This window comes from Pteropus vampyrus, unplaced genomic scaffold, assembly GCF_000151845.1.
Source record: "Pteropus vampyrus isolate Shadow unplaced genomic scaffold, Pvam_2.0 Scaffold18, whole genome shotgun sequence".
NCBI classification, from domain to species: Eukaryota; Metazoa; Chordata; class Mammalia; order Chiroptera; family Pteropodidae; genus Pteropus; species Pteropus vampyrus.
The window spans coordinates 652,550-714,532 of record NW_011888799.1 but is presented as its reverse complement, the minus strand read 5'-3'; the positions used below and the strand labels follow the sequence as shown (position 1 = coordinate 714,532).

Here is a 61,983-nt window from a genome sequence, read left to right as displayed (position 1 = left end):
TCTGGATTGGATAGGGCCGGATTTAAAGCGGGTTGGTAAGACAAAGGACGGGGGGCCAGGGCCATAAATTTAGGAGAGGAGAAGAAGCATCAAGAACTGGGGACGGGGGTGGGGGGTAGTGGATTAAATCGTGACGGAATTTGGTGGGAGACGGCGAAGGCAGAGAATTTAGCAGGGGAGAGCTATCGGTTTGCAGGAGATGGGGGCTCTGGATCTGATGGCGACGACAGATTTGGTAGGAGGAGGGGACTGTGTGACGCGTTTCGGGGGAGGGGAACAGATAGGGCGACGCAGTGGGGGAAGGGAGTGGTGGCAAATTGTCTGAAGATGGGAACGAAGAGGAGGCATTTAGGGGGAAAGGGATGACGCATTTGGAGGAGAAAATGGAAGTTAGGTTGGGGTCGGGAGATAGAAATCTTAGTCCTTGTGTCTGGGGGGATGGGCTGAAGGGGTTTGCAATTGGAATTGGGCAGAAGGGGCGGTTGGGACATAAGATGACAGAATAGGTAGGGGCTGGCAGAAACCGAGGCTGAGGTAGGTATGTTCCTGGAACCGTGCCATGCAGGTGCACTAGGTGTATTTGGTGGTGGCCAACAATGCCTTATAAATCTAGTAGGCTGCTTGAGAAAGAGAGAGATTGACTTGGAAGGAGGTGGGTGAAGGAGTACGTTTGTCAGAATTAGGTGGGCGTGAAGGAGATGGGCGCTGAAGATTTAGCCTAGAATTTTCCAGTTAAGAGTGGGCAGTGGAAGGTAAAAATTGAGATGGAGACCTGACCAAGTTTTAAGGTTTACTTTGAGTTGAGGTGAATGCATGTCAGATTTACTGTCTTTATAATTGTATTGACAATGGAAGATAAAATTGGAATAAGAGAGACTTGAATGGTAGTAATTGAAATCTGAGGTCTGAGGAATGGGGCAGTAGGTTTTGGGGTGTGACCAGGAATGGACAGAGAAGGAGGAGATTCCGTCAGGAACATCAGGGTCCCTGACCAGAATCTAATTGTGACTGAGATTTGGAAATGGCTGATGGGGGAAGGTGGAGACTGGCATTTGGTTGTGATTTGGGAGTGAGGGCTGCTTTACTTACAGAATTAGGATTGTATTTACAGTAATAGAGATAACTATTGGGAGAGAAACTGGGACTTTGGAACTGCTGGTACCTGAGATGCAAAGTAAGGGTACTTACTGGGAGCTGAGTTTTTTGACCATTGGAGTGAGATTGGTGAGGGCTGAGATTTTAGGGTGGCAGATGGGAGGGTCCGTGGAGTAGATGATGCTGGAGTACAGGAATGGGGGGCTCCATGTGAAGGAAGTAGGAAGTTGCTTCATCATTTGGACCATGGTAGATTTAATTTACAGGTTTGAGAAGAAAATTGAGATAAGGGTGATTCAAAGAGGGAATTGGAGAGAAAATTGGGAATAAGGGAGAGTGGGAAATTTGGAGACTAAAGGGAGACTAAAGGATGAGAAGAACTGGATGTTGAGTGGTTAAGGATGGGTGACAGGTGGCCTATCCGATTTGAACCCAGCTGGTGCTAAGTGCAACATATTTTAGGTTGAAATCTTAATGGGCATAGCTTGAGAATCAGTAACGGTTTACAAAAAGGCAGATCTCAGTTTGGGGGAGTAGAGCAGGATTACAGCAGCAGATTTGGGGTTGTCTAGATTAGGTAAATAAGAATGCAGTGCCTCAAATCAGGGCCCATAGGTGTCAAGATTTGGAGATTTGAGGATGATGGACTGGCTCTGCCAGTGTCTGTTCTAGAGCTACAGTTTTGGCTGTGGTTACGATTGGGTTAATTACAGATGAAATTGAGTAGGTATGACTTTAGCACAAATAATGAAAACATGAGGGTGAAAGGAATAGGAGTGAAGTGTGGCCAGTGTGCCTTTGATAATCCAGGTGGAAGTTAAAAATATACACTCAACAGATTTGGGAGCTATGAGGACATGGGGTGAAGGGACACAGCAGGTTTAAGGGTAAAATTAAAATAAATGGGACTCCCAGATTGTTGTGACTAGACTAGGTAAGACAACAAAAGAGCACTAGCTCAAACTTGGTGTCAAGGGTATACAAGGACTGTTGCCCGTATAAGAGAACAAAATCAAAACAAAACTGAACTCAGAACCTTTGAGTTTTTAACCCAGAAGGGGAAAGTTCTAAAAGGGGCGGGCTAACTGCTTGAATCAGCTGGCTCATCCCTTTTCTCCAATCCCGCTGGGCTAGAATTTTTTAAAGAAGATCCCCATCCAGAGGGGTTTTTAATATATAGTCAGTAATTTGTCATGTAGCTCAGAATCACATCCATAAGGAACATCTTGAACTTTTAAAAGCACTTGACCAACTAAGACAAAGAAGAAGGAATTGAGCCAGGAAGCACTAGAAGCATACCTAATCATTTCTAAGGAAGAGTTCCCTAACCCTGCCATTTCTGCTCCTTTCCACTTTCAAGGGTTGCTGCTTTGGTTTATGGGCTCGGTTGGCCTACCCTGAGGGCCTGCTGTCCCAGCCCCCCGCCAAGGAAGGGGCCTTTTCACACCCCACTTAGGTGCTGGTCTCCTGTACACTGCCTCCTGCGTGGTGGGAGAGAGAGCCTCTCTCCTCATGAATAACACATGACCTCACCCCTCAGGCGAGACCCCACCTCCTCACAGGGGTATGTGTGGCTTGGTCATTCACTCACCCAAGAGTTTAACAGGTAACTTAGTTATAACCAGCATCTATATAACAAGAATAACGATAGCCCCACAAAAATGAGAGGACATTCTGTCACAGAGATTTGGATGATCAAGATCAGAACACAGTTGAGGAATTGTTTGAGGAGCAACTTGGATTTGAAGTTACAGTTTGCTCTATCTGGGAGTGAAAGGGACCGATTTGTTGGCATCTTCAGAGGGTGAGGTCAGAAATTGGAGTTGTGTGGTGAACTTTGGAATGGGTTACATGGAGATGAGCTGTCTGAGGTTTGGGACTGAGATTTTGGCTTTCTGTGTTTTGGTGTTACCACATTTGATTGAGACAGGACTGAAGTTTTTAACCTAGAGATGAGAATTAACTGAGGTTTATTCTGAGTTGAGCATGAGGTTCAAAATATATATAAAATAGGGAGGGTTTTACCCTGGTAATATCTGGAATTCGAAGTAAGAGTATTGGGGGATGGAGGTGACTCGATTGTGGTAGGGGTGGTATCTGAGACTAGACATTTCTGTTCATTGAGAGATTCCGTGATGCTGATGGTTGTAGACACCGATGAAATTTCTGGTATGTCTCAATGAGGAAAACATCAACAGGAACAGCATTAGGATTTGTGGGAGAAGAGTTAGAGACTGGGATATATGAGAAGCCCTAAGACTGAATCAGCAGTAATATCTGACCTTCCTTTTGTATTTGTTGATTCTGAAGGTGGGTCATGAGCCGATGCCCCCCACAATTGGGACCAACGTGCTCGGAAGGAAGGTCCTCTATCTGCCGAGCTTCTTCACCTATGGTGAGTGTGCTTCTGAGGCAGAAAGCCCACACTGACAAAAAAGAAGCGTCAAAGAGGGAGCAGACCCCACTGGCCCTGGGGAACATGCTGGGCAGCATGGCACCCAGAGTCAGAGCTGGCATGGAAGAGAGGATCGCAGAGTGTGGCCAGAGACAGCAGGGTGTTGCAGTGGGAGCAGGTGAGCAATACGGCTTTGGTGCAGCTCCTCTGCTTACACTTGCCAGCCATCAACCCAGGCAGCAGGAGGGGCGGACAGGTGCCTGAGGGAGGGGCTAGTCCAGGACACTGGTCTCTGTCATCCCTGCCACCCCAGGTTGTTCTTGGAATGTGTGTGTGGGGGGGGGGATCCTTTTGCCTTTTGAGCAGTCTGGCCCAGTTACTAGCTTATCTGCTTTCCAGCTACTCCAGCAAGAAGCCTGTTGGGGCCGCCTCGGTTCCTTTCCTTCTTCCTTCGTTCTCTTTCTCTCGTGTTCCCCAGACATGGTACCCACTCACTCTGTCACCTCCACCTACTGGATATAGACCTGCGTGCATGATGAGTCGTGGCTTCATGTCTGGTGTGACCTACCTAACCAGCTATGTGAGATCAGGCAGGCCACTTACCTGCCCTGGCTCTGCATTTCTAGTCTGCAAAGTAGCATCAGTCTTCATGCCTGGCCCTTTGTATAAGTGCACATGTGCACGTGCACACACATACACACCCTCCCCGCCTACAAGCAGCTATGCCTTTCATAAGGTCTCTCCACCAAGAAGCTCAGCACAGTAGGACTTACCTGATGCCAGTGAAGCCCACCTGGCTGCCTCTACTGCCCATTCCCTGGCCCAGAGGCACTAGCCGCTCAAGGCCTTTTCAAGTCTCTCGTTGCTATCCCTCTCCCAGCCCACACCCTCATAGAATGACTGTGATGGAGACTCTTTAAATGTGCCCTTGTTCTTTATTTTCACAGCCAGGCTAATCCTACCTCTGCTCTTATCTCTTTGGTCAGTTCAGAACAGAATGTCCTCTGAATATTATTCTTTCTGCTGAATAACTTGGGGCTTCGCCTCCTGTCACCTTTTATTCACTTTACACACTGTTGCCAGAAACCAGTGTCATGTTTCGCTTCCAGTTCTGCCACTGTGTTGTTGAGTATGGTCTAGGGCCAGGAAGAACATGTCATTTTAAGGAGAAACGTGTTTGTATTTGTTTTTATTTAAGGATTGTCAGTGTCGGGGAGGGGGAAATCACAGAATTAGGGAGGTGCTCCCTACCAAGTACAGTGAGGCCGATATACAAAATTAACACTGGATCCGTGGGAGCGGGGCTGGTGGCTGCCTGCTCCTCCCTGGTGGTTTCTTTGTTTACAGCTATGCATGCTCCAGCCAGATCAGCTCTATTCATGTCACACAGTCATTCCTGAAAGGACTCTGGAAGAGGGGTCTCGACTGACTCTCATTTGACAGCCTCTTGCAAAGATAAGCAGAGTTCTGAGGTTCTCCCTCCCACTCCTGTTTGTATAAATGTTATTTCAGCCCGTTGGGTGTTTGAAGACACCATACTGCCTCTCCTGTCGGGGAGGGGGCCTGGCTGTCTGGACATCCAGAGACCGTCTGGACAGCATCTACTCTTCCCTGTCATGGTAAAAAGCGCCACAGCTATCTTGACATTCTTTGGTGTAGTGGAAAGAACTTGGAGAGTCTTCCGGGGACTGCAGAGAACCCCTGGAATGGAGGAGCCTGTGGTCAGCTATGGGCCCTTTGGGCATTTCTGCATGTTTTTCTGCTCTCCTGACTTGTTCACAGTTCATCTCTGACATGGAGAGAAGTAGGGGGTCCTTACTCCTTTTTACTGGTGAACAAATCGGATAGAAAGAGGTTAAATGTCTCACCTGAGATTATACTCAGGCTTTATCCTGTCCTACTCTCTCTTGCTGACTGGAGCTCCCTTCACCCGAATTAAACCTTCCTTCAACCTGTTCACTCTGTGAAGCAGGGCGCCTTGCCACATCTCCCAATGTCCTCTCCCCTCCTACTCGTCTCTTTCCAGCCCTACCTCATCTCAGGAAACCAAATATTCAGGTAACAGGTGTTCTGAGGCCCAGTGAAAGCCGGTGCTAGCAGTGACATTGAATTGCTGGGGTGGCAGACATGTTGCAGAGACAAAGGCCTAATATGCTGGTTCCTGCCACTTTGTGGCGCTAGAGAGCTAAAGTTATGGATTTGAAAGGGGGAGCACATTGAGAGAATGTTCTGCTATCTTCCAAGTATGCAGCTTTAAAAAAATACATCGCCTTTTTTAACATAGTTTAACAACACATTTAAAAAGCGATCCTTTTAGAGATTCCAATGAAAAAACACGGACTCACAGGTAGGGTCTAGTTCCCTGATTGCTTAAGTTTTTTCTATAAAATAGTTCATCAGCGCCTCTATTTTAGTTACTTCTCTACTTGTGTTCCCTACCCCTCCACCTTGATTAATAAATGCCAACAGATGCCAAGTGGGATCCTGGGCAAAGCACGGTGATAGGGTGGGAATGCCTTCTCTGTGGCACGCTCAGGGGACACTCTTGAGCCTTTCTTCTGAGAACTCTTTTTCTTTTTTCCTCCCTTAGGTTGCAAATTTCATCATTGCCTGTGGGCACACTTCCTTTCCCCCCGAGAAAAACATTTTTTTATGAGCAACAGAATTGGTTTCTGAGTTGCAGCACTTAAGTTGCTGAGTTTGCCAGATAGATTTTTCAAAGCTAAAAGAAAATGTGTGAACTTGTTTGTGAAAAAATATGTTTAGAAGGTTTTCACATAAAGGAATAGAGGCTACAGAGGATGTTTGGGAGTGGAGCCTGATTGCTTCTGCGGTCCTGGATGGATGCTCCCTTCCATGACGGAAAGCAGCATTTACTGAAGGACAGGCTGCATCTGGTCGGGTGTGACTGTGACCCAGGAGTGGGTGTGTCTGGGCTGGGCATGATATTGCCACGTCTGCTTTCTTATAGCCAAGTACATTGTGCAAGTGGATGGGAAGATAGGGTTGTTCCGAGGCCTGAGCCCCCGACTGATGTCGAATGCCCTCTCCACCGTGACCCGGGGCAGCATGAAGAAGGTGAGCCCGGGGCAAAGGCAGAGCAGTTGTCCAAGGTTCCCCTGAGCTTTCTACCACCCCGGAGGCAGCCATGTGCACTGGTCCAGCTTCTCCATTCCCAGGCTGGTTGGGCCTCCACCCCAGCACCATAGCCAGGCTTCAAACCCTGGTGGCCCAGTGCTGAGTCTCCTTGATTGGGAGGGCTCCTGCTCCACAGTCCTCCCTCTTTCTCCACAACTGTGACACTAGGCAGAGTTTTTTCCCCAAGCCCTAGCCCTGGGGATTACCTAGGGGCCCAGCTAATGGACACTGCAGAGAAAATAGTCGGAACTGGTTCCCACAGTCTCTGTCCCGTAAGTGGCATTTACGAGGCATGGCTGTACTTTGCCTTTGGCCCTCTTTTGTTCTTTGTGTCTCAGGTTTTCCCTCCAGATGAGATCGAGCAGGTTTCCAACAAGGATGACATGAAGACTTCTCTGAGGAAAGTGGTGAAAGAGGTGGGCATTGGCATTGGAGAGGGAGAGGTTCTAGGATGGGAGACATTATATCTCTCCTCTGAGTTGGGCAGATCACTGAGCCTCAGTTGGGTCCTCGTGCTTGCATGGGGGGTAGGACATAGCAGGAGCCCCATCATGGACATTGCATTGAATCCCAGAAAGCCTTGAGCTGCCTCGAGGCCTGGCCTGAGACCCAACAGCCCTCCTGGGTATAGGGAATTAAGGGTAGGAAACGAAATGGGGCCATCCGAGGTAGACTGACCCCATGTGGGGTCTGCGGGGTCCTGGGTTTTCCCCATAAGAGCTCTTAGCTCCCCAGGAGTGCCAGTTTCAGAGGCAGGCCGGACCAAGTTCCCCCTCTGCTCTCTTGCAGACCTCCTACGAGATGATGATGCAGTGTGTGTCTCGCATGCTGGCCCACCCCCTGCATGGTGAGCTGCCCCACTGGAGATTGCAGCTCAGCTGTGGGATGACCCCTCGTGGACTGTAGCTGGGCAGCGGTAGAATTACTGGGAAGTGGCAGTGGGATGGGGGTATTTTGTTGGAACTCCACTGAGGAGAGATTGGCTGGGAGTCCTGTCCAAAAGGAGATGGGGCTCTTCCCAGGCAGAATAAATGGGATGCCGCAGTCATGGGGTATGATGGGGAATTGTAGAGGCCCTCCTCACCTCCTGCACAACAGGCCATGTTGTGCAGCGGCCATTGCAGTGGGCAGCCCACAGCTGGGGTGTCATAAGCTTTGTGTGTATTTGAGTAATGTCACCTGTATGTTTTCTTTTTCCTCAGTCATCTCAATGCGCTGCATGGTCCAGTTTGTGGGACGGGAGGCCAAGTACAGGTGGGTAATTTTTAGGGCGGGCAGGAGCGGCCCCATCACCATTCAGAGTCTGCCAGGACAGGCTGTGCTGGGTCATTCGCTGCCCCTTTCTGTCCTAATTCTAATGTACTGGCTTCAGAGGAACTTGGTAGTGGCTTCCATGGTCTGTGTCCATGAGCATTTTCTCTTCTGCATCTCTTGTCTGGGCCACCCTGCATCAGCCTGGATGCCCTGCAGAGGGAGGGTGAATGGGATTGGAGTCAGCTTGATGAGGAGTTCTGACACCAGGGCTGATTCTGCCATTTAGGACTGAGCTGGAGTTCCCTCCTGGACCCCTTAAGTTATGCCCTAATGATTTCTCCGGCTGTCATAAAACCTGGCTTACAGCTCATTTCCTCCTCTGTCCACCCTATGCACTTGGGGCTCATCCTTTTAGTTATTTACAAGACACAGCCCTTCCCTATGGCAGTTAGGCCCTCCCTGCCCCTCTAAGGCTCAGTCTAGGACAGGAGGTGGATCCTGAAGGCATGTGACAGGAGAACATACCTCTTTTACCCTTCCTCTCTAAGATTCTCGTTTCCTGGGTTCAGTTTCCTGTAGCTGTCCAGTGAGGCCACAGCCCCAGGAAGCTAGGCTGGCATGGTGCCTCCTTTTGAGTTCACTAATGGGAAATTGGTCCATTCCCTCAGACAGAAATGCAAGTTGGTAGATGGGACCAGGAGTGGCTGAGCCACTGTTCTGAGAAGAAAGGTAGAGGGGCCTGGAAGGGCTGGGTTCCTGGGGACCAACACTCGCCAGGGCTTTGGCTCCCACTTTCTTTTTCTCACGTAGGCTTTGCAGAGCCTCCTGCGGGACAGGCTTCTTGGCATTGCTAGCCACAGGTCAAGAGGTTGCTCTTGAGCCTCCTTTGCATTTCACACCTAAAACACCACAGCCCATCTTCTGGTCATTTACAGGCTTTGGTGACCAGGGTGCCTGTCCTCAGTCTCCCTGCTGCAGAGGGCCAGGTGCCTTTTCCCAGGCTGCATCTGGGCGGTCTGATTCCAGGGCCCCCCTGCTACAGGGCCTTGTGTTTCTTCTCTGCCTTCTGGGAAGGTAATCCTCTCCACTCGCCATCGCTCCTCCTCTCACTCTGTCACAAGGTTGTTCAGCCAGAGATAAGCACTAAGGCCAGGAGAAGGGCCTGTTGCCTTTGCAGCAGCCTGGGCTGAAAGATTCATTCCTAAATTCAGACCCACAGAAAATACTGATAGTGAACTGCTAGTGTCCTTCCCTGGTGGTGGTTGGGTTTCCCTAGACTCTGTGAACTGGGTACATGGCCCCTCACCCCCAAACAAGAGCTCTCTAATCTTCTCCACTTGGGTTCTGCCTGTAACAGGGAGTCTCCCCTGCCCATCCCGGCCAGGACTGGATGGCTCTGAGCCGGGGCGGAGGGGTGAGTGGGCTTTTCCAGGTGACCTCTATCCCTGTCTTGCTTTCTTCACAGCGGTGTGCTGAGCTCCATTGGGAAGATTTTCAAAGAGGAGGGGCTGCTGGGATTCTTTGTGTACGTGAGTTTATACCCCTCGTAACTGGCCATGGGGCATGGCTCTACTAACAGGCTCACTGTCAACCTCTCAGGCCGCAGCCGCTGGCCTAACTACGGGCTCCGCCCCTGCCCGGGTAGCTGCACCTCCACAGCATGTACGGATCATCGGGACCAAAGCTGCCCAGTCCTTTCCAGATCACAGCTCACACGGAGATGGTACTGTTTGTCCAGTACTAACTAGACTGACCCCGCCACAGCCCCAGGCCCTGCCCATTTGCCCCAGGGCATAGGGCTGGACAAGCCAGGGCACTCCATCGTCCTTGGTTGCACTGCTGAAAAATGACTGAAAATCTGTGATGTGGGCGGAAGGTTGAGCACTGGCAGCTCACAGGCTCCAGCTGATGGATTATGTCTGACATAGCATTTCTGACAAATTAGTTCTTCACATCTAACATTTAGGATATTTCACATAACAATCCATATTTCTAGCTTCTCTCGAAAAGTCAGAAAACATGGTCCTGCTGGGCCTGTGTTTCTACAGAGCAGCCGTCAGCAGGGCACGTGATCTCCCAAGGGCCACAGACCCCCTGCCTTCAGTGTCTCACACCTTGCTTTACCTATGAAGAAAACATACCAAAAAGATTATGCCCAGACAGAATAAGCCACAAACAAAACCCCAGAGCTGGGCCTAATAAAGGTCATGTGTTTTGCCTTTTTAAGGCCTAGACAGTGACGTACATGCTGTTACATACACAGTGTGTACTAAATATGGGGCTCTCTTAACTCGTGTTTTCATAGTTGCCCAGGTGTTTTTACTTATGATCCCTCATTTAACCAGGAAACAACTACACGTAGGTGTGTGAATGTGTGTGTGTGTGTGTGTGTGTTTCTCACTAGGTGATTTTTGTCCCCAGGGACATTAATACTGTCTGAAGACATCTTTTGGTTGTCATAGCTGATATCTATCTAGTGGGTAGGGTAGAGGCCAGCGACACTGCTGAACATTCTGCAGTGCAGAGGTCAGCCCCTGCAACAAAGAATTATTTTGCGCTAAATGTCCAAAGTGCTAAAGTTGACAAACCTTGATTTACACACACGCACACACACATGTACATTTTTGAATAAATATTTGCCCACGTGACTGGTACGTCAGACCTTAAAACACTCCACCACCTCTGGCATTTTTCACACTCATTGTGTAGTTCTGCTGTGTGAACAGGATTCCCATTGGGTTACTCAACCATCGGGTTCTCATCTTCACGTGTTTGTGGAACAGGTGATACACATACATGTTACAGTACTCGGAAAGCACCAAAGGGTATGTGTGGAAAGTCAATCTGAGTGCAGGACAAGCAACAGGGTTAGAAATTGCATTCATGAAGATTCATCTTACTAATATCCTTCGTAACATAGCTGTTTTGCATATATTCTTTTGAACTTTTCAAATATTTTAAAATAAGATTTTTAAAAATTCAAAGATCATAATTCTGCTTTCCATCCCAAGAGATAACCGTTCTGCTGGAGATCTTTTCAAGTGCACTGAATATCTAAACAAGTAGATAAGCACATAAAAAAAACACATACACACAAGTAGCACAGAGGACCTACTGAGCTGTCTGGCTTTTTGTCCTCAGCACTGTATCTTAAGCAGAAACTTACATATCTGTTTCTAGAGCTGTTTATCACAAAGGCCATCACTTTAAACGTCAGCCCTCCTTCTGAAAGCTTGCATGGAATGGCTTCATTGAAACATTCCAGAGGTGAAGACAACGGATGCCTTGAGCAAAATGTTTTGAGAGTTGGTTAGGTAAAGAGGCCAGGAGAAAACTATCAAGGCCAGGAGAAAACTATCAACATGGAGGCATTCTTTCCTATCTGCATTGAAAATCCTCGATTTAGCAACATTTACATCTTGAGACCTGGCTTCTGGTGATTAGAAAACCACTTGTGAAATCATAAACTAATTTGTGGCATCAGATGTGGCATATAACATCCACCCCCCTGGGGAAAGGAACACTGCCTTCCTAGTGTCGATAGCTGTTGGCCCACGTGGCCCTGCAGGCTTCCTCTCCTGGGGTCGTGTAGGATATGCTGAAGTTTCCAGCTTGGAACATCCCTGCCTGCTTCCTGGGTGTGGAGCTCCCAGGAAATACTCCCCTCCCTCCCCTGCTCATCTTTGCTCACCTTGTGTTTTTAGCGGCTTAATCCCTCACCTCCTTGGAGATGTGGTTTTCTTGTGGGGCTGTAACCTGCTGGCCCACTTCATCAATGCCTACCTGGTGGATGACAGCGTGAGTGACACCCCAGGGGGGCTGGGAAACGACCAGAATCCAGGTTCCCAGGTTGGTTGGAACAAGGACTTGTCCATCTTTCCATGTACTGCTAATGCCCAGGGTCTGGGGCACACTTGAGGACTCTGGGATTCTGAGCACCAGGCCCCAAGGGCTAGAGTGGGCCCCCGGGGGACGAGGACCTCTGGTTGTCCCCAGGTCAGCTATATCTCTGGCTAGATAGAATTGTCCTCAAGAGATGAGATTCAGGATGGGTAACCTGGAGGAATTTATGGAATGCCTGTCCCTGGGCAGCTTTAGAAATAAGACAGACCTCAGCTTATCCAAGGCGGGTTTCAGTTAATGACCCAATTAAGGATCACGAAATCAGAAAATAGACCAGCTAACTGTACAACCCTTTAACTTTTGCTTAGTGTTTAATGCTTTTCAAAACCCTTTAGTGAACATTATGACGTTTGGGCCTGACAGCACCCTGGTGAAAGGAACAGGGCAGGTATATCACCCTGTTTACAGGTAGAGAAATTGAGACCTAGGGATTGAAGAGCTTTTCAGAGGCACTCGTCTGGACATTGACAGAGCTGGGACAGTTCTTTTCCTGTGCTGGGTCGGAGGTGCTTTCCCCCTTGAGGTTTTTCAAACTGGCTAGGATGTGTACTATCCAGGAGCACCCCACTATTTTGTCAGCAGTGGCCAACAAGACTTCTCAGCAAGTTGGGTCAGGCATAGGGAGGTCTGGGTCCTTTTAAAAGGCGCTTGTTGAACAAAGGCTTCTGGGGACCTGATCGGTTGACTGGTTCTGCCTGAACCAAGATGAGAGTTGGGGAGCAGTGATGGGCAAAGGATTCCTAGTAGTAGCCAGACATTGTTACAGCGGGAATTGCTAACACCATGAGGATAAGTGAGGGGTTAGGGACCTGACTACCAGAATCACGGGTGCGGGGCTCCTAGTCTACATGTGTCTGCGTCTGGGCAGTTCTGGGTGCGTTGTGTGTCTGGGCATGTGTCTGTGTGGTGAGAGTGCCCCGCCCCAGCTGAGAGCCTCTACTCAGAAACTGCTGGGTCATTTGACTTGGGTAGGTGAGTTTAATTGGCCTTTCAATATAAGCAAATTCAAGTGGCTCTGTAGAGACCAGCTCCTGTCTGTAGTCACAGTAGCCATGGCCTTGCCCTTCCTTTTCATGGGCTTCGTGGGTAGGAGACTTGCTGCCAGCACATAGAGACTAAGGCTGAGACAGCTGGGGTCTTTTGGGCTATGGGCTGTCCCACAGCTGATAGGTTTCCTCCAGTCTAGGTGGGCAGGTGTTTTACCAGGGGCTGTTGCACTTACGTCATCAATAGCAGCAGTCAGCAGTTTAATTGAAAGTATTTTTCAACTGCTTTTCTTTTTGAAGGCTAAGATGAAGCTGCCACTCAGGCAGAGGGCTGAGCAGACTACCACCCAGGGTTGCAAGGCACCCATATCTGGTGGTGTGGCCATGCCACAGGAAGCCGAGGGGCAAGTAGTCCCCTTTCCTAGTTAGGGGCTATTTCCTGAGCAAAGTAGACTGCAGGAGTTGTGGTCTGGAGGGGGCAAGAGCTTGGTGTGAGGGAGGAGGTGGCAGTAAGCCCACAGTTTCTCCTCCCATTTTGCTACAGGACTAGGATTCTGTGGCTGGGTGGTTTGAGTAGGTGTATTTTTTCATTCAGTTAGCACTTACCGAGCACTGACTGTACCAAGCCCCAGGAATTGATGAAGGCAGACACAGGCCGAGCCCTTGGAGCTCACAGCTCGGCGAGGTTACACAAGCCAGCAGCCAGTGATTCCACTTACCTGGTCTTCACTTCTCCTCACCATCTCTAGCTGGGACACAGAAGTCCCTTCAGTCTGGTTATCTCACTTCTGCCTCCCAGATATTCTCGGCTCTGACTGCAAGACCACGGAAGCCCTAAGAGGGAACATAGTGTGCGCAGTGGGGGTGTGAAGCCAGTGCGGTACAGTGAAGGGGGCCGCAGACCAGGCAGCACAGGGCAAGGGCTTGTATATCTGAAGTCTGCATCCTGAGATGCCTGTGGCAAACCGGTCTTCGTTTCTGTCTCTTCAGTTCAGCCAGGCCCTGGCCATCCGGAGCTACACCAAATTTGTGATGGGGGTAAGTCAAGCCAGCTGCCCTTCCCACTGCCCAGTGGGCCTAGGTGGGGCTTAGGAGGCCAGCTCTGGTGGTAGCTGGAGGCAGGCCTCAGTATAGAGTATAGGGTGTTAACACAGTGTGTCCCTGCTCCCAGAGCCTGGGTGGGTGCTGGGGTGCTGAGCTGCTGGGGTCACTGACACTCAGGTCTCTCTGGGTTTCAGATTGCAGTGAGCATGCTGACCTACCCCTTCCTGCTGGTGGGTGATCTCATGGCTGTGAACAACTGCGGGTAGGTGTGCACCCCTCTACCAGGCACTCTGCCAAGGCTGCAGGGGGACCCAGCTGAGCCCATCCAGCCCTCTGCCACCTCCCGCCTGGTCTGTGTGTAGGTTCAACCTGCCAGGTGCCCTGGCTTCCTCTGGGATTCACCACACCCCTTTGGGATGCCTCTGTGGTTTGGGATATGGATAGCGGGATGTGGGTGGGTCTCCTTTTCCTTGGCTGATCATCTCCCACGTTCTCTGGGTCTAACATGCTCTCCTTCCTCGGCAGGCTGCAGGCTGGGCTTCCCCCTTACTCCCCAGTGTTCAAATCCTGGATCCACTGCTGGAAGTACTTGAGTGTGCAGGTAAGCAGGCTCCTAAGGGAGGAGGTGTCTCCCATTCTTACCACTTCGAGCAGATAGAGAGGTTTTCTGGGCCCTTCATCGCACAGAAAGATGAGGGATTGTCATGGAATCCAGTGTTGTGAGTAAGGAGGATAAAGAGAATGTAAACTCTTGGTTTAAGGTAGGTTTTGTTTGTTTGTTTGTTTGTTTGTTTGTTTGTTTTAATCTGGAAGGGGTGGTTTCAGTTAATTTTCTTTTACTAAGGGAATGAGTGTCATTCTCATTTTTCCTTGTATGTTGCAGAATTTTATATTCTGGAAAATATAAATGTTATGGAAACTCTGGATTCTGCTGTTGTCTCCAATGAGTGATACTTTTTTTGTTTAAACAGTTAACACGGTTAGATGTAAATTGTAAACTCTGTCCGTTGGGCAACAAGTCTGTTCTCGGTTGGTGTCTTTTTTCTTTAAGTGAGCAGCTTGAGTTGGTTTTGCATACAGGGTTCAGCCACAGATACAGACAAAGAATATGGGGATTCCCTTGCTGGCTTTTTCTTTTCTAAGACTACCCTTTTCTCTCTAGTGACCGCAGTTGCCCTGTGTCAGTACTCTCATTCCCTGGGCCAGAAAGGCTGTGATTATTCTACCAGATCTTCAGGGTACAGTGTGTACCAACAACACCTACCCCCAGTCTATAAGTTTCAAAAGTGGGTAATTACTCTATAGAACTTCCCTTCTTTGAGTGTGTACTTCACACCAAAATTTGCCTCCCTCTCTTCATTCTTCAGTGATAGAAGGTAGCTGCCTGTTTGAATGATGTCCTCTGCAGAAGAGTTAGTCCAGGAGGAAATTGTTGAGCCTTTCTCAGGACCGAAGGCATTCTGGTTTTTTGGGCTGTATCTTTTTGTATTATATTTTTTAGTGGTTGTTCTAGGGATGATAATACACATCTGGAAATAGAATTTTAGGTTGACTTTTTTTCTTTCAGCATTTTAAAGATGTAATTCAATTACCTTTGGCTTACATTGTTTCTGACATGTGTCAGCCATCATTGCTATTTTTATTCCCTAAATTGAATGTGTCATGCTTCCCAGGCTGCTTTAAATTTGTTTCTTTATCTTTAATTTCCAGCAGTTTGACTTTGATGTGTCTAGGTTTGACACATTTAAGGCATTTAAATTAATTTTTCACTTTATTTTAGAAAGGATGCGAAGTAGTTAGATCTGAGTTTACTTAAAAATTTACATGAGACAGGTCTCCTTTTCTTCAACTCTTAAAGACTCTTAGAACAAGTGTGAGGGAGCCATGGGGAGGTGGTGAAGTCCAAAAACTTCTTACACTTCAAATAACATGGCTAGAAATGCAGCCTTGGGGTTGAAACCAATTTCTGTCCGACCCGTCCTCGTGCAGGATATTCCAGTGCCCAGGAGAGCCTGAGGGTTGAGCCGGGCCACATGGGGAACCTGGCGAGGGAGCCATCCTTAGGGTTTTGTGTTCTATGCCCAAACACCCTCCCACTGACTAGAGCTCAAGGATCCCAGTGCCCAGTCCAGGGAAGATCCTTGCCTTTTCTTGGCCTTGGTTTCCCTAGAATTAAAACGGGGCCAGTGGCCTGGGGAGGAGCCAGTGCACTGACTGGCCTCAAGTTGCGAGGAGGACAGATAGGAGGGAAGCAGGGAGACAAGAAGACAGGTGCAGTTCTTCCTAACAGCTGCAGTCAGTTCTATGTGCATCATGTCCCGTGGGTGTTGGAGGAGGCCTGGACCACTTGGGCTCTAAAGCCAGAGGGCAGTACTCAGCAGTACTCTGCTCTATGGGGGTTGCCTACCCAGTAGCCCCATCAACGCTGGACACCCTATGGCGAAGGCGAACCACTTTAACACAAGGTAGATGTTGACCTTGCCCTTCAGAAATTCAAGCTTAGGCCCTCTACCCTGGCCGTGGGCTCTTTGAGCTGCTGGACCTTTCTTTGCCTTATGCTGGCCTTGCTCTGGGGCAGGATGTGAAATATGGCCTCCCCTTTCACTGACCTGACTGTTCCTTTCAATCCAGGGCCAGCTCTTCCGCGGCTCCAGCCTCCTTTTCCGCCGGGTGTCATCAGGATCATGCTTTGCCCTGGAGTAACCTGAATCACCTAAAAACACGCTGTCTAAGCCTGGCCACTGTGGATGAGGCCTGATCATCCTGGGCACTTGTAAGACAGCTCAAACCCAGCAACACCTAGATGTGCTCCAGCCCAGCCGGGCTTCGGTGTCCATGTTTGCCATGTTTCTGTCCAGAGTGAGGGCTGGGTGGGGGTGAGGCTACACCCAGTAGATTGGTCACCTGTTAGACCTGAGGAAGGTAGGGTGGGCTGGGGGAACTGGGGCAAAAATCTCCTTACTTCGCAGATTTGCTGAGTTTGCCTTGTGTAGGGTGCCAGGGAATGGCTTGTGGAGACCCAGATTGGATGGGCAAAGGCTCCTGGTGTCAGATCCCACCCCCACTCACACCCACGTCAGCCCCAGCTCTGATCCTGCAGCTCAGCTGGGAGCCTCGCTCTCCTGCTTGTAAATAGGGCATGATCCCCTTCCGCGAGGCCACCATCATGTACAGGCCTACGCTAGGAAGCTATTGCTAGGTTCTGCCTTTATTTTTCTCAACACTACTTTTCTGATACAAAGGCAGCACCTTCTGAATGGGAAATCATGTGACTGCTCAGAATGTGTTCCCCTCATCAAGTGCTCATCGGTTTAATGGTGACGCCTCATGTGCAGGATCTGTGCAATTGTGAACACCCAAAAGTTAGGCAGATCAGTGTCTCTAGTCCTACCCAATTTAAAAGTTCCCGATAAGATTTGACCCTTTTTCCCTCAAATAAATGTATTGGTGGTGATTTGGAATTTTGTGGGGAGTCTTTTATGAGCTTAAAAACTATCTGCAGAGCCTTTCTCAGTCCTTGGTATTTGTATCAGAAGAGGCTGTAGAGCGACAGTGCTGGGGTCAACCCGGCCTGAGGATAAAAAGTGCCAGGACTTGGTGTAGATCATCTTCAGTGGGTGGAGATGTTGGATGATTTTCTGATTTAGATCAGGCCAAGATGCAAGGTCACAGAGCAACAGCTAGGCCATAGGCCTATTACCAGGTAGACAATCTCTTTAAAGGCCTGTCAGCTTCAGAAAATGTTCCACCCAAACCCCTAATTTACAGATGACATTCACAGGTTTTACTGAGTCCTTTAGTGGTCACATGGTTACAGCAGAAGGGGCAGACATGGACCCAGCTGTAGCACCGAACCCTACCTTCCCTGGTAAAGGAAGTGCTCTCCTCGATTCACTTCTGCCTGATACTGGGGTCTATAAACAGGCAAAATTTACAAATAGAGTGTCCTGGCCCTGGAGACCATGGGCTTCCATCTGATAAGATGCAGCTGGTTTCCTCCAAGTATTTCTCTGCCCTTGCTCTAGAGTTGGGGTCTGGTGACCTTGGTCATGCTTCCTTACAGGTATGGGCCAGGTCACACAGAAGGAAGGCCCCTGGGAAGCTATTGCAGAACTAGTTTTCCCCAGTGACCTAATAACAGCTGACTCGAGGGCATTTTGCTTTATAGATGGTTGTTCCCCAAGAACACATGAGTGTGCCTGAGGGCATCCTGTAAATGTACATTGGTTGAGGCCACTAAGGTCTTGTACTTACTTCAGATAGCTAAAGTGGCAGAGAAGGAGAGCACAGTGCAGGTGAGGGGGCCAGGCCGTGCTTGCATAATTTCTTTAGAGAAGACAGGCCTTTCAGAGGCGTGTCAAGCCTCATGGCTTGTTTTTCTCCAGCTTAGCAAGGTTTCCCACAGCACTGACCATTGTTTGGGATAACTTCTTGCTCCTCCACCCTTAATACAAAAAAATCCTATTTTTGTATTAGTTCTTATGGTCCCCCGGATATAGGGGCACTTGCATATCTGGAGGCTGTGCTGAAATGGCCCCAAAGAGCTCCTCCTCCCTTTGACAGCCGCCTCCTCCCAGGCATTTGGGGTGGCCACCTGTAGTAAAGAACAGGATATGAGTGGGCTCAGTGAGTTACCTTGAGGAGAGCCAGTGCTGGTTGCAGGTAACACTGAATTAGGTGTCTCATCTACATTTCCCAGGCTATCTTCCACACCCTGAAATGGCTAGAAAATCCCTTTTGATACTTTCTAAATTTTTAGTTGAACAGAGTCCAGGTTTTACCCCCAACAAAAAAAAGGTTTTACCCTTCACTTCTAAAGCAAGTTTTGAGTTTAATATTCAAATGCATGTATTGTGCATATTAAATGCTCTTTTTTTTCCCCTGGTCCCCTCAGCCTTTAAAAGCTAAGCCCTCATCATCCTCTGAGCACCTGGCATATTCCCTGTCAGTCCTGGAAACTAGACTGACATGGTCCACATCTGAGAGAGGAGATTGAGTTGGGTTGGGGCAGGGGGGAAGCTGAGGTGTCAGAAAAAGGAAGGGTGATGGGAGTGAGAATGCTGTGGGAAGCCAGTCACCATCCTGCCTTCCTGGAAAACTGATGGACAAAACTGGAAATGCCTGTGACAGGCCTTTTGGGACACCCTGTGATGAAGCCTGAGGTGGCAGTGGTAGCCTGTGCTGGGTCCCTACTATGGTCCTTGTTCCTGTGCCAGTCCCCAGATAACTGAGAGCCAAGCAGCATAGTGCTGGAGCTGACCCTCTGCCACCCTGGTCATTGAGGCCTCAAGCGTGCCATACCCCTTGCCCTCTGAACATTCCCCCTCATCCTCATGGGCTTGTGCTGACGTATTCGCTCCCTGCCAAATTGTCACAGCCCAGCCTGACTGTACGGGATACCATATTATTTCCCTCAACATAAGCTTCCAAAGAGTTCCCTGTTTCTGGTCATGAATAGATAATCTCGTGTGATAGTTTTCCTGAGGGCTGGCCATAGATGTTCTTACTTTGCAGGAAGCAGGCAGAGCCTACTCAAAAACTAAGAAAGTTGGGTTTGGGCCTCCACAGTCCCTCTTTGCCCAGAGGCTTTCACAGCTGACCACTTAATAGGATCTGGGGACCAGCTTGAGAAATGGGCCCAGGAGAGGAGGGACCCCCTCTCAGGAACCCAAGTTGGATCAATATCTGAAAATCAATGTAATAGACTCTTATCCATAGAATAAGGAACAAGAGATATGTGAACATCTTAATAGACAAAAAATATTTGGCAGAATTCAACACCCTTTTATGTTAAGAACACTCAAAAACCTAAGAATAGAACTTCCTAACTTGATCAATGGCATAACCTGATAAATGAGAAACCCACAAGTAGTACTGAATAGTGAAAGGCCTAATGTTTTTCCCCTAAGATCAAGAACAAGAAAAGGATGTCTGCTCTTGCCAATACTCAACAATTGTACTGGAGGGGACTAGCCAGGACAATTAGGTAACGGGGGGAAAAGTTACATGATCTTGTATATATAAAATCCTAAAGAATCCACTAAAAATACTTCTATAAGTAATAAATGAATTCAGCAAGGTTATAGGATACAAAATCAATATACAAAAGTCAATTGTATTTCTATACACTTGGACTTGAACAAAGTGAAAATGAAATTAATAAGAATTTCATTTACAGTAGCATCAAAAATATTTATGAACACATTTAACAAATATTGAAAAACTTTTTGAAAACTACAAAACATTGTTGAAAGAGAAGACCTAAATGAATGGAAAAATATTCCATGTTCATGGATTGGAAGACTTAACATAGTTAAGATGGCAGATTATACACTATTAAAATCTCAGCTGACTTCTTTTGCAGAAATTTGACAAGCTGATTCTAAAATTAATATGGAAATTCAAGGGACCCAGAATAGCCTAAAAATCTTGAAAAAGAAGAACAAAGTTAGAGGACTTAACACTTCTTGTTTTCAAAACTTAACTACGAAGCTACAGTAGTCAAGATGGTGTGGTACCGCATAAAGACAGATATATAGCCCGATAAAATAGGATTGAGAACCCAGAAGTAAACATTCACTTTTATGGTCAAATGATTTTTGACAAGGGTAACGATTAGAAGGGGAGAGAATAATCTTCAATGAAAAGTGCTGGGACAACTGGATATGCACATGCATGAGAATGAAGATTCCTATCTTATATCACATACAAATATTAACTAAAAATGGGTCAAAGATTTAAATGTAAGAATTAAAACTATAAAGCTCTTAGAAGAAAACAGGCATAAATCTTTGTAACCTTGGATTACGCGGTGGTTTCTTAGCTATAACATCAAAAGGCACAAGCAACAAAATGAAACAATAGATAAATTGGACATCGTTAGAATTAAAATGTGTTTAAAGAATATTAAGAAAAATTGAAAAGACAACCCTCAGTATGAGAGAAAATGTTTGCATATCATATATCTGATAAGGGTCTTGTATCTAGAACATAGAATTCCAACAACTCGATAATGAAAATACAAATATCAAATTTTTAAAAATGGACAAAAGAATAGACATTTCTCCAAAGAAGATATATAAATGGCTAATAAGCACATGAAAAGATGCTTAATATCATCAATTGTCAGGGAAATGAAAAAAACAATTACACAATAAGATGGCTATAATCAGAAAGAAGTGTTGGTGAAGATGTAGAGAAATTAAAACCCTAACATTATTGCTGAAGCACACGTAAAATTGTGTGGTTACTTTGGAAAAAAGTCTGGCCGTTCAAGAAGTTAAACATATCCTCAAAAAACTAAAAATAGAACTACCAGTAATTCCACTTTTGGGAATATATCCAAAGGAAACAGAAACACTAACTTGAAAAGATCTCTGCACCCCCATATTCATAGTAGCATTATTTACAATAGCCAAGACATGGATACAATCTGTGCATCAATCGATGAATGGATAAAGAAGATAGGGTATATATATAATAGAGCCATAAAAAAAAATTCTACTTGTGAGAACATGGATGGACTATGAAGGCATTATGCTAAATAAAATTAAGTCAGAAGAAGACAAATACTGTATGATCTTATATGTGGAATCTAAAAAATCCCCAAACTCAGAGAAAGATGAGACTTGTGGTTACCAGAGGCACAGGGTAGCAGGAGGGGAAATTGGAGGAAGGAGGTCAGAAGATAACAAATTTCCAGTTATCAATAAGTGCCAGGAATGTAATCAACATGATGACTACAGCTAACACTGTCGTAGATAGGAGGATATGTAGGAAAGTTGGTCAGAGTAAACCCTAAGAATCTTCATCACGAGAAAATTTTTTCTTTCATATTTTTATTTATATGAGAAGGATGTCAGCTAAACCTATTGTAATCATTTCACAATACATGTAAATCAAACCATCATGCAGTACACCTTAAACTTATACAGCGATTTGTTAATCATTTCTCAATAAAACTGGAAAAGTTTAACAGTTACCATATGATCCGAAGTTACCAAAATGATACCACTCTTAGGTATATACCCAAAAGAAATGAAAACATAAGTCCACATAAAGACTTTCACATGACTATTATATCAACACTATTATAATAGCCAAACAGTGGAAACAACTGAAATGTCCACTACCTGATGAATGGATACATAAAATGTGTTCCATACAATGGACTATTACTTGGTAATAAAGAATGAAGTACTGCTCTATGCTATAACATGAACCTTGAAAATATGCTAAGTGAAAGGAGCCAGTCACAAAAGGCTCCATGTTGTATGATTCCATTTATACAAAATGTCCAGAACAGGCAAATCCACAGAGACAATAGATTAGTGGTTGCTTAAGGCTGGGGGTTGGAGTTGGAGGGAAAATGGGGAGTGCCTGCTAATGGGTATGGGGTTTCTTTTTAATATGATGAAATATTCCCAAATTGACCGTGGTAATAACTGCACAACCCTGTGACTACACCAAAAACCATTGAGTGGTACACTTTAAATGAGTGAATTTTATGTTATATGAGTTTATCTTAATAGACATTATATTATATACATATATAGAAGGTGCACAGCCCTGGCCTGATTTGGATGCTTCCTGTGTAACTGCTCGCACTTTGACTTTGGCCTGGAGACAGTTGCTCTGCCTCTTCTCCACCAGCCCCAGCTTGGTCCAAAGCCGCCTTCAGTAACCTACTGTTGCTGGCCCTACACACATTGCGCTTTCCTGCCCCATAGCACTTCCGGACAAACCTGCTGTGCTTTTCTGGGAGAGTGTCTGTGGCTCCAGAGCCTTTCTCGGGACTCCTCCAAGCACCAAAGGTTGGCAAAGCCATGCCTGAGCTACATTTCTGACCTTGTGTCCCACATGGGCCTTGGCAGCAGCACCCCTGTAAAGAGGTTGCATGCTACTCCTTAATCCTGGGCCCCAACTCAGCCCCACTGGTGACTCCTGGATTTGAGAGTCAGCCCAGTGCCCTTGGCCTTCCCTTGGCTCTTTCCCTTTCTGCCAGCTACCTGAAGATTTGAGTGGGTGGGAGGAGGTTTATAGGAAGGAAAGGAAAGGTGCCCCCCAAAACTAAATGGAGTATTTGGGGGAGAGAGTATGAAAAAGGGAGAGTTGCAGGTTGGTAGGGGAACTGTCAAGCCTCTTCAGGGCCTCCCAAAGAGCCCTCCTTTGTTGCCCACCCCTTGTGAGCAAAGAAACTCCGGTGCTCTTACAGAGGCTTTTATTCAGGAGTCAGAGGCTGCTTCCCTTCCTTGTCCCTGCCTGCCCCATCCATAGAACCCCACTCAGGAGGGTTTTGTCCATCTGTTACTCACAAATCCTTTGAAACTACAAATAGAGGGAGGGAGCCACTCAAAGAGAATCCCCTACCTGGCATAGGTAGACAGCCACGGGCCAGGTAGGCAAAGATCTCCCCAGAATCCCCACCCACTTCCCTGCACTGAGATAAGAGGAGCAGGAGGGGTCTGGGCCAGATGTGTAGTCCTCAGGTGGCAACCTGAGTTCGCCACCAGCCAGGCCAAGCAGTCTGGGTGATGCCCTGCAGCCCTTCCCTTCCAGAGGGCCTTCAGTCAAGAAGTGTCTTATTTGGAGGACTGGGACAGTCTTGGGGAGATGAGAGAAGGACAGTTGACCTCTTCACCCTGGGAAGGCAGGAGGCAGTCCTGGGAACAGCTCAGGACTCAGATGGCTCCAGGAAGAGGCCAGGGGACTGGGAGGGAACAAGGGTTTCCTAGGAAGCCCTGAGATCTTCTAGAAGAGCAGGACCATGGCCACAGGAACACTGTTCAGAACAATCTGCAGCTAGCTGAGGGATGAACCTCCCCAGAGGCAGAGGCACTCCTGGGGAAGTGCCAGGTGTTGGCCTGTAGAAGCCTCCTGAGGGCACAAGGGCACTAGCCTGGAGTCTGGCCAGAAGCTGGGGTGAAGGGGGCTGCTGGGCCACAGAGCAGGACCTGCCCAGGAAGCTGTGGCCTCTTGGAGAAAGACAATCCAGAGTGGGCATGAGACCAGGGTCCTCTGACCAGGCCTCGCCTTTGAGTGTTGATCCCTTCAGAAGACTGCAGCCAACACCAAAGGAAGCAGTAGTAGCAGACCCAGAAAAGGGCCCCAGATGTAACCAGGGCCTGAGTTTGGCTCTGAAGAGATTTTAGGGTCCTCTGCACCTGTGGGAAGGGAGAAGGTTTGCCTCAGCCTGGAGATAGCTCTACCTGACCTCCCACCCACCACCCCACCAGGCATGCAAGTGGGGGTCCAGCAGCTAGGAAGAAAGCTCCTACTCGGAGGGTGCATGCCCCACCATGCCTACGCTGCCTATGTTGGGGGCAGGGTGCTGACAATCTGGAGTCAGGAGGGAAGGTAGGATGGACACTATAGGCCTTAACCTGCAAGGACAACTGCTGGGCCAGGGTATTAGTGGTGGCAGAGATATTGGGGAAATTGAGTAGGGAATTGGAGAAGGTGTGCCCCAAGTGGTCCAGTGTGGCCTGCAGCTCACCTGGTTCATTCTGGGTTAGAGAAACTGAGACCAAAACCTCACTGGACAAAGGCGACTCAGCCTCAGCCTTGCCCTCCTCCTGGGAGTGGGATCGTGGCTCCTGTGCCCCTGTCAGGGATATCTTGGGGTGCAGAGAACTCTTTGGGCTCCTGGAGGACATTCTTGTCCTGCTGGCCTCTTTGTCTGCCAATTTGAGGATGGGATCCTGGGTCAGACTGGGGGAGGTAGTTGGCCCTTCATCCAAGGAGAGCAGGCTGTGAGTTTCAAAAAAGGAGGGGACCTCGGTTGTTAAGGAAGGTGGAGCTTCTGTTGCCATGGAGGAGGGGCCTTCCGTTGCTAAGGAAGATGGTGCCTTGGTCTCTACAGCAGGTAGAGCTTTGGTTGCCAGGGAGTCTGAGACCTCTGTTACCAAGAATGGAGTTTCTGTTCCTGGGGAAGAAGAAATACCCGCTTTCCTAGAGTCTGAAGCTTCAGTTGCCAAAGAAGATGGGGTCTCAGTTACCAGATAAGGCAAGTCCTGAGACTCTTCTGGGTCTCTGATAGGTTCTGATAAGAGAGATAAGGCCTGGCATTAGTGTTACGGCCGGACCCCATATCCCTCACCCCACCGCAATCAAGGCGAAGCGACCAAACGTCCTATGAAGACACACAAACACACATACACTCTCTCCAGCGAATATATCCCTAATTAATAATAAATGCTCCTCCAGTCACCTCCTTGTCCAAGTCTTCCTCTCTCTGCTCTCACACTGCCACTTTTTCAGGAGACTTCTCAAGCTGAATTCCTGTTAATACTCCGACCACGCCCACCAGTCGGCTCCGCCCACCAGTCGGCTCCGCCCACCCAGGCTTTCTCCATCTGACTACGCCCACTTCGCGCGGAGCTCGGGAGCCGCCGGACTCTCCTCTACCCTCCGCTTGGAGGGTTGAAATCCTGTCTCTGGGAATGACAGGGCGCCACAATAGGTGCTCAGGGAGGTCAAAACAGGCTTGGGAACTCGGATGGGGAGGGAGTGCCGAGGGTCCTTGGAAGTTGCGTCCAGCTGGGCCCTTCCCCTGCCCACGCACCGCTCTGGTGCCGGGAGAGGCTCGGGACGATCCAGTCCCTTCCCTCCCCTTCCTCACCCTCCCCAGTCCATCCCCAACTCACCACAGACGAAGTTCTCACAGCGGTAGCCTGAGGGACATTGGGAACACGGATGCCCCTCCTGGTAGGGCCTCTGCCCCTTCACGTTCCCTCTGTAGGAAGAGAGCAAAATGCTGGAGGTCCGTGGTAGACCCTGACCCTACCCCTGATACACACACATAGTCCGAAAGGGCCCCTGGCTCTCACACGCCCACAACTAACTTGCTGGGCCAGTGAGAGAAGATTTCCATCGGTAACCTCACAACCCCCCAAAGGTATAGGACATAGGCTCCAGATTGGCCCCCTCCCACTTGCCTAGACTGCGTCTGATTCAGCCCTCCCTATAGGGCTCCCTTGTACTCACGGGGGCTCATAGTTGCAAACCAGCAAATGGATATTGGTCTCCTCAACGCCCTGGAGCTTCTCACAGAAGTGGGAGCCACAGCCAATCCTCTCTGTCTTGGCCCAGACTACCTGAAGGACAAATCCAACAGTTTACCCTGGGTAGGATGGCCTCTAGCTGGTGTCTCTTTAGACCAAATGGGGAGAGGAAGAAGCCTTATAGCCTGTTAGATGTGAACCCCTGAGGACATGTAGCTTCAGGACAACTCTAAACAAAGGATTTGAGGGAGATTTGTTCTGAAGAGTCTACTCTCCCTTGCCAACCATACGCACCATTTCATCAGGCCTCTCTTCCTTTGAAAACCTTCCCTTTTGATATACCCTCTTGAATTCTTCCTAGAGGCTATTGCATTTTAAACCAGGGGTATATCCAAAGGAATTAATCTCAAATGGGAGAATCTTAGACATCAGCAACAAGTAAAATCCAAGGGAGGGAATAGGAGGAGCCGTTTTGGAAACAGAACTTCTCCCAAATCACAAGGAAACAGGAACTTGCTCTGTAGTCTCTAAGTGTGTGTCTCCTAGCTGCTAGAAGTTCTGTCTTAAATATAAAATTTTAAGTCAAAACAGCCTTTGTGCACTGCCATGGGCTTAGACCAGCAACCTCCTCTTGTTATTTCTTGGCCCAGACAGCCTAGGAGTCACTCAAACTGAGGCCAGATTTTGCTATGAGATCTGGTTCTGGCTGTTAATTCTGCACACCGTTCCAGGACTGGGGTCTTTCTGCTTGAATCAGCTGAAGGTCCTCCAGGTACCACTCGGGTGATTTCTCCCAGGCAGAAATCACCTGAGTGCACACACAACTCAGGCCTACAAAAGGCTGAGATGGAGATGGGGCAGACCCACTCCTGCTGGGCACAGACTGCAATCCTAGAGGAGAATGTGTGTGCGGGGGAGGGAAGTGCAGGAGAGGTGGCAGGGTATACAGGGAAGGGGGCAGGGAGGGCCGACGCACCCTCACAACTTCCTGATCTGGGCGGATGATGTTGGGATTTCCTGCCCTAAAGATTAGCACTAAAAATACCACCTAAAAGAGGCACTGGAAAATCAAATTGGTGGATATGGGTAGGAGGATGATTGTTTTATTTTCCTTTGTCTTTTCTTAAAAACTTATCTTCACGTTATTATTTGAACAACAAACACTGGGAGGAGGAAAGAAAGAATTCAGTAATACTAATGTTAATTCCCCTACACACACACACACACATGCACACACCCTTACTCCTCTTAAATGCAAATTCAAACTTTCAAAATGCAGTGAGAATCCCGACATAAGTAAAAGGTGATGGTGAGGCAGGACATGCTCTCAGAAGACTCCCTGAAACCTTTCCTCAGTGACAATTTGCTCTTATTTACAGTGTTCCAAAAGCAAAAAAAAAAGTTAAGCAAACAAAATTGTGTGCTTTATCATCCTCTGGCAGATTAGAAGCAGCAACTTAGGCACCGTGAGAAATGCCAAAAGGACAGTGAAAGAAAGAAGTGGGGTGGGGCATTTACTGCTGGGGCAAAAGCTCTGCATAACGCAGGCTGGAGGACAGGACTGCTACCGTCCAGGAAACGGCCCTGAGACCCCTAACTGAGGTCTCTTCAGTAGCAGCAGGCCGAAAGGGATGGCCTCGGTTTTCACATGGTGGTTTTTAAAGAAGAAACTGAAAATGGTTTAGTCAGTTTGAGAAGCCGACTTCGTCAGAGGCCTGGACAACCATTAACTACTCTGGAAAGATGACTTTTATGAAGGATTTTGGGGAGTTTAGTGTGTAGACTAAAGGACCTGCCAGTGAAGGGACAGGTGGCCCCGTCTTGTATCGCCCATGGCTGATGCGGCCCCGCCCATCTGCCGGCCCGCCGGCCCTCGCACCTGCGTGTAGTGGCCGCACATCTGGCCTGGGTCGCAGGTGGCGGTGCTGAGGTTGTAGTGCTCGTGCTCAAGGTACCACTCCTCCACGGCCAGCGGCACGTCCATGCCCTCGTCGGTGATGGCGAACAGGTTCTCGCCGCGCTTCCCACGCGCTTTGTTGTGGCCCCACACACACTCCTGCGCGTAAGCCTTAGCAAAAGCAGCCAGCTCCTCGTCCCACCTCTGCGAGACAGGGACAGGTCGGGGAAGGAGATGAGGACGCCTTGGGCTCGATGGAGGAGGGGGGGGTTGGGAAAAGGAGGTGAGGATGCCCACAATTCTGAACAGAGAAGTAGATTGAGGATTTCCTCGGGGCCTTCGGAGGCAGGAGACCCTCCCTCCTTAGTAGGATGACTCTTAGTCATATCTGGAAAAGGTCTCTGCTCCTGATGAACTTCTGTGGAGAGGCGCGAGGGTGCCACCCCAGGCGGTGGAGTTAGCCAGACTAGGGACCATTCACCAGCTGTGTAATTTTGAACAGATTCCCTAACCTTTCTGAACTCACAGGAAGTTGAGAAGAGTAAAGGAAGAGTAAATATTAATATTAACATTCTTCTGTGAGGAAGGTGGGCAGTGATGCCCCTGCCTACCTGCCCGAACTGCTTTGAAAACCACAAGATGTCCAGTGAGATGTTCAATGGCTGGGTTTATTCAGCCATGCCTCTGCCTCTATCCATTCACCATAAATCTGACTTGGGGGTCAACGCTCCTCTCTCAGCTTCCACTCTCCCCTTGGAATAGCCCAGCCTCCGTGGCTTTACCAGCTGCAGCCTTCCATCCTGAGTGCTCTTCCCAAGGGCTCTCAATTCTTGTCAACTGATGACCCCTTTCCCCCCTCAAAATTATGTGCCTCTGTATGACTCACTGAGAGGCTTCTTTTTAGAGCTTTGGTGGCCCAAAGTACTTTCAGATTCCAAAGGCAGCGTTCTCCAGTGGGGACCTCAGGTGAGACAGCGAGAGGAGGCATTTTAGGTTAGGGGGCCTCTGAGGTTCTCTGTTCTTGGCTGGGAGGACAGGCCCAGTGTGGGTGGGAAGAGGGATTAACAAGGCATCCGACCAAAGGATTGAGGAAGGAGGCCTGGATCCCATTAAACTTTGTCCTGGCCTCTCCTGGAAAGGGATTGCCTGGCGGTAACTCTTGCTCCACCCTCTGGGGGCCCATCCAGCTGTGGGAGCCAGACAGCCCATAAAGCTCCTAGAGCTTGGGTGACCCTGAGGGAAGGAGGCTGTGTGGCCACACCCACTCTCTACCCACAGGAGGCTTTCAGGAGCAGCTGCCTGGGATGGGGATGGGAGCACTGCAATGAGAAGAGCTCCACTGCTATGACTGGGCTTTTTTTGTCCCAAATCGCTGGTCCCTGAGGTTCTCTCAAACTCTGGTAACAGTGGAGATAAGGAATGGGAAAGGGGCAGAGTGTTGGGGACCAGGATCAAAATGTCTGGGATGACTTGCAAGACTCCAGACTAGACTGTAAGCTCCTTTGGGGTAGGACAGTGTGTATCCCCACTGTCTGGCACAGTGCTGGCATATAGCGGGTACTCAACAGATATTTGTCAACTGATCACAGATACAGGGCCCTGCTTAAAGCAGTATCCCCTACAGAGCCAGGCTGTCACTTCCATTCACTAGATGCCTGGAGCCCCACCATTAGAGAGTTATTCCCTTGGGATTTAAGTCTTCTCAGTGGTCTAGAGACCCCTAGGGAGCTTCAAGAGTCCTGGCACCCACCTGTATTGGCCACATGGTCACCATCTGAAAGCAATTCATTCACTCGCTCACTAACTCTCTCATTCATTCATTCAACAGTCCTGGGCACCATGCCAGCCCTGGGATGACAGCAAAGAACAAGAAGCCATGTTGTCATAAACTACAAACTGGGTCACCATGTGGGAAACGAAAGGTATACAATGGGTAGAATGCAGGCATCAAAGAGGGCCATTTAGCTCAACCTGTGGGTAGAGAAAGAGACAGTAAGCTAAATGTCAAAAGATGAGGTATTGGCCAGTGGAGAGGAGAAAGGCATCCTGAGAAGGCACTACATGAGCAAAGGCCTGGAGGTGAGAAGCAGATTTTTGGTTCGGGGAAAAGATAAGCTATTCAGGTTACTGAAGGAGAAAGTGGGCAGGAGAGGAATCTGGAGATGTAGGCAGGGGCCAGATATGCAGAGAGGTTTCTCAGGAGCTGGAGCTTTATCCTAAGGCACTAGGGAGCCAATGGGAGCCCATTGAAGGGTCTTGAGTAGGGTCGGGCCTGTGAGTCAGATCATTCATTTTGGTAGCAGAGGCCAGAGGCTGGGGAAGCCATTCGAGGCTGTTCTAGGAGTCCTTGGGAGAGGAAATGAAAGACTGAACCAGGCTTGTGCCAAACGGATTGGGTGGGCTTCAAAGAAAACTGAACCTTCTTGGAGGTAAAAGTGGTGATTAGATGTGGAGGCTGAGGAAGAAAGAAGAGTCCACGATAATCCCCACCTGCCTCACCCTGGATCCATTCTTGCTTTTGTTAATCCCTTACTGAGCACTTACTACTTGCCAGGCACTGTTCTAAGTGCTTTATACATATTCGCTCATTTAATCCTTACAACCATCCTACAAGGGAGTTTTTATGTTATCATCCCAATTTACAGATGAGGAAGCTGGGCACAGAGAGGTTAAGTAACTTGGCTGAGGTCACACAGCTAATAAAGGGCAAAGTTAAGATTTGAACCCATGCCATATGGCTCCTGAGTCTCTGCATTTGCCACTGCTGAGGTTGCGCCTGAGCCTTGTTCCCACCAGGCAGCAGCATATCCCCTCAACCTCTGAACTGCTTTCAGGAATGTTACCCAACACCTGAGATCCACCTCTGTTTGCAAAGCAGCTCCCAGCCTGTGTAGCCTCCCAGTCTCGGCCAGCAAGACTGTAGGGCATCAAGGATCTACAGATAGGGAAACGGAGGCCCAACACTGAGTTTCAGGCTTCACTCACGGAGTTGCTGGCAGAGCTGGTACCAGCATCCAGGGCTCCTGATTTGTTGTCTGCAGTCCCTGGTTGCTCAGTGGTGGTGCTGTGTGTGTCTGTAGAGCCCCTCTAAGATCTTTTTCATGTGTCATCCTGTCTGACTCTCAGGGCAGGGATGCCCTGGATCAGGAAACTGAGGCCTTTGGTAGTAAAGGGGCCCACCAGAAACACTTTGCAATATTGGACAGAGCTGTTAGAACTCTAGTCTTGGACACCCAGGCTCACTGCCGTGTTCCCCAGGTATGCCTTTGCTCTCAGGCACCATCTATGGCTCCATGGACACTGACCATCAACTTCCCAGGACACCTGAGGGAGGGCAGGAATGGGGTAAATTTCTCACTTTATCTCTTTTAATCCTGAGCATAAACATTCTGTCCCTTACCCTGCCATCAGATAACTCTCCCTCCCTGACAAGAGGTAACCACCTCCCTGCCTTGAATCTGGCTTCTTTCATATGTAGGCAAGTCCATGTATGTTTGCTACATTGGCATGTGTTCCCGCCTGTATACAACAGTATTTTAAACTGCATGTAAATATATTCTACTGTGTCTATATATGGAGAGAGATTTCATTCCCCTGCCATTCAGTATTACATCTGTGAAATTCAGTACATGTTGATATATACGTAGCTCTAATTACGACCCTATTTTACAGACGAGAAACTGAGGATCCTTACTATGTTAAGGGACTCACCCCAAATTATGGGTCTTGTAGGTGGCCGAGACAGAATTTAAACTGTGTGATCCATAGTGCTCTCTGCTTCTGCTTCCTGTACTCGCCCTACTTCCTCAGTACTTCCCTCCTACCCAGAGGCCTGGACCCATCCTATGTTTCGTCTTCTCATCTCCTTGGAAGGCATCTGAAAGACCGTTGTCAGTTGTCACCATTGTCACCAAGGTGTTAGGAGTATCCTGTGTTCCACCTCCCAGGGGGCACATGCATTTTAGGAAGCACTGGGAAAGGGTCATTGGGGTGGGAAGCTGGGGCATTCAGACCTGGCTCTATCAGCTCTTTGATCTGCAAGCCCCTGAGAGACCAGCTTGTCCCTCTGAGGCTCAGTTTCCACAGTTGTATAATGGGGCTTCTTATGGGGACCTATGAATTATATAATGTCAGAGACTCTGTCACTGACCCAAGAGCCGAGTCTCTGAGATGGCTTCAGCTAAGGGATGGGAGAGATTGGTGGGGAGCCTTGCCCAGCACCCCTTCAGTCCCGGCAGGTGAGTGCCCCTGGCCACACTCACCATTTGCAGCATGTTGGCAGCTGGTGGGGACACTTGGGCACGGTAGAGGTTGTGCAGCTCCACCATAACACGTTTCTCATCATCACTGAGTGCTCCGGCAAGGCCTATGGTGGCCACCAGCAGTAGCAGTGGCAGCAGCAAAAGCGCCAGGAGACTGCGGGAGCTGTGCATGGTGACCAGCCCTCTCTGCCTCTCCCATCCAGGGGTCTGGCAGCTGGATTTAAAGTCCTTCCCACACAAGCACCACCCTGGCTGGGGCGGTGGGAGGGGCTGTCTGGAGGCCTGGCCAGGCATACACAATGTCTTGGGGAGGGCTGGGTGCTTGGGTCCAGACCAGAGTTGAGTCCACTCCCAATCATTTATTTCCCCTCAGAGTCCTTGGAAAAAGACTCCTTTCTCTTGGTAACAGAGGCTCAGGCCAAGAACTGTGTGAGTGCTGCAGTCCTTCCCAAGTTGTGGACAGGTCCTCCAGGGGCAAAAGTACAGTAACCTCTGCAGAGATCATACCCACTGAGTGCTGAAGGCAGATAAGGGGAAGGAAACCACATGGACCCTATCCCTTAAAGGACTGGGCAAGAAAGAGAAGGCAGGTGGCTTGTGGAAGGATGGAGGAGAACAAGAAGTATTTGGTAAAGGTTGAGCCAACCTAAGTCTGAATCCTGGTTCTGCTTCTTTGCTAGCAGTGACAATAATAATACCTACCTCATCGGGCTCGAAAGAGGATTAAATGAGATTAAATGTATGTAAAGCACCCAGTACATTATCTGGCACTTAGTAGGCCCTCAGTAACAGTAGACAACAATCACGCACATGACATGGCCTTGGCCAGCTCCTAGCTCCGTGGGGAGGTAGGACTCTTGCTTATCAGAGGAGGGACTGAGGTGTTTCTCAGTCTAGCTGTGTCCTGGAATAGGATTTTTCACTATGAATAAAATTTTGGCTTCCATATGCCCCTGTGAATGCATGTTCTTGAGGAGCTCATTTGGAAGTGGGATGCTGGGACCACTTCAGTTCTGAATCTGTAGAAAATAGAATGTATCTGTTTTTGAAATCAAGAGAGAGCAGAAGAGTAGAGGGGTGAGTGAGCTGATGCAGCAGGAGCGGAGGGGAGGGTATCAAAAGAGAAATAGGCCCACTGGCCAAGCACTTGCATTGTAATGACCATGCAGGGGCAGAGACCAAGGTCTTGGCCTTCGTGAGGCAGGAAGCTGGAGCCAATACTGCTGAGTTCAACTAGGACCCTTGAAGCCTGCACTCCCAGTGAATAGGGACCTGGAAAAAGTCTGCTCATTGGCTTTGGAGGATGGCAAGAAAACCTGTCACTGCTCAGGTCTCTGGGTAAAAACAAAAGTAAAACAAAAACAACTTGGATTCAAAAACAAACAAAATTATTAGAACTAATTTAAAAATTCCGCAACATTGCACGATACAAAATCAACACACAAAAACAAGTTGTGTTTCTATAGACTAACAATGAACAATCCAAAAAGAAAATTAAGATAATAATTCCATTTACAAAAGCAATAAAAAGAATAAAATACTTAGAAATAAACTTAACCGAGGAGGCAAAAGACTTAATACATTGAAAAGTACAAAACGTGGCTGCAAGAAACTAAAGAAGACACAAAGAAGTATAAAGAAATCCTATATTCATGGACTAGAAGTCAATACTACCCAAAGTAATTATAGATTTAATGCTATCAAAATCCCAGTGATAATTTTTTTTGTAGAAATAAAAAGACCATCTCAAAAAATCATGTGGAATCTCAAGAAACCCCAAGTAGCCAAAAAAAAGTATAATTAAGAAAAACAAATTTGGAGGCCTTACACTTCCTGATACTACAAAGCTACAGTAATCAAAACAGTGTGGTACTGGCATAAAGACAGATATATTACATCAGTGGAATAGAATACAGAGCCCAGAAATAAACTCATGCACATATGATCAAATGATTTTTGGCAAGGGTGCCAAGACTATATGATGAAGAAAGAACAGTGTTTTCAGCAATTTATGTTTGGAAAACTGGATATCCACATGCAAAAGAATGAAGTTGGTCTCTTACTTTACACCATCTACAAAAATTAACGCAAAATGGATCAAAGACTTACACATAAAAGCTAAAACAATAAAACTCTTAGAAGAAAATACAGGGGGGAAACTTGATAACATTAGGTTTGGTAAAGATTTTTTGGCTATGACACCAAACACATAGGCAATGAAGAAAATATAGATAAATTGGACTTAATTAAAATTAAAAACTTTTGTGTCTTATAGGATGCAATCAACTGAATGAAAAGGCAACCCACAGAATAGGAGAAAATATTTTCAAATCATATATTTGATAAAGGATTAATCTCCAGACTATATAAAGAACTCCTACAACTCAACAACAAAAAACCTAAACAATCCGATTTAAAAATGGGCAGAGGATTTGAATAGACATTTCTCCAAAGAAGACATTCGAGTGGCCAAAAGGCCCATGAAAAGATGTTCAAGGTCGTTAGTCATTAGGGAAATACAAATCAAAATCACAATGAGTTATCACTTCACACTCATTAGAATGGCTATTATAAAAAACAAACAAACAAATTAAAAAAAAAAAAAACTATAAAGCAACCCAGAAAATAGCAAGTGTTGGCAAGGATATAGTGAAATTGCGTTGCTTCTGGGGATGTAAAATGATGCAGCAGCTATGGAAGATATTACGGTGGTTCCTCAAAAAATTAAACAGAATTAATTTATGATCCAGTAATTCTACTTCTGGGTATATGCCCAAAATAATTTAACACAGATTCTAATGGTATTTGTACACCAGTGTTCACAGCAGCACTATTCACAATAGCCAAAAGGTGGAAACAACCTAACTGTCCATCAGCCTTTGAAAGGAAGGAAATTTTGACCCATGCTACAACCTGGATGAACCTTGAAGACATTATGCTAAATGAAAGAAACCAGACACAAAAGGGCAAATATTGTATGATTCTACTTATAGGGACCTAGAGTGGTCAATTTTTATAGAGAAAGAAAGTAGATTCATAGAGACAGAAAATAGAATGGCAGTTTCCTGGGGCCGGAGGAGAGGTAAATGAGTTATTTTTCAGTGGGTACACAGTTTCAGTGTGGGAAGATGAAAAAGTTCTAGAAATGAATATGGTGATGGTTGCACACATGAATGTACTTCATGCCACTAAACCATATGCATAAAAATGGTTAAAATAGTAAATTTTATGTTATGTATATTTTAGCACAATAATTCAAAAAAGAATTTGGGGAATTCTTAAATTAGTTCAGAGTGAGTTGGCTTGAGTAGTGGTAGCGGGATAGTTTTGGCAGAAGCAGTTTTCACAACCTAGCCACTTGGGCTATCCATGAGAGGAAAAACTTCCCCAGCTTTAGCTCACAATCAGAAATTATAAAACACATGAGGAGCTGAGCTACCATAAGAAACAGAATACAACACAAATGGGAGGATCTCTGTTTTCAAAACTTGAAATAATAGAACAGTCTGGAAGACTTTCAAATAACTATATTTAAAATGGTTAAGGAAATAAATGGGTAGCTGGAGAAAGGAGAAAGAAGGCTTCGGAGGTAGAGTGGGAGAGAATTAGAAGAGTTCAGGACAATAAGTTAGGACCAGAAGCTATTGGGAAAAGGTCAGAGTGGAGGAGAGAAGACTGAGAGAGACCAAATGAGACCTACAGCTCAGCCTGGGCAGCTTTCCCAGGGTATTTAGTTCATGAAGCTGTGAGATGGGTATCTTTCCTCTATAGACAGGAGAACTTGGTGAGTTCCTAACAGCTTGGGCTTGAGATAGAAATAAGGAGACTGAGAAGAAAACATAGACTTCCCAGAAAGTTAAAGTGCTAAGACCTGGCCTGGAGGGTGCTAGACTCAGGAGTGGGAAGGACACAGTTCTCAGACATGTCCTGGGCAGAAGCAGGCACTGGCACTACAGGCTGCCCTGTTGTGGTTGCTTCTGTGGCCTCTGCCTGGTTCCCCTACAGCAGAGAAAAATAACTTTGTAGGCTCAGCATAATGGGCAGCATTCATTCATTCATTCACTCATTCATTCATTCAACGAAGAATCACAGAGCTCCATTGTACCAGGTGCTAAGCTGGGTGAATAAGACAAACCCAATCCCTGCTGTCATGAAGCAGGAGACCTCCACAGAAACATGTTTATAGTGCTGTGAATAAGAGTGTGGGGCTTACCAGTTGGGTGGCCATAGGCAAGTTATTTCCCTGATGGGTGGCATCAGTTTCGTCATCTGTAAATTGGGCTTAGAACAGAACCTATCTCATAGGATGGTTGAGAGCATTAAATAAGTTAGTACATGGATAGAGCTTTGTTCGGTGCCTGGCACAAACTGAACGCTCATTGAGTTAGCCAATATGAGTGTATTCTTCTTTATTATTATTATTATTATTATTATTATTATTATTATTATTATTATTATTACAGGTGGGAAAGTTTACAGGGCTTCAAGTTATAGCAGAGGAGAAAAGTACAGCAGTCTGGCTGAAGCCCCCTTGGCCTATGGAAGCTCACAGCTGGAAGGGGAGGACAGATCTCTGAGGGGCAGGGGCACTGGTGTGAGTGGTGCCAGGGCATATGGACTGGGGGAGACAGGGAAGGAGGAGCAGCCTAGTTTTCTTAAGAGGGGAGGGTGAGTTTGGCACAGAGACTGGTGGAGACCAGAGCCAGTGCAAATGTTTGGAGACCAAGGGTGTGCATCCAGAGCACCCCACTCTGCACGTGCACTTTCTGTTGCCACAGGAGTGATCTCATTTACTCCTCATATGACAGCTCTGAGGTAGGTCTCATAACCACCACACACAAGGAGACTGATGCTCAGAAAGGTAAGGCGATTTCTCAATGTTGGGGTGGGGGTGGCAGAGCAGTAACAAGGGGTGGGACCAGAGCCTGGGAACTGCCACTACAGAGAGAGGGAGGTTGGGGACAAGCAGATGAGAGAGAGAGAGGGATGGAGGACATGAAATTAGGGGAAGAGAACTGAGAGGGAGGAATGACAGAACCAGGCACATGGAGGACTGGCTGTGGTTTAAAACTATGTTTTTCTCTATAAACCGTGACTCAGAGGAAATATAGATTTCTTTTGAATTATTATCTGTATTTATTTTAGATAGTTTCATTATGAATAGCAGTATAACTCCACCACAAAAAAAATTAAGTCAAAGAGCTGGGAAAATTTCACCTGTAGTATTTGCTTCTAACATTTGAGAGGGTGCTACTCAGTGTGGTCCATGGCCCGGTGCCATTCTGCCAGATATTCATTACTGCTCCTCAGCACAACACGTGTAGAAAACCAGAGGGAGCATTGAGAAAGTCCTAAAGCAATCCGACATAGTTATTTTATGTCTGTTGAATCTGTGATTTAAAAAATCGGGGCTTATATTTTGTGTATCTACTTTTCATTTCATTTTTAAAATAAATTTTAAACTTTTTATTTTGAAATAATTATAGACTCACCAAAAGTCACAATAAGAATACAAAGAGTCCCAAGAACCCTTTACCCAATTTCCCCCAAAGGTGACATCATATCTAATTGTGGCATAATATCAAAACCAGAAAATTGACATTGGTACAATATTATTAAGTGATATCAGACTTAGTTCAGATTTCACTCATCTATGTATATGTGTGTGCATACACGTGTATATGTGTGCATATACATGTACACGTGTGTAGTTCTGTGCAATTTGATCTCAGATTCATATTGTCATCATGACAACCAAGATACAGAACTTAAAAGAACTCCCTCCTGCTACCCCTGTATAGTTGCATTCCCACCCCTAACCCTGTCCTCTGGCAACCACTACTCTGTTCTCCATAGCTGTAGTTTAATCGTTTGAAGAATATTATATAAATGGCACCACATATCATGTAACCATCTGAGATTGGCTTTTTCACTAAATGTCCTAGAGATCCGTCCAGGTTGTTGCATGTACCAGTAGCTCATTCCTTTATATGGCTGAATAGTATTCCCTGGTACAGATGTACCATAGTTTGTTTAACCAGTCAGTGGTTGACATTTGGGCTGTTTCTAGTTTTTGGTAATTATGAACAATGCTGCTATGAACCTTGTGTACAGATCTTTTTATGAATATGAGTTTTCATTTCTCTGAGATAAATATTGAGAATGCAATTGCTGGGTCATATGGTAGGTGCACATTTAGTTTTATAAAAGCTGTCAAACTGATCTCCAATGTATGAGAGATCTAGTTCCTTCACAACCTTGTTGGCATTTGTGATTATCTTTATTTTTTAGCCATTGTGTGGGTTGAATTGCGTCCCCTTAAAGATATGTTTAAATCCTAACCCCCAGTACCTACGAATGTGGCCCTACTTGGAAATAGAGTCTTTACAGGAAAGATTCTTCTCTAGAGTCTTTGGAAGGAGCATGGCCCTGCTGACACTTTGATTTCAGATGTCTGGCCTCCAGAACTGTGAGAGAATAAATTTCTGTAGTTTAAGCCACCCAATTTGTGGCCATTTGTTACACTGCCCTAGGAAACTGATGCAGCCATCGCAATAGGTATGCAGTGAGATCTCACTGTGGTTTAATTTGCATTTCCTAGTGGATAATGATAGTGAACATCTTTTCACATGCTTACTACATCCTCTTTGCTGAAGCGTTTGTTCATGCTTTTTGTTCATTTCTAATTAGTGCTTTATTTGTTGAGTTTTGAAAGTCTTTAATATATTTTAGATACAATCCTTTGATGGATACATTTTTGTCATTTATATTTATGGTATTTATGGATACATCTTGGTTTGTGATGAACTGGAAATTACACAGAAACTAACCTGTCCTTCACCACTAATAGTGTGAGAAGCATAGCCCCAGTATCTTTTCTTTTTCTTTTCTTAATGAAACAATAGCACATGTACAATGTTGAGTCCTGACTTTTTTTGCTAGATAATTTATCATAAATTTCTCCAACTTGCTCCATATCTTTACAACTACCACTTTCGATGGTTACGAAATATTCCATAGAACACCTGCGCTATCATTTATTCAGCCAGTTCCCCAGGTTAGACATCATATTATTAACCATTTGGGGGTCTTACAGATACCTCTGAATCATTCACCTTTGGGCACAAGGTTTTTTCTTGTACTGTTGGTAATTTTTTGCTTAGTTCTCATGCTCACCACTGTAGCTCAGCTTGCTCTTTTATTAGAATTTAGATGTCAGGGTCAGGCCAGATTGCTCGTTGCCACAGGTGTTCTTATGGAAACAAAAGGTCACTGGCATTGATTCCAAACTGCCCTGGAAGCTCGGCTTTCACAGTCCCAGGCACTTGATGGTACAACAGTAGTGAAGTCGCTACAAAATTGTACTTCAGTTCCATCACAGTGAACTCCAAACCTGGCATAAAAGCCAGTGAGAGAAACGCAGAGAAAATTTTAAAGTACAGACAAGTGCCTCAGATAGCATCAGAAAACCAGTCTGTTCAAAATGCTGAAAACAGATGGTTCTGAATCAGGGGGTCACAGCGAAGAAAATGCCAGGCCTCCTTTCCTCACACACATCAGATTTTCTGCTTCTTCCCCCGCACTCTATTCTGTCCCTCACCTGGAACGTGCCCTGCTGGTTTTCAGACCAGCGTTCAGACAGCTGGGGCCACCCTGTCTCCTTTCCTTTCCCTCATTCTCATCCCGAATCAGAGTATTGCTCCGCATCTGATTCCTCTCATTTTGCTTCTCTTTAGCCCCAAGCAAAGGATGTGAGATCTGCAGCTTGTCATGGGCCACCTGGGCAGGTCTGCACCTCTCCAGGCCTCCTCCCGTGCAGTGTTGCTGGGAAGTAATGATGAGGGGAACCATCAAGGACCGGCCCCCACCCCAAGGCTAGTCATTGTGGGGCATATGCGGAGAGACCCTCAGGAGACTAGAAACATCTCTCCTTCCCCACGGTGTTTCACACTGTTCCGGTTTGTGGAATTGTTCTCTGCCTTCGCCTCTCCTTACTCCCATCACCCTACCACCCCAACACCTCCTTCCTGTTCCTCCTGCCTCAAACTGAAGCTATTCGTGGAAACCTTAAGCCAGTCTGAGTTCTTTCTCCCTGGAGCCGTTTCAAGGACAGTCTTCCGCCTAAGATGATATGTATGTGGAGGGTGTCCTCAGAGAAGGAAGCCACCATGGAAAAGGGCACCTGGCTCCTGAGAGCTGGGTAGGCCTGAGTTCTTGAGGACATGAAACTCAGCTGGAATCCACAATGTCTGTACCTCAAGCCCACTTTCCCTGTGCAGTGACTTCTTTGTGCTTCTGGGTCAAGGAAGAGAGGAGGGAGAGGACATGGGAGATGGGACAAGATGAGAGAAGCAGAGGACGGGGTCGCCTGGCTGGAGACGCAGAGAGAGGCTGGGAGGATGAGACAGAAGGACAGGGAGGCAGGATAAGTACCAGAGAAGAGAGAGAAAGAGTAGGTCAAGAGAGTTCAGAGGTAGAAGCAGGTCAGACCCACTCAGGCTCTAATCTGCACTAGTCACTAGTTGGGGAGGTCACTTACCCCTCAAACCAACTTTGTTCATATGTAAAATGGGATAATACCACCTACTTCAGAGAATTGCTGGGGCGATTCAATAAAATAAAGGTCAAACATAGCCCTGGATAATGGTAGTTGTTCCAAATAGGTGGAAAGAGGTGGGAGGGTCCCAGTGCCTCTGTGGGAGCTGACTGGGTCTACCAATCTTCACAGCTCCTGGAATAGGGATGGAGGGGCTCTGTGGAGAAGGCAACACCCTCACGGGGGCAAGAGGATCACAACATATTGCCCCCAGAGAAGAGGGCCTGGTTACTCCGCCAGACCCAAATTATAACCAGAGGTTCCCTCTGCCTCCCGAAATGCCAAGCTTAGCCAATACCCAAAGCCCACAGCCAGGAGCCCCTTGGCCTCAGCGGGGCTGGGCACCTGGCCCAGACCTCCCCTGGGCTGCTGGCTTCTTAGTGTAGACAAATTCCTGACAGAGCACAGCTATCCCAGGCCTCACTGGGATGCTCATGAGGCACAAGTGGCCCTCTTTAGGAGTGGGGGACCAGGCTTGGGTTTGGAGCTGGGGTGGAATGGGACATGTGGTCAAAATGTGGGGCTTTGGCTGGGCAAGAGGTATGTGCACCCAGCAGGAGGCCAGCCTTTCAGGGTGTTTGTGCCTGATCCCATCACAGCTGTCTGGAAGCCAGGTAACCATGGCACCAAGGACCAGAAAAGAGTGTCTATGAGGACGTAGGATGGTGATGGCAACAAGGGAGAAGCTTAATGGCACAGGTGGGACTGTGTGGATACCAGGATGAGGAAGGTCAGATGCCCCCGCGACCATCCCCTCTACCCTCTGTCTCCCAGACGAGAAATTCAAGACATTTTGATCTCCTGCCTGTCCTATATTCAGTCTCGATCACAGTGTCCTTCATGTTCATCCCATCTTCTTTAAAAATGTTTTTACTATGAAATGTTTCAGGCATATAAAAGTATAGATGATAATATAATGAACACTTATATAGCCAAGCCCCCATCATTCCTTGTCTGATTCCAAACATGCTCTCCTCAGATGTAACTACTGTCTGAATTTGACATTTGCATAATTTCCTTTGTACTTTTACTACACATTCTGTATCTATGTACAATATGTCATATTTTGTTTTTTTAAAACATCAGCACCGTCCATAGGAACTCTCGTGATGGTGAAAATATTATCTATGCTGTCCAATACAGTAGCCACTAAACTACATGTGGTTATCAAGCCTTTAAATGTGGCTAGTGAGACTAAGGAATTGCATTTTTAAATTTTAACTTAGTCACACGTGGCTAGAAGTTACAGCACAGATTAAACCCCTCTAAAACTTTTCCTTCCTTCCTCCATTTCTAAGATTTTTTGACATCAAGGCATCTAGAACTACACTGCTCATTTTGCCTGCTGTACAATATCCTACTGCATGAATATAAAACCAACTATTTACCCATTTTCCTGCTCATGAACATATGGGCTTTCTTTTTGCTAATACAAATGATGCCGTGGCAGTCCTCTTGGTACATATTTCTGTGTGCCTTTCCTAAATTCATTTACAGTGCTCACTGTGGTGGACAGTCCCATGACCCTGAGCCTGGGTTATTCCTAACCCCTAGCTGCCTGGCCCATCTGTCCCTCCATACACCCATTCCTCTCCTGACATCTGCCCCCTCACCTAGCCAGGCCGATGACTCTCAAATACCACTTTCATGCTGTCTTTACTTCTCAGGAACCAACGGCTCCCATTGCTTGTCAAATCTGATCTCAACTCCTCTGCTTGGACCCCAGGCCCCACAACCTGCCCTACCCTGACTCCATGTTTGCCAACCTCCTTCTGGTCCTCTGTACACATCACACAGTTCTTATTGTTGCCTTCATTTTCCATGTAAAGTGCTCATCCCCTCATTCTAGAATGGCTACCTTCCTGCTCCTCCTCCACTAAATACTTGAGTCCATTAATGTCTTTTGAGGGCTCAGCTCAGGCCTCACCTTCTCTGGGGTAGTTTATCATTCTGTAGCATTCATTCAGAAAATGTTCACAAAGAGCCTGCTTTCGTGGAACTCACAGCCTGGCTGTCGCTGGCAACTCCAGCCCACCCCAATTCCCAGCTCTCTGCATTCCCCTTGCAGCTTTAGCATGGATGAAGCTTTGGAATCCACAGATGTGTGGGTAAAGTCGGTTATGCCACCCACCTGGAGGGCACTGTCTCCCTAATTAGATGGGCACCACCAGCCTCTGTCTCCAAGGCTCTCCCTTTTCTGAGCTTCCATTGGTGGCCACTCTTCTTAGCTTCCGATGGGCAGTCTTTAACGTTTCTCTGTGTTATATATCTATTCTGATTTCAGTCAAGTCTGGGAACCATTTCTTCAGGTGACTTTGCATATCTGTTCCGATTCATTTTGTACTGATATGGTTTAATTCTCAGACAGCATTTTACTTACCAATGTTTAGTTCTTAAAATGTACCTTACACAAGCTCTCCGTGTTCCCTCAACAAGATTATCAAACCTCAAGGGGCTGGGACCATATTCTTTTCTGTAACCCTGAAGGCCTAAAGCTGGACACTGAACAGAAGCCTAACACATACGGCCCTCGGTGCTTTGCCCAGCTCTTGAGATGCTTGGACATTAGAAGGGTGCAGAGCTGTTGGGCACTGGGGGTCAGGCAAGGGTGGGAGTGCCTGGGGATCAAGAAGTATTCCTGGACCAAGATAGTTCTGAGGCCTCCTGAGTATACAATTGGGCTGTCCATCTGTGTAGTTATGTGTTCAGTCAGGAAGAGATCTGTGTGAGTAGAAGGAGAATGTGGCCACCTCTATGTGAGCTGCCTTAAGGAACAGAGAGGAGAGAAGCAGACGGCCTCCAGTGAAGGGCCTGGCCTCTAGAAGGAGCTGGGGATGGGTTCAGCTGAAAAGAATGAGCTTCGCCCTTGTCCCTCAAACCCAGGCCAGACATAATGAAGAAAAGCATTAAATACTGGGAGTCTGCAAAGAGAATGAAGGTTGAATTTGGTTTTGGGCTGTAAGGTGATATCCTTTACTGATTTTTACAGAAGGTTCGGGATGGAACTTGGCTAAGGTAAGTCAAGAAGAGAACTATGGAGGGGGAGCAGGAAACAGAAATTGACACTATTTTCATAAACTTAATAGGACTGATTGACAGTCTGGAGCATTGGGTGGGTTCTTCCACTCCTGATTCAGCCACCAACCACAGGGCTCAGCTTCCTCACCTAAACATAAAAAAGGAGAGGTTTGGTCAGAGAATCTTTAGGACCTGGTCTAGCTCTGCCCCTGATTTCGAGGATGGCTCTTAAGGCTGGAAGAGGCCTGTCTACAGTGGAGGGCAGAAGCTAACCATGAGAGGAAACAGGCTGAGGATGAGAGGTAAAGGGGAGAACATGCATTGAGTACCTGCTCTGTGCAGGGACAGAGCAGGGCACTTCACACACATGGTCTCAGGTATCTTCAGAGTGACTCTCAGAGGATAGGATTGGCCACACTGATGTAGTAGGGATGAGGAAACCAAAACCAGAGCAGTCAGTGGAACTCCTCAAAGTAACTCTCCTAGAGAGCCACAACCAGAATTCCTATTAAGTCCCCAGCTCTCCTACTTCAAGGAACAGGCTCCTGAGGGGCAAGGAGGACCTGTGTGTGGACATGTGCCCAAGTGGTTGGAAAGGAAGGGCTTATTGAGTTGATTTGAGATTAATGCTGTATTTTCTTACACTTACTAGGTTTTCATTAACTTAGTGTTCAGTACTTTCTCTAGGTGGGGGTGGAAAATAAAGATTTTTTTTTTTTTAAACAAGGGGAGATGAAATATGGTAGGCAGTTAAGAAAATATGAGTTCCTCATTAGGACAGAGTGCAGAAGAAGAAAGTCAACTTGAGGTCAAGTAGAGAAGGAGAAAAAGTCTCAGTCGCTTACCTGGTGAGGCGACTCCTCAGATATGAAAGAGCAAAGATGGGCTTTTGTGGCAAGTACAGGCGACCTTGTTTTATTGTGCTGCGCTTTACCGCACTTCATAGGTATTGCGTTTTTCACAAATGGAAGGCAAGATCCTCCACCAACAAAAAGATTACAACTCACTTTATTGCAATACTCGCTTTACTGTGGTGGTCTGCAGTATCTCCCAGGTATGCCTGTACTAAATGGGTTTCACAAATCAATATTTTGTTAATATGGTAAACTGTTAACATTTGTTAAATCCTAGTGGTCACATACTAGGGTATACATACTGTTAAAACTGAGAACATACCCAGCTTATACAGAAGCAAACAAAAGGTCTGGCCAGAGCTGCCACATTAAGCCCAAGACATTGAAAAGAAGTGGCATTATAGTTTATACAAAAATAGGAGGAAAAAAAAAGAAAGAAACATGCATGTGATTGATGAAAACCATGTCTAGAAGAAAATGTAATACAAGGAATAAAAAAACATTCTCTGTAGTATTTTGAGCTACAGAAAAATTTAACAACATGAATTTAGGAATGTAAGCAAAGATGAAATGACGGAATGAGATAAAAGGGAACAAACTGAGGGATCTTTATAAAACGAATACATCAGAAATAACAACAACAAAAAAAACTGAATAAATATGGCTGAAAAATAAATCCATAGAGAGAAGGCTTGAGATAATCATGGTAAGAAAAAACAAACATTAAAGAGAGAAGATGATAGTCATAAAAGATGAAGACAATGAAATGAAGAAACACAGAATCTGAAACAGAGAACCCAACAAATAAAAAAAAGTATTCATCAAGAAATACAAGACGTCTTCCTGCAAATGAAGAACCGCAGCTCAAGAGCACAAAAACTGCTAAAGAACAAAAAAGATAGACTTTGTCAGGCATATAGACTTTTTAAAAAAGAAGAAAAAAAAGAATGTCACTTTCATTTTAAAGGAGAACCTTAGGCTGGCTTGTCTTGTCCCCACCAACAATCAATGCTGCCAAGTGACAATGGAGAAATGTCTCCAAAGTTCTGCGCAAAAGAAAGTGTGATGCAAGAATACTTCACTCAGCCAAGTTGCATTCAAGTATAAAGACCAGAATTATAAAGCACAGAAAATACGGCATTCATGAGCCATCCTTAAAAAACTTGCTGATGGAATTCAGCCAACCAAGAGTTTAAAAACAACTCGGGAATGAAGAAGTGATGGTAAATGTACTGATGGTGAGTCACAAGTCGGTTTAAATGTAAAATGAAGGCTAAATAGCCATCAGAATTATGGTTTCAGAGAGGAAGAAGATGCATAGCTGTTGGCATTATCAATATAGATATAGTTAATACAAATTGGGACGTAGAGGAGATAAGGTGGGAGAAAGTGCAAGTAATTTCTTCATCTCAGAGCCTTGAACCATGTCATCTAAAAAGGAAACTTTATTAAAAACAATTTCAATTTCTTAATGTTTCTCATCTTAACTTCAGAGATCTTTTAGAAACTAATATTCTTTTTCTTGATTCACATAAAATTGATTTAGTATTTATTCTTTAAATAATATGAATTGTCCCACTCTAATAAAAGCATTTCTACCTAGCCTTCTAGCTGGAATTTCCTAGAGATGCCTAGAATGCTGTTCATCCAATGTCAGTAGTTACCTCTGGATGGAGGTTTTCACAAAATCACCTGAACTGCCTTCGATTCTTATAAGAATGTATCATTTTTACAAAAATAAATCATTATTCTAAAAAAATTAGGTTGGTGAAATATCTGTCTTCAACATGGAATCTAGAGACTTTTCAGTCTGATTTATTAAGAAAGCATAATGGACATGTATCATGTTAGAGGAATGTGCACTAATAAACTGAAATTCAATCTGAACAAAAAAGAACATATTAAAGTTCGAAAATATTATCATGGGGTAGGAACTGTGACTTCTAATTAAAAACAACCTGGATGCAACTTGATGCAATCCCAATCAAAACTCCAGGAAGTTATTTTGTAGATATCAACAAACTGATTCTAAAGTTATATGGAGAGACAAAGGACCCCGAATAGCCAAGTCAATACTGGAGGAGGAGGACAGAATCAGGAAACTGACACTACCCAATTTCAAGATTTAAAGATCAATATAACAAATTAGAGAGCCCAAAAGTAGACCCACATTAATATAGTCAACTAATCTTTGATAAAAGAGCAAAGACAGTACGAGCAAAAAGTTGTTTTCAACAAATTGTAATGAAACTGCTATCCACAAACAAAAAAATCTAGACACAGACTTTACACCTTTCGTAAAAATTAACTCAAAATCGACCACAGACCTAGATGTAAAAGGCAAAACTATACAACTCCTAGATGATACAGGAAAAAACCTAGGTGACCTTGGGTATGGAGATGCCTTTTTTGATACAACACTAGAGGCACGATCCATTAAAGAAACAACTGATTAAGTTGGACTTTATTAAAATTTAAAACTTCTATAACACTACGAAGACAAGCCGCCAACTGCGCAAAACATTTTTAAAAGATGCATTTGATACATTTGACTGTTATCCAAAATATACAAAGAACTCTTAAACTCGACAATATGAAAACCTCACTACAAAATGGGCCAAAGACCCGACCAGATGCCTCAGTGCAATAGATACACAGATGGCAAGTAAGCATATAAAAGGATGTTCAACATAATATGTTATAGATACCACTACACATCTATTAGAATGGCCAAAATCCAGAACGCTGACACCACCAAATGCTGGATAGGCTATAGAACAACAGGAACTCTCATTCATTGCTGGTGGGAATACAAAATGATGTCACTTTGAAAAAGTTTGGTTCTGATCTCGGAAGCTAAGCAGAGTTGGGCCTGGATAGTTCTTGAATGGGATTCCACCTAGGAAGACCAGGTGCTATAGGCATTAAAAAAAAAAAAAAAAGCTTGGTGATTTCTTACAAAACTAAATATACTCTTGTTACACAATCCAACAATCACGTTTCTTTGGGTATTTACCCAAAGGAGTTGAAAACTATGTCCACAGAAAATACTGCACACAGATGTTTACAAAAGCCTTTTTCATAACTGCCAAAACTTAGAGGCAACTAAAATGTCCTTCAGTAGGTGAATGGACAAATAAACTGTGATACATTCAGACAATGGAGTATCATTCATTGCTAAAAATAAATAAGCTATCGAGCCATGAGAAGACATGGAGGAACCTTAAATGCATATTACTAAGTGAATGAAACCAGTCAGAAAAGGCTACGTACTGTATAATCCTATGAAACAGTAAAAAGGTCAGTGGGTGTCAGGGGTGAGCAGAGAGGGAGGGATGAATAGGCAGAGCACAGAGGATTTTTTAGGGTAGTGAAACCACTCAGTATAACATGATGATGGATACATATCATTACACATCTGTCCAAACGCACAGAACATACATCATCAAGAGTAAACCCTAATGTAAAGCATGGACTTTGGGTGATAATGTGTCAATGTAGGTTCATCAGTTGTAGCAAATGTGCCACTCTGGTACAAGATGTCAATCAGGGAAAGTTGTGTGTGGGTAGAGACAGGGAGTATATGGTAACTCTGCACTTTCTTCTCAATTTTGCCGTGAACCTAAAACTGCTCTGAAAAGATTTTAATTAAAAAAAAAGAAAGAAAGAAAAACCAGCATGGATGTTTCCAGGAATTACGGATGGTCTAGTAGAGGTGGGACACAGATGAAGAGAAGGAGCAAAGGTAAGGAGTGGAATGAGGCTGGAGGGGCCAGCCAGGACTTCTTATCCTGTGGGTGATGGAGAGTCACTGAGTGTTGAGCAAGAAAGTGAGGTAACACGTGCTTTAGAAAGATCACTGTGACAGCTAATATGGATGATGAATTGGGATGGTCAGACGTGCGTGAGAAACAAATTAGGCAATTACTGGCAGAGTCTAGGAGTGAAACAAGGTTCTAAACTGAGACAGCAGCAATGGGGCTGCAGAATTCTCCAGAGCTCAGTACAGATCAGAAGTAGAGGCTGAGAGAAAAGACAGGAGCCTTCTGAGGCCACCACAGCATTCTGGACATAGTGAATTGGAAGTACTTTAGGAGAACTGGTGGACATGAGCCCCTGACACCTGGATTTAAAAGACTAGAGTTCAGGGAAGTGGGGACCAGGCATGTAGGATAGAGGTGACTTGCTCATGGGTGGAAGGTAAAGTACAGAGTTGAGATCTCCTAGAGAGAGAGAAAAGAGGGCCCAAGGGCAGAACAGTAGGGAAAGCCACACTTTCGGGGATAGGCAGAAGATCCTACAAAGGAGGCAGAAGTGGAAAAAGGAGGTTCAGGAAGGGAATGGTGAGACTCACAGAAGCCAAGAGAAGGAGGTGTTTTCCATAAGTCAGCGTCAAGTGCTACAGAGGAGCTGAGAAGGATGGGGCCTAAAAACAGGTGACTTTGCCGCCTTTTTACAGGGACAAGTATTTTTAAAATTAACTCCAGATTTGACTTAAAATCCAAATAATCATTTTACAGGGCGTGATATATCATCAATAAGAGAACAACTGAATAAATGACAGCATACCCACACCATGGAATCTTAGCCATTAAAAAGAATGGATTAGAACCAGCTGACTTAGGAACTCTGTGAGTTACTGAGTAGAAAATTCAAGAAACATCAAGTGTCTATAATACAATCCCATTTTTGGTAAAGCAATGACAAAATCTTTATGATTTTTGATCATGATTAGAAAGAATGAAGGAGATTAGAAAGATACATGGCAGATGACCAGAGAAGGGGAAGGGGTGCTGTGGGGGAGAGGGAAGAGGATACAGCAAGTAATAAAGAAAAATAAAACAGAACACTAAACACTATATAAGAAATGGTTATAGTCATTCTTTTGTTTAAAAAAGAAATTTAAAAAAATGCACACACAAAAATGACTTAAATCAAATCTCCATTGAGTTAATTGAGTGCCAGGAGTGGCCCTAATCTGGTAGCAGTTGCAGGAAGGCAGAAAGGGGATGAGAACCAAGGACATCGATGGGCAAGGCGACACTGTGAGGGCATCTGGGCTATGTGCAACTGGCTGGTGAGAAGGAAAAAGGCACCCAGAGTCTCGTTTGAGTTCTGGGCAAAGTACAGGGACAGGGAAAGGTAATAACAGCAGGATTGAGATTTGAGAATTTATGGACACAGCAGATGGGAAGCCACAAGAGGTCTGGAATGGGGATAAAAGAAGAGTCTGTGAATGCGAACGCATACAAACCTGGGTGTGAACGCATACAAACCTGGGTGAGAAAGGACCAAGGGACAGGAGACCAGGAGGCCCACAGACGAGCCCTGAAGGCTTGCCTCACGAGTAGAATGTGGCTAGAAGTCTCCAAAGTTATGTGAGAAAACTGGAAATTCAAGAATGACACTGCCTTTTCGCGAAGAGGTGCTGAAAGTGAAGAAGGAAGCCCCTGCCCCTCCCAAAACCAAAGCCAAAGGAAAGGCTCTGAAGGCAAAGAAAGCAGTGCTGAAAGGCATCCACAGCCACAATGCAAAATGAAGATATACCTATCACCCACCTCTGACAGCCCAAGACACTGTAGCTCTGAAGAAAACCCAAATGCCCTCGGAAAAGCGGCCCCAGGAGAAACAAGATTGACCACTATGCCATCAAGTTCCCCCCGACTACTGACTCAGCCATGAAGAAGATGAAAGACAACAATACACTCATGTTCACTGTGGATGTCAAGGCCAAAAAGCACCAGATCAAACGGCTGTGAAGAAGCTCTTTGACATTGACGTGGCCAAAGTCGACACCCCGATCCAGCGTGATGGAGAGAAGAGGCATATGTTCCCCTGGCTCCCAACTAAGATGCTTTGGATGTTGCCAACAAAATTGGGATCATCTAAACTGAATCCAGCTGGCTAATTCTAAATACAAAAACTTTTCACTGGAAAAAAAATGACACCAACTATAGCAAAGTTATCAACCAACATACACATTTTAATTGCAAAATGTAAAAACTTTCATTACATAAAACTTTAATTTACATACATTCTTTACACGGTGGAAGTCTTTACAAGTTTGCAGTACATTAAGTTACTGTCAATATTCTGCACTGAACACACATTAACAGCTTAGACCAGCTTAGACCGTTTAGAGCATGAGCAGTTGGGACAGATGTCTGTCTTCCTTCGATTACTGGGACCATCCAGGCCCACCACTCCGGTTCCCTGAAGATGAACTGCAGCTGTCTGGCTGCTCACCCTGACAGCAGGGAAGAGGCTGAGCAGAGTTCCTGGCTTACCTCTGCCTCTCCAGTCTTCTCCCTCAGCCTGTGACTGACCTTCCTGAAGGAGGGAGAGGGAAAAAACACTGCAGCCAGCATTTTTCTGAGGGCGAAACTACAGAAAGAAGTTTGGAGGGAAAATTGGCTATGATGAGACTGGGGCTTCTCTGGGAATGCTGTGTGTCTGTCTGATCCTGTCACCAATTCTCACAGATAAGTGACTGCTGTTTCTGAAAAGGTCACAAGTGCTCTGAGGGGTTTAAGTCTGAAGACTGGGACACTGCCAAGTTGTGAGTTAAGGTGGCTTCACAGGATGACCTCATCCAACCCACAGAGTCCTTGTGAGGAGAGCAAGTTAAAACTGGCACAAAGCAGATATCCGGACTCCCCAATTTGTTTAAAACTCAAAACTAAATTGGTTTCCTTTCTTTGCACGGGTGCTTGCAGCTGTGGCTTACTCTTGGATTGATGCTGGCTGACTCTGAGTGACAGACGCACTAAGTGCAAGAGGAACGGTCTCCAGGCCGGCCCCACTATGTCTGGACAGTACCAAGCCTCTCCTTGGAATTATGTAACATTTCTCTTCTCCACTATTCTGAAAATGTCTGGACATTTCATGTCTCCAGAGAAAGGAAAATGACAGATTATTTAGCTCTAATGCTTAAATTATGCAGGGAGGGGCAACCAGACACTAAGAGACCGGGACAATAGATAAGCCGGCGGAAGGCTTTCTCACCAAGGCCAGCATTTAAAGCTACATTGTGTCCAGGGTAGGCAGACTTGCATATAGCGCATGAGGGGGAGAGCACCTGCCTATCTTCTGAGATGCTTTCGTAGAAGCTGTTGGGTACTGGGAGGCTGGGGGTGAGGCATCTGGGGATACACATGCCGCCGGTGACACAGCACATTCCCAGAGCCTCCTATTTTTCATTTGCTACAGAGTTATCTCTATAAGCACCTCACCTTCTTAACTCCCTGGCCCTGACATGGATAGGTTCTGTACACGATATGCACAGGTCCAAACATGGAGAGGATCTCAAGCTAACTTACTGTTTCAAAGCTCATCTCTGGCACTCCCTTCTGTCAACTAATTTTAGTGGGTGATGGGTCATGACTGAGAGTTAATGAGTATAGAACTCAGGAGAATTTCTCCTCCACAACTAAGAGAACTCAAATGTTTAAAAGACTCTTCTGTTCAACAACTGATTCTCAAAAGGTAGACAAGATCACCTCTGCCCAAGGAACCAGACATGCGGCTTTCACTCTTTCTCCTAAAACCTGGCCTTCTCCGGCAGGGCAAGGATTAGATGAGAAACAAACATCTGCTTTGGAGTTTTCAATGTTCACTATGGAAGCCATTGGTTAACGAGCAAACTCTCATCTGGGCTATATTAAAATGGCTGAGGCCATCACCTGCAGCTAAGGAACTTGAGATTTCATATTAAAATAATTATTCCTACACTGAGGCCTATGCTGGATTTTGGAAGAGAACAGAAAACTGAGAACTGAAAAACAAGTGATGTAAACTCCAAAGGGACCCACAACTGGAATTGGGCAGACTCCCTCTTCTGCTCACACATCTGGAAACATGGAATGACAGGAAAATGGCTGGACACAATTCTGTTCCAGGCACATTCACTCAAAGAATTTTCAAATGAGGGAAAAATGAAGGCTTTTTATAAAAGTCATCTGGTTAGAATCTCTCCTCCTCCATTTCTGTCCAAAACAGTTTTAAAAACAAATCTTGAAGAGTTTCTGCTTTGCTGACCTGTGTCTAGGTTCTCCTACCCCAAAGAGGGCTCCCTTGAATCAAGTAAACCATTTTCGTTCTTGGGCACCGCACTGTGCTGAGGCAGGACAATAATATGCTACAGAACCAACCACTTACCTAACAGCAGTTAACTGTTCTAAGCCCTAGTTTCTTTACCTGTAAAATGAGGATGATACCTACTTAACAGGACTGAGTAAAGATTAAAGGAGATCGTGGACTACACAAATGTTGTTATTCCTTTCTCTTAAAAAATGAGCCCAAATCTGCTAATTTCATAGATTGTTTTACATATCACCAAATAGGTAGATTGTTTTCATAAACCATTATTATGCAATTTCTCTCTTCTCTAAAAAAATTGGGAGTAGGGAAAGGATAAAGTCTGCCTCTTTTCAGAAGCCAGAACAAGTGTACTAATACTTGATTCCCAAGACCTCCGGACATCTAGACATAAATGCTTCACACTGGTGCAGAAGCAGCCTTTCTTCCCAAAGAGCTGATTTCCAGGGATACCAGTCTTTGCTCTGGGAACTTATAAGGAAGTGAACCTAACCCATGTGTGGAGGTCACATGTCACCTCTTACTTAGTAAACACTAAACAAACTCCTGAGCAAGTCCCTCTTTTTAGAGCCCTGCAGTTTTGCTCTTATTGTGGTGGTGGAGGCGGGAGTTGGTTAGGTGATCCCACCATGCCCCACGACCTTTCCTCACTAATGAATCTCTTCGCTACACTGGGTCATGTGCTTCCGTGGAGGGGCTGAGAGCAAGGTGAGCTGGGGAAATCCCGCAGGACTCCCACACAAAGCCTTGGGTGACTAGAAAGGGACTGGTTAAAAATCCCAAGCCACTTCTGCAGGACTTTCAGTGGTAGATTCGGCTTATCAGAATTGCCTTGAGAAGAAGACGAATTACTTCCATGTATCCAGTAATTAAGAGCAGAAAACCCTGTATGGAGAATTTGTCTGCTAAAAAAAAAAAATGTATATTCAATTCTGAACTGGACTGATTTTAAGTAAAACGAGTGGTACGTGCACAAAAGTCTCTACTTATCTGCTGCCATACCATTCTCTGTTGAACTGCTTACAGCTCAGGGGCTGAGGGGACTTCCAGGGAATGCCTCCAAACACCCACATGTGCGAGGGTTTCTTAGTTTCCAAAGTTTTGAGCTGAAGTGGGTATTTTATGAACATTTAAGGTATAAAGGGCAGGAGTGAAATGGGGAAGGAACACACGCTAATTCATAAAAATGAAACAGAAATCTCAATCATCAAAACAGTTGTTTTGCTCCTAAGGAAGCCTCCCTTTTCTTAACCCAAAGAGTCAAATTTAGGAAAACGCAGAGAGGCCTCTAAAGAACTTGTTTCCATATAATCCTTCCTCCCCATGTGCGGCAGGGATAAGGAGGACATGGCAAATGCTTGAAAAGCTTGCACAAAGCTGGCCTCTAAATGATCCCTCTGAGTTAAAACCTCTTAAATCATAACTGTTTAGCAAGCATGACTTTTATATGTACAAAAAGTTTTGGTTTTCCTCATTTATCAACACAAGACGTTGATTCTTTTAAGAAAAAATTCCCTCAGGTACACTTCATCTTAGTTTCATCTAAGCCCATGGAGGAGGCTCTGAATGTTTCCACTAAAAGCTCCATGAACCCTGACTGTCCTTTGGAAGCCCACAAACAGGCAGTTCGAGTGCCCCACTGCTGCTCATGAGACATACAGAGAAAGAGGGCCTTGGGACAGGTACAGCGGCACCGCTGAGGATGAAGAGGACCCCGCAAGGAGTCACACCCGCTTCCCTCACCACTGCCTGCCTCTGGTCCCTGACCCTGAAAGACACCTCCTGTACCCATTTGATTTCTGCCATTCAGAATCAGGGGCCACAGAGTGGTTTGTCTTCCTTCATCTTGTTAATAGCATGATGAGAGACCAGATATCTAGCAGTTAATAAAAGAATAATAAAGAAAAAGAAACAAGAAAAGAGTGTCCTTTTACACTGTTTGATTAATACATACTAAAAGCACTTACAGGAAACAATGAGCACAGTGAATTATCCAATCAAAAGGATATAGCTTATATTATTACAAAGAATAAAACTACCTCACCTTGTTTCCCAGTACAAAGAGGAAGATCATTTTAGTCGCACACCCAGCTGGCAAACACTTTGGATCTGGAGTTCCTTCCCCAACCACATTACAACATCAGCTTGACACATCTGTAAAACATCTTCCCAGCAGAAAGTCAGACCCTAAAGATCAAACCTGGGGAGGCGCCCTCTCCCCAGGCCAGCACTCTAACTCATCCCCCTCTGAAGACACTTGGTAAAAGTAACACAGTTGACAGGAATGGTGCTGCCTCAGCAGTAAAGGGCTCTGGCTCAGCCAAAGGAGAGGGCTCCAGAAGCCCAACTGCTGAGAAACCACCTGGATAAGTAAGGGAAAAGGGAAGGAGTTATGGGTGGGGGATGGGGCAAGTGCAGAAAAACCTGATAAAATGGAGAAAAGTATTTAGAAATGACCATTTCAATTACAATCAGACTCCAGTCTGGCATCGCTGAGACTCTAAGAGCCATGGACTCTGGGAAAGAAGTGTACATCTTGAAAGCAATTTGAGGTTATCTGATCTTTTTTCACTGGTTCTAGACTCCGTTCTGCTTGGGAAACTGCAATGGCTTCTTTAATCAGCCATGGCTTTCCTAAAAAAGTACAAGTTGGTGTGGTCAGGAAGACAGGACACACAAGCCATCTGGTAAAGGATGGCTCTGAAGTCAGAACCTGTTGGCTGCCCTCTCTGTGGCCAGGGAGCCAGCAGAGGGGATCATGTAAGTGAGGGAAGGCACCAATCCTGTTTCCTGCCTGAAGGGCAGCCTCATGGCTGTGGTGCCAAAAGACCTGGAAGAGCCCAGTCTCTCTCAGACAGGTATTGGCAAAGTCCTGGCCAAGCAGCGCGGCTGGAAGAGTCTGGCTGGCTCTGGTCATCACCTCCAGCATACAGCTGGCTCACAAAGACATGCACAGGGCAGGTAACTAAGTAAACAGTCCCTGGAAAGTGTTTCATTGTTTTTGTTTTTATTTCCTCCTTTCAATCTGGTCTTCGGCTCTAAAAGCTGTTCCTCCACACAGTTCTGTTTCTTATAGTACTGAGAGGGTGGTTGCATCACAGATGACCAAAGGCTGGACCCCTCTGGCTATAATGTAGACCTTCCAGTGGGTGGCACCAGCATAACCTTGAAGAGAAACAGCAACAGGAAAGCATGTTAATGTCAGGGGCTGGGCACACCTGTGGGCATGAGCAAGGCAGGTCTGCTGAAGCTGCCCTCGGGGCATGCCTGCAGAGTCAGGCAAATCTTGCTCTCAAGGTCTTTTAGCTCTTCTGGGCATAAATATTCCCAGTTACTATCAGATCTCACTGTAACCTGACATCCGCCAGGAGCCACTTTGAACCAAAGCGCTTCACCTCCCCTCATCTGGGTAATTGTGAATTACAACTCAGCAGGCTTAACAAAGGCAGTATGATCTAGATGAGGCTGGTGTTGGGCATCAATTCTCACACTGATCTCATCTTTTTCAGCAAGAAGACAAGAGGAGTTCTGAGGGGGAGTGGGACTCCCACCCAAGTCCCCTGAGGTTATTTACAATATGGCCTCATTACAGAACATCCAGATTAACCTAAACCAGTGTTTCTTAAATTGTGTTCTGCAGACAGTAGCAGCACCCTGTAAAACTGTCCGAGAAAAACAGGTTCCGTGGTCAAGTAAGTTTGAGAAACGCTAGTTTTTGGAAACTTTTGTACACTAAAGTGCACTATATATCGACAAGACAGGCATTTCCCAAAGTCAACTGACCCAAGGAGTCCTATTTGTCACAGACCTTTCCGAGGGGTCCCTGTTCCCACCCCAGGGGTCAAGAATGACCTGAAGAACTTTTTAGGAAACACTGGCCTACATTAATTTGAGTGGGCTAGGAAGGTAAATTTAAAAACTTTAAAAACTTTAACACTTCAATAATCTGATGGAAAATTTTCTAGAGTATTATGTACCCTACTCATCTTTAAACAGAGAGCACTGAATAAAATGTAACCTCTACATGGTGACTCAAAAAAGGTCACTATAATCAGTGACTATATAATCCTGGCAGATGTGCGGACTCACCAGCACCTGACCCCTATGTCATTCTTGAAAACACCTCCCATCAGGTTTTCTGGTAGTCTGTAACCCTGTCCCCGTCCCCGCAACCTTCATAGGACAATGCTTATTTTGTTGAAAAACACAGAATTTGCTTGTCAAATAGGCATTCTTAAGGGTCCCTGAGGTGCTTGAGCAGCCATCTGTCCTACAACCATTGAATTCTTCTTCTCCACTATCAGGGTCTGCTCTCCTGTCCTCATTTGCAACGTGGCAGCTGCAGCCATCGCTTCTATTCCTGCCACTGCTTCAGGCGCCCACTGTTCTCCCCACCATTCCCTACCCCTCTCCTTTTCTTCAAGACTTGCCCTCTTCCTCTTGTTCTCTTCCATCTCCCATCCCTTCTCCACATTCCTGTCATGTGGCTGGCCTTTCATGGCCACTGTCAACCATAGGGCTCCTTTCCCTCTGGTCAGCAGACCAGCCAACTCAGCATGGCAGGTACCAGGCTTTGGATTTTAGACTGCTCTGGACTGCCCCCACTGGACTCTGATGGCCAAAGCTTCTTTGATCACTGCCAGTCACCCATATTTTTCATTTTCCCGAATTCTATAATTGGCATTCTAGATGCTTGTGGGAGCTGGAAACCTGGAATTTGTATAACTAAGGCATTTCTGCAGTTGTCTGAACTGTCAGCCATTTGCAGAACATAAGACAGAAACTTTTTCAAGCACAACTACACACTCCCAACCCAAATGTCATACAGACTTGTGCAGTAGTCACACCTCATGGAAGGGTAAGAACAATTTCTACACAAGACTCTTCTTTTTGAAGTAAATCTGAAGGGTCAGGCCAGCTGAGCTCCATTATAAGTTAATGCTTAATTTGTGCATTTTTATTCGTTCATTTCTAAATTGAAAAAAAAGTTATATAACTCAGCCAAACCTTGGCACAGTCTGCATCCTTCCTCCAAATGAGGTGAGAGGTTTCTAGGAATTGAGATTTTCTGAATAGGTAAATTAAAAGAAATCAATTAGAAAACCAGTCTGAGCTCCAGACCTCCCCTTGGTTTTGTGAGGTGGGGAAAAACGAGGAGGGCAATGATGACGCTTGCTGATTTATTTGCTTCTGCCAAGAAAACTACAGTCAAACTGATTGCTACCGACAGCATTTGATTTAAACCTCTTTGTCTGGAACAAATTTTTAGAATGCACAGAACAAGTCACAGTTGGAAAATCATGGAGCCAAGGGTGAGTCATGACCGTGAGGCTGTGACTTGGCTATTGGGCCCACGCAGAAGGTAATATTTCCTTGGGTGGCTGTTGCCCTTACATATTGCTTGCATTGTTTTATTAGCAAAATGGACAAAGAAAGGGTTTCCTCGAATCTGGACTCGTACCTCCCCTGGCTTGACTCTGTTAAACAAGACACTTAAAACTTGATGCTTTGCCTAACTGATGGTAGGGCCTTGGGATGGTCGTCTCTCCTCTCTGGGTCTCACTCTAATCTATAAAATAAAGGGTTGCTCTAAATATTTTCCATAATCCCTTCTAACTTGAAATTTCTAAGACCAATGGACACATGCCTTCTAAATGTATACACAACAAAACATTTATTTCTGCTACATTTTCTCATTAGTCCCATCTAAGCATAAATATTGACCCTGTTCATTTAAAAAAATGCGATTTTTTTTACTCTACTCAATTGAACCTTTGTGAACTCAACATTTTTTGAGTTAAAGATGAAAAAGATCCTGTGACTGACCTTGCCCTCCCGGGGCCCCACCTACCGATATCCCCTGGCTCTAGTGGTATTGCCACGGAATGGCAGTGTCTTCGGCACTGGAAGGGAGGGATGAGCTGCAACATGGCCTCACCGCTGCCAATGGTAAAAAGATCATGCATCCTACGCATCTGAAGGTAAAAAAGGGGGGATGGGGGGAGAAAACAAAATAAAACCCAGGGGCATGGGAGATCAAGAGACAAAAATCCACATAAATACAGCTCTGAGTTTCCTAGCAGCCTAAGCAAAAAGGAAAACAGAACAACACAATTCACAATTATGTCCAAAAGACAAGAACGAACTAGTTTCTCCAAAGCATGGTATCTCCCAGTACTGAGACTAGGGTAAAATCTCTTTTAATGGCTTCTCCTAATGGGACCTTGTGTGATTTAGTGACATCTTCAATAACAGCACTATAGCAGAAACAGCATGAGCTTCATGATTCCCAACTGTTTCTAGCCACAGCGTCTAAGTATGTCAAAGGGTAGTATCTAATTGCAATTTAACAAAAGCCTAGCAAAGGCCAACACATGGTGGTCCAAGCATGAAATCTTCTGAGGGTCTGGTCTGATCCAGACTTTTAGAGAAATAGATGCTCTACACATCCTTTGGGAAATGTTCCATGGAATATTCTTTCTTGCTGCCAGGGTTTTTATGAGACTTGAATAGCAGCAAGTTCAAGTTTATACTTTCTGGCAAGACTTAGGTAAGTAGATGTCATGCTACTGATTAAAAGCTAATGACAGTAAGATTGGCCTTGATTTTGAAAACTAAAGAGACAATCAGGATATGCACCTGCACAGGCAACTACTGCACTTCTGAGGGAATACTACTGCTACCAACAGACATGAAGTGCAACCTGCTGTGTGCCAGGCAGAGTTGTGAACCCTGGGGTTGGGGTGAGGCAGGGAGTAGGGATAAACAAAGAGGTTGATCTTGCTGAGGCTTCTCTTTCTACCTAGAGAGAGCGAAGTCCCTAGGGCCTTCCGTCCCAACCCCTGCCCTTTTGGGAAACCCTTCATTTATAAAAAGTAGGGGGTCAGAAATCCGACTCCCTGGACCTTGTCTTGGTTTTCTCTTCACCACCTGGGGCCTGTCTTGGGTTTTGGCCCCATCTTTTCCTGTTCCCAGCCCTGGTCTCTCCGTTGCTCCCATTTGTCCTGGTCATGACTCTATTTCCATGGCAACACTAGAGCTATTTCAATTGTTGCTGCAGTGATAGGAGGAGGACTAGGGAAGACTAACTAGTATCTTGAATTGGCCTACAACTGATTGGTAGTGACACCAGAAGCACTTACATCTATAGTCTTGAAAAAAATCCCAGAAGACCAAAACAAAGTGGTTGTATCTCTTTTTCATATAAGCCTGCGAGGTGGCGGCATCATGTTCCTCCACACCCAGGAGGGAAGAAACAGACAACAGGAGGGAGCACGCCAGCCCCAGGCAACACTGTGGAGTTGGGAAAGTGGGCCTTGGAGCCCTTACCACTTCCCCCAGTGCCTCTTAACAATCCAATCCCCACTTCGTATCTTCTATCCCAAGGCTGTCTTTTGCATCCTGGGCCTCCAGACATGTGACTTTAAAAGGGTCCGGGGCCCAGGGACATGGACAACAGGGTGGAGTAACAAGGCTGTGGAGAAAGAAGAGCTTGGGCCAGGGTGGGGAACAGATGCTCCAAGAACCCAGACTCTCAGGATTTTTGCCTATTGGGCCACTCCCCTTCCCAAAACATCTCTGAGAACCACAACAAAATGACTTTGACAGGAGTCTAAGTAACTCTGTATTTATCCCTTTGGCTAGGCTCCTTGATGTCCCTGTTAGGCAGGCTGGTGAAATTAATTTCAGATTCAAATGGGAAAACCAAGATTAAGGCCCTCACCCAGAATTGTATCACAATTATGAAGATGAAATCATACTAGAGCCCCTAGAGCCCTGAGTTTTAGCTGGGGACAGCAGGATAAACTCCTTTAAAATCCGAGGCAAGAGCCCAGCACCTCCACCCTACTGCTGGCAGACAGAAATTCTTACTTCTAAACAAAATGATTGTTTTCCTAGGCTTTTAAATTCCTTTAACACGATTCAGCAAATTTGGAGCCAATAGTATCAGGAGGTTGAAGACAACTCAGAGTTGGTAGAAGTCGCAGTTTTGGAAATTTTTTTAAAAAAGGAAAATTCATCCTTTTAATTCTTCCAAAGCAATCCAAGCTCAAAAATCTTCCTCGGGAATGAGACTCAACAAAAGAGCAATTCAGAGAAAAGTAAACAGAAACAAACACAGAACAGCTTTGCCTCGTACACTGGCCACAGTGGGGTAAATGCAGGCTCTGGGGACTTAGCCACTGACTGAGGCGAGAAGTGTGGCCACCCAAACTGGGCTGCCTGCCTGTCAACCTTTTGTCTCCAAACTTCTCCAGGCTCCCAAGCGTTCTGCTTTCCCAATTCTCTACCTGAAGCTCCTCATTTTATTTCTGGGGAATGCCAACGCGGGAACAGGGGTGGGGAGAGCCCTCCCATTAACTTGCTGTGTCCTTGGGTAAGTCATTTAATTTCCTTATCTACAAAATGAGTTATTGGACTATTCATTTATAGTTTGCCTGCTTTCTACTTTGAGGTAGAGAAGTCAGACTAACTGCATGCTCATGTCCCTTCAAATTTCAGAATTCTACATACTTTAATGCAGAAAAGTAGCCTGCTGGAGGTAGATCTGCAAGGTAACTAGATTTTCTGTAAGCATGTCTTTGTAAAAGGGCAGGCCACTGCATATCTGACTAGTAAGAGGAGGAGAGAACTTTAGATTATGAAGGTGTCTTTTCAATTCACCCTCTAAGTTGATGTGCAGGGAAGGCCTTGATTATGACATTAGCCCAGGTCCCAAATGAGAAAAACTCCAGATCTAAGTCCTCTCAAAATTTTCTACCTTACTCCCCACAATTGGTTCTGGTTGAAGAAGGAAGCACTTTTTTAAGGAGGCATCTTCTGGAAATGGCAGGTAGGTGAAAACAGGAAAAAGCTCACGTAAAATGTGTGATTTGTTCAGAGGTCTTCTCCTGTAAAAATTTGAAAGAAAAAAGTAATTAAACTGGGCAAGCCAGCCTCCATTACTAACAGAGCTAATCAAGGATGGGAAAATTGTGGGCGGTGGGTAAAGAGGGAAAAATATCAGGACAATATCTTAAGTATTAGGTCCATGAAGAATAGTCATGCCAAATCAATTAATTGTAACATGTACATGCACACAAACTCTACAGCCATGAATTTGTCCGTGTGGGTGGAGTGTTTATAAAATCCAGCTAAAACAACATATAGAGGAAGGAAAGAAACAATCCATTCATTCTTTCTTGGAAAAGAGACTGAAGTACTCACAAGCCAAGTGGGAGAAGAGACAAAAAGAGGAAGAAGGGGCAAAAATCGTGAACCTTCTTCTGAGGCAGAGTGGCGTGCAGTGAGGGGTGTGGATGGGGAAGCCTAACTAGCTTGATCATGCACATAAACAGCAAATTTAAAGGCAGAACATTGAGTAATTATACAATGAAAAGCTTGAAAAAGCAATTTTAATTCTCTTTTGGAATTTTAATTTCCTTTTCTTTCTAGAGAACAC

The 61,983-nt window shown here is 45.8% G+C and overlaps 3 protein-coding genes across 11 annotated transcripts in view; 1 reads left to right on the top strand and 2 right to left on the bottom strand.

Moving 5' to 3' along the window:
• The first annotated feature begins 3,369 nt into the window (after positions 1-3,369).
• MTCH1 (mitochondrial carrier 1) lies at positions 3,370-17,276 on the top strand. 4 transcript variants are annotated; one of them, XM_011354543.2, is made up of 11 exons: positions 3,370-3,490; positions 6,462-6,568; positions 6,967-7,044; positions 7,418-7,475; positions 7,831-7,882; positions 9,348-9,407; positions 11,587-11,680; positions 13,762-13,809; positions 14,010-14,077; positions 14,341-14,416; positions 16,447-17,276. In XM_011354543.2, exons 1-11 carry the CDS (start codon positions 3,421-3,423, stop codon positions 16,516-16,518), a joined length of 783 nt encoding a protein of 260 aa, XP_011352845.1. In that variant the 5' UTR covers positions 3,370-3,420; the 3' UTR covers positions 16,519-17,276. The 4 variants fall into 4 exon arrangements, with proteins under 4 accessions (XP_011352845.1, XP_023383309.1, XP_023383308.1 ...); XM_023527541.1 differs by having other exon boundaries at positions 11,587-11,731; XM_023527540.1 differs by having other exon boundaries at positions 3,458-3,668.
• Positions 17,277-23,865: 6,589 nt separating this feature from the next.
• PI16 (peptidase inhibitor 16) lies at positions 23,866-32,147 on the bottom strand. The gene is made up of 6 exons (XM_011354542.1): positions 31,977-32,147; positions 27,697-27,918; positions 25,801-25,910; positions 25,461-25,549; positions 24,208-24,856; positions 23,866-24,007 (listed from the first exon to the last, which is right to left on the bottom strand). Exons 1-6 carry the CDS (start codon positions 32,145-32,147, stop codon positions 23,866-23,868), a joined length of 1,383 nt encoding a protein of 460 aa, XP_011352844.1.
• An 18,259-nt stretch (positions 32,148-50,406) lies between these two features.
• The window catches only part of CUNH6orf89 (chromosome unknown C6orf89 homolog), a 34,222-nt gene continuing 22,645 nt past the window's right edge, over positions 50,407-61,983 (bottom strand). For 5 of the 6 annotated variants that reach the window (XM_011354541.2, XM_023527538.1, XM_011354540.2 and 2 more), the window contains 3 exons: positions 61,303-61,432; positions 58,393-58,516; positions 50,407-55,706 (listed from right to left, as the gene is read on the bottom strand). In XM_011354541.2, coding sequence (XP_011352843.1) covers positions 55,612-55,706; positions 58,393-58,516; positions 61,303-61,432 — 349 coding nt within the window. In that variant the 3' untranslated portion in view covers positions 50,407-55,611. The remainder of the gene's footprint in view (positions 55,707-58,392; positions 58,517-61,302; positions 61,433-61,983) is intronic. The other variant, XR_002779086.1, reaches the window with a different exon arrangement.

Coding starts and splice junctions, on each gene's coding strand:
- PI16 (XM_011354542.1), bottom strand. CDS start 32,147: ATGCACAGCTCCCGCAGTCTCCTGGCGCTTTTGCTGCTGCCACTGCTA. Junction 25,911..27,696: donor TGTGCGGCCACTACACGCAG/GTGCGAGGGCCG, acceptor TTTGTCCTTCAG/GTAGTCTGGGCCAAGACAGA. Junction 24,008..24,207: donor AATACCCTGGCCCAGCAGTT/GTCCTTGCAGGT, acceptor AGCTATCTCCAG/GCTGAGGCAAACCTTCTCCC.
- MTCH1 (XM_023527539.1), top strand. CDS start 3,488: ATGGTGAGTGTGCTTCTGAGGCAGAAAGCCCACACTGACAAAAAAGAA. Junction 7,476..7,830: donor GCTGGCCCACCCCCTGCATG/GTGAGCTGCCCC, acceptor CTTTTTCCTCAG/TCATCTCAATGCGCTGCATG. Junction 9,408..11,586: donor GGGCTGCTGGGATTCTTTGT/GTACGTGAGTTT, acceptor TTGTGTTTTTAG/CGGCTTAATCCCTCACCTCC.